The 72089-nt window shown below is 39.3% G+C and overlaps 2 protein-coding genes, 1 long non-coding RNA gene and 2 pseudogenes across 3 annotated transcripts in view; 2 read left to right on the top strand and 3 right to left on the bottom strand.

The window, feature by feature from the left end:
• Window positions 1-1454, top strand: part of LOC140510646 (uncharacterized) — a 3844-nt gene extending 2390 nt beyond the window's left edge. The window contains exon 2 of the long non-coding RNA XR_011969317.1: window positions 1-1454. This exon is cut by the window's left edge and continues 635 nt beyond it. This is a non-coding gene — a long non-coding RNA (uncharacterized lncRNA).
• The window catches only part of LOC140510643 (uncharacterized), a 3281-nt gene extending 1827 nt beyond the window's left edge, over window positions 1-1454 (top strand). Inside the window, exon 2 of the mRNA XM_072619395.1 lies at window positions 360-1454. The gene's annotated coding sequence lies outside the window, so the exon portion shown is untranslated. The remainder of the gene's footprint in view (window positions 1-359) is intronic.
• A 12747-nt stretch (window positions 1455-14201) lies between these two features.
• On the bottom strand, window positions 14202-16834 carry PTH (parathyroid hormone). The gene is made up of 3 exons (XM_072622015.1): window positions 16750-16834; window positions 15000-15090; window positions 14202-14821 (listed from the first exon to the last, which is right to left on the bottom strand). Exons 2-3 carry the CDS (start codon window positions 15083-15085, stop codon window positions 14545-14547), a joined length of 363 nt encoding a protein of 120 aa, XP_072478116.1. The 5' UTR covers window positions 15086-15090; window positions 16750-16834; the 3' UTR covers window positions 14202-14544.
• Window positions 16835-37612: 20778 nt separating this feature from the next.
• Window positions 37613-57215, bottom strand: LOC140512026 (transmembrane protein 192 pseudogene; annotated as a pseudogene).
• An 8362-nt stretch (window positions 57216-65577) lies between these two features.
• LOC140512025 (ubiquitin-conjugating enzyme E2 variant 2 pseudogene) lies at window positions 65578-65915 on the bottom strand (annotated as a pseudogene).
• Between the last annotated feature and the right edge of the window lie 6174 nt (window positions 65916-72089).

Genomic DNA, 72089 nt, shown 5'->3' with positions numbered 1-72089 from the left:
AGAAAGTAAACCCAGGAGCTCCTTTGGCAACATCTGAGGATACCTGGTGCCTCTGAGATAAAGCAATCCCTTTACTGGCTACTGAGAGAAGAACCATTGACTTAATGGACCTTAAAAAGGAAGTACTACCCCCCATTTGCCTTGACTCTCTGGCCTGATAAGTAAGTGAATTCTTCCTGGAATAGTGGAGGGGAGAGTTGGTATCCTTCCCCACCATGGAAAGCTGTGAGGTTTTGGCAGTGTATTTATGTATCTAAGTAAAGCCAGAGCCTGTATTTTGGGCTGCCTCTTGTTTGTTTTGTTTTTTCCCCTAAATACAGGTCACTGAGCAGGGATCTTGACAATGTTTCCCACTTTAGAGACAACCTTGTGAGTTCCAGCACTAGAAATCCTGGAGCCCTTAGAGCCAACTGGAAGCAGGTGAAGTGTTCTGTAACTACCCCAGTGCCTCTCTGAGAAGATCACCAGTGATAGGAGGGAAAGTGCAAGCCCTAGCCTTGCTTGTGAGAAGATATGGACATGGAGAACATGGTTCAAAGTTAAAGCCAAGGTGAAATGGAAAATGCTTATTTAGCAATCTCACAGACTGCTTCAGATTTTTAATGTTTGCTTCAGCTTTCCAGAAGAGTGTAATACTAGTTATGGTGTATGCTTGTTTAAGATTTTTGTCCAGGCATCCTTGTGAGTCTCTTAGGGTATTTCTTTTGTATGGAGGAAATATATAACTGTCCTCTACCTGATCTACATTGTATATTGAATACCTTATTTCTCCCCTCCAGTTTGGGGGAGACTCTAGATAAGAGCCAAAACCTAAGCTTTATGTTATTTTCACTGGTACTCCAGGGTAAGAGTAAAGCAAAACCGAAGATGAAAAAAAGAACCCGATCCCTTTATGAGCCTGGCTATCCAAGACTACAGTCCACATTCATGGGTCCAGAGCTGAGAAGGACCGGGTTAATGAGAGAACAGGGTGGGGGTGATGGGGTACAAGCTCAAGCCAAGACCTTTTCCCCTTGGATCAGGAGGACTTTTGTCACTTTTGTCTGAAGGGCCCTGGAAAGTCTGGCCTTGGGGGGAAGTGGGGCACTCCTTGGATTCCACTTCCTTTTCTCCCAGGCCAAATACTCCCAATCTTCTATTTAGCATTCTTTTGATATTCCTCCCTATTACCAGTCACTCCCATCAGGATCCTCCCTGGGTTTGATCTATCAAGACCATCCCTGGGACCTGAGACTACATGGCCACACCTGGATGGATGCTTCCCTCAGTCTTTCCTGAATTTAGGTTCCATCTTGCCTCCGTGAAGGTGCTCAGATTCAGTCCAGCTCATACTCTGTCTAGCTGAGATTCTGTCTGGCCCTCTTGTGAATACAAGCGTTACAAAAGGTTAGGCTCCTTAAGAGTCAACCCAGTATGGCGAATCTTTAATAAACTTTGCTTTTCTTTGGCTTTAAGAAGGCTTGTGTCAAATTCATTCAAGCAGGACCTGGCATGTCAATATTTTGGGGTCCCCAGCACACCCCTCAAACCTCATCAAGGGGATGGGGAAAGGGATCCTACAAGGTAGAATTAAAAAGAACAAATACGTTCAGGACATGTGAGATTGGGGAGTAGCTATTGTTCAATTTTATCTGACTTTTCAAGAAACAATTTGGGGTTTTCTTGCAGAAACTAGAATGGTTTGAAATATTTCCTTCTCTGGCTTATTTTACAGATGAGAAAACTGAGGCAAACCAATTTAAGTGACTTGCCCAGAGTCACACAATTAGTGTCTGAGGCCAGATTTGAACTCAGGAATTATGTCTTCCTGACTCGACTGGGCACCCCATCCACTATACCACCTAACTGCCTTGGAGGGGATGGTTAATACAAGGGTGTAAAAAAATTCAACAAACATTTATTAAGTGCCTACTATGTGAAAGGCACTATACTGAGTAAGCAGTTGGAATAAAAAGAAAAGGAAAAACACCCTTTGAATTCAAGGATCGCCCATTCTAATGGGAGAGACAACATGCAGAGAACTTTGTAAATACATGATGTATGCAAAAGTAAAAGGGAGGTAATATCAGAAGGCACTAGGAGTAGGGGAGACCATTAAAGGCTTCTTGCAGAAAGTAGGATTTGAGATGAGTTGAAGGAAGACAAGAGGCAGAGGTGAGGAGAGAGCATTGTGGACATGGGGAGACATCTAGGGAAAAGGCTGAGTCAGGAGATGGAGTTCTTTGAGAAACAGAAAAACCAGTGTCACTGAATCATCAAGTGGGGGGTAGGGGTGAGGAGAGAGAAGAGTAAGGTGTAAGAAGACTGAAAAGATCAGAAGGAAATAGATTATGGAAGGCTTTATAAGCTATTGAGAAGATTTATTTGATCCTGGAAGCAATAGGGAGCCACTAAAGATGAATAGGGGAATGACATGACCAGATTTGTGCTTTAGAAATATCACTTTGGCATCTGAACAGGGGGGAACTAGAACAGGGTTCTTGAAGTATAAAGACCAACCAACAGGCATAAGTTGATGAGGGCTTATACTAGGATGTTAATTGTGAGTGAAGAGAAAGGGGATATGTAAGGTAGATTGTAAAAGTAGAAATGACAGGTTTGGGCAGCAGATTGAATGTATGGGGTGAATGGAAATTAGGAGAAAGACAACTTAGGTGTCAAGAAAGACACCTAGGTTACAAGTCAAGGTCAGCGGGAGGAGAATAGTGCCCTTGGCAGTAGATGAAAAGTAGGGACAAGGGAAGGCTTTAGGAGGAAAAGTAATGAGTTCTTTTTGGACATGTTGCTTTTAAGATGTTGAGTGACCAACAAAACTCTGAAATTTCATCCACACCCAGAACCCTGGCAAAACTGGCAATGGATGAGCAGAATCAATGCTGGAGGGGTTGTGGGGAAATTAACACCCTAGCACATTGGGAATTGAGCTGTGAATCATCAATGCTCCCATCTATTTTGGAAAAGAATGTGCAGTCAGTGGAAATAAAGTGACTAAAAAGTCCATACCCTTTGATCCAGAGATTCCACTATAAAACTTATGCACTCCAAGAAGGTCATTGATAAGAAGAAAGTCCCCAGATACACCAAGGTATTGAGAGCAGCACTTTTTGTGGTAGTAAAGAATTGGAAACAAATTAGATGCCTGTTGGTTGTGGGACAGCTAAGCAAATGAATGTAATTTTATATTACTGTACTGTAAGAAATTATGGCTATGATGAACAAAGAAGCATGGAAAGACTTAGGTGCACTGATGCAGACTGAAGTGAGCAGAGCCAAGAAAACAGTATACACAATAACTATGACAATGTAAATAGAATGAACAGTCATAAATAATCAGGTAAATGTTGTAAAATGATAAAGGAACAAGGCTGGTTACAAAGAAGAGGGGAGCTTGCCTGGACACCATTTCTTTGGAGAGGTGAGAGGTCCACAAGTGTGGGATGTTGCATATATTCTTTCCACGTATTCTTGATTGATCTTGCTCATTTTTCAATCTTTTTTTTCCTCTTTGAAATAATTTGTTACATGAGATGGCTCTCTCTGGGAAAGGAGAAGGATACTGGGAAGAATTCTAGTGATGTAAAAAACAAAAGACCGATAAAAATTATTTTTAAAAATATTTGTGGGATATGCGGTTCTAGATGTCCGGTAGGCAGTTGATGTGCAAGTGGCGTTCAGGAAAGGGGTTTAGCTAGATAAATAGATCTGACAACCTTCTTCATAAAAGAATGGTGGTAGTTAAACCCCGTGAGGACTAATCAAATCACTGAATGAAATGCTATATAAGAGACAGGTGCCAAGAAGAGACTCTTAGGAGATACCCATAGCCAGAGGGCATTACTTGGATGCCACAAAGGAGAGTGAGAAGATAGGTTTATTGGGTAGGAGGAGAACCAGAAAAGAGCAGTAGCATAAAGTCAAGAGAGGACAAAGGCCAATTGACAGAAGCCACAGAAAGTTGAAAAAGATGAGAATTCAGAAAAGGCAATTAGGTTTAAGAATTAAGAGACCACCGGTAACTTTGGAGAGAGAGGATTAGGTTGAGTGTTGAGTTGGGAAGTCAGATTGCAGAGAGTTTAGAAAAGAGTAAGAGGGAAGGAAGTGGAGGCACATATTATAGACAACTTTGTCAAAGAACTTAGCCACAAAAAGGAGAAGATGCAGAGCAATAGCTAGTGGGGATGATCAGATCAAATGAGAGTTTTTTAAGGACAGGAGTCATGGTCATATTTATAGACAGCAGGGAAGCAGCCAGGAGACAGGAAGACACTGAAGATTAGTGGGATAATAAGGGATAATAGGGCAATCTTTTAGAGAAGACATAATACAATAAGCTCACTTGTGCATGTTGAGTTTTGCCTTGGCAAAGAAAAGGGCCACATCTCAGTGTGAAACCAGTGAAGAAGAGGATATGAGAAGGACATCCAAGTGGCATGAGATGGAGAAAGGAAGCTCTGCAAATGTCCTTCATTTTTTCAGTGAAGTACTTAGAAGGGAAGGTTCTCAACTGAAGAATGATGGGGAAAAGATTGCATGGGAGGCTTAAGGACAGTTGAAAAGGTTTAGAATAGCTACAGTAGTCATTGGAATGATAACCTGATAAAGGAAAAGGTAGGTTGGGATGAAGTTGTAAAAGTCTTTAAAAAGTCAAACATAAGACTTTGACTTCTCAGTTCTCAGACCAAACTCAGGGGAGGGAAGGAATCATGGAAATTAAAAACCACAAAAAAGTGACCAAGAAAATATTAAATTACTGACCTATATATTTGCCCATCTCTACAAAAGATTTTTTTTTTTTTAGAATCTTGGTGGTATCCTTGATGAATGTTTTAGAAGGGAACAGGATTTCACAAATAATAGCTACATATTAAAAGTTGAATAATTGATTAAAATTTGCAGCAAATACAGGATTCACTGTACTTATTTAGTTTTTAAAAGCACTTTATTTGTTAGAGCAAAGGACCATTTTTATGTCTGAAAGACGTAACAACAGAGAAAACTTTTGTCCACAGTTCTTTGGATATTAATGAGAAGAAAAGCAAAAAATGAAAGATATATGCTTACCAACAATGTTTTTAATTGTCATAGAAAATTAGACATAAGCACTAAAGCAAGGTGGTAGAGGCCGTCTAGCTTATGGTTAGCGTGACAGGCCTGAAATCAGGAAAATTCCTCTTTCCTAGTTCAAATCTGGCCTCAGACATTTACTAGCTATGTGAACCTGGGCAAGTAACTTAACCCTGTGTGCCTCTGTTCCTCACCTGTAAAATGAGCTGGAGAAGGAAATGGCAAACCACTCTAGTATCTTTGCCAAGAAGATCCCAAATGGGGTCAAAGTTGCATATGGCTGAACAACAAAATTAACCTCCTCATTTAACAGATAAGGAAATAGGCCCAGAGCAGTCCATTAACTTGCCCATGGTCACACAGGTAAGTGGCACTACACGGAGTCCAGATAGAAAAATTCCCTACAGATGTTAAGGGCCTCTAATGCCCCTGTTTGTGAGTCACTGTACTGATTACATAAAGCCTGGGAACCTGGCAGAGTCTCTTAAATGAGATCTATAAATTACTCAAAAGAGTTTAATCTAACCATATTCACAGGGAAAACCATGTGGATGAAAAATATCTACTGCCCAGACTATGAGATGCAGTTGGATTCATAACTCATACAGTTGGTCCCCTAGAATATATATCTTGGACAGATACTGAAGATGGAAATTCTTGGAACTGAGCAGGAAGAAGTCAGTCACCTTTGGAAAACTTCATAGTGTTTTTAATGAACCCTAGCCTCTCCCTGAAACAGAGCCATCTTTTTCGTCAATAACATTCCAGTGATACTGTATGGCTGTGGGTCATGTAATAAAACCATTGTCTGCAAAGAATTGAAGCTAATGGTCACCCAAAGGTCAATGGAGAGTTGCAGGATGACTGTGAGTAGGCTACAATGTACCACCAAAAAGAGAAAAAAAAAGATACATCAGCAGTATTAAGGATATGATCAGAAAAGGAGGAAGGTTTCATCATGTCACATAAATGAGGAATAGTGGACAACTCTCACTAGACATTTGTTTGCAGTCTGAAGCAGTATAATGCAGGATAGCATAATAGATAGAGTTGGATTTGGAGTAAGGAAGTCTTCATTCAAATCCCAGCTCTGACACAAACAGGCAATGTGATTCTGAGGAGGTCATTTAATCTCTTGGTGCCCCTGTTGACTCTCAGACTTGAAAATACATAGAAGAATTTTCACCAATTGAGGAAATTTTCTCCCCAATCAGGGGAGTTCTCTTCACCAATAGAATCACAGGTTTAATTGCATTCTGTCCCATCAAGAGATTTAGCAAAAGGTCCCTGACACATTGAGAAGACGTGGAATCTAATCCTATAAAGAGGTTGTAATCTGCACTGTTGGAGGGGATGCCATTGTTGATGAGATGACAAATCCAGTGAATCTTGAGGCTAAAAGATAGATTCCTCTAAAGAAAGTATTTTGAGGGACATTCGTCTAAGAAAACAGACCAATTGATTCCAGGTAGAGCCCAGAAAATCAAAGTTTAAAACGACCTACCAAAAAGACTTTAGGGAGATGCCCATAAGAAAGGCAACAATTTTGAAATCTTGTTACAGAGTGTACAGCAGGTGTTTAATAAATGTTTGTTGAATTTGAATAGGGATCACAGGGGACTCTGAGTGCTGAGTTCAGAGCCCAATTCCATGTGAAGGATGTGACATACTTTACCATAAAGATGTGAAAGTCAATTTTATGTAATGGGAAAAGAATCACTCCTTACCTAGGAGACAGTTGTGCTGTACTAATCATATCGTTTTAAGGATTAGGTGGGGTGGGGAGCTTTTCCTTCCATTGAAATTCGGGCTGACCAAAGCATTCTGAATTGCCCAATTAAAAGTTTTATTCGGTAAGAGAATTTGGCAGTAACAACTTACTCAGTGACCTCCTAGGTCCTGATAATTATTGATAAATAGGACTGTATTGGACTCTTCCTTCCCTTCCCTGAACTCTGCTCATTCTTTCCAGTTTACCTTGTTCATACTTCTAACATGAACATGATTTACCCGCAGTAAAAATCAGTAACAAGAGGGGATTTTAAGAACCGATTTGTGTCTACTTTGACTGTTACTGGATTATCAAGTTAAAGATAATCTCAAAAAGAGTGGATGTCTAACCCAGACAGTTATTCTAGTTAAGAAACGTTGCAGTTAAAATGTTCACTGTTTAGAATTTTCTCATTGCAGGCCTCGTTTTTAAACTCCTCCAAACTAAAAGAGACATGATCACACCTTGGACTTTGTCTTCACTTGAAATTTCTCAACCTCCAAAGTCTTAAGCAGAGCCTCCCTCCTTGTCTATTCCCCTGCTCCCCTACTGGAATTTCCTGAATTTCTGCCTTTCCCATACCTCTATGCTCTTGATCTCTAGCTACTTCCTTAACTTTTTTTCTGTTTCCTAGTCTACCAGCCTGGATTCTATGTATGACCTTGCAGATACTCTAAAATTCCACCCCTTCATTTCCCACCTTGCAAATGCTAAGCCCTGGTCACATCCCCTGCCCAATGATCATTGGTATAAAAAGTCATGAAGACATGATTCATTACAATTTCACCCTATTTGATTTTAACGAGATCATCTGCATAGCTCTTTATCTGTTGTTTCTGTTGTTACATCTGACTTCATCCCTTGGAGTTTTGGATTTTCATGGCAAAGATACTAGAGTGGTTTGCCATTTCCTGTTCAAGTGAATTAAGGCAAACAGAGGCACTTAATCTCTGTAACTTAGATATGTCCAGAGTCACACAGCTAGTAAGTATCTGATTTGAACTCAAGTGCTCCAGACTCCAGGCCCATGCTCTATCCACTGAGTCACCTATCTCTCATCTCTTGTTGATTCCTTATTCCAGCTCACCATCCTTGTAATTTTCCAGACCAAAATGACACTTCCTTAGTTCTGTGTGTGTTGTTTGCCCAATTGGAATGGAAGGCTCTTGAGAATAGGGACTGTCTTGGCTTTTATGTTTACATCCCCAGCATGTAGCTATCAGTCAATGAATAAACATGTACTATATGCCAGGTACTGTTCTAAGCATTCGAGCACAGTGCTTAGCAAACAGTAAGCACTTAATAAATGCTTTTTCATTCTAACATTCAATTTTCTCACTCTCAATAGAAATTTCCCACTTAGGAAGTAGACTGATCTGCATAAACCTCCTCAGATATGTTCATAGATACCTCCAAATAGACTTATCATCACTCCCTGTCAAAAGTTGTGTCTTTAAGCATCTATCCTTCTTCCTTCTGAGGAAGAAGTATTCTTCTATGACATACTCCTTCCCTCATTCAATCTTTCTCCCACATGTTCAATCTTTCCATCTCATTCAACCTATAATCTCAGGTCTTCCCTATCTTAAAACTTGCTATACAGTCATTTCAGTTGTGTCCAACTCTTTATGACCCCATGTGGGGTTTCTTGTCAAAGACACTGGAGTAGTTTACCATTTCCTTCTGCAGATCATTTTACAGATGAGAAAACCGAGGCAAAAAAGGTTAAGGGACTTGTCCAGGATCACAAAGCTAGTTAAGTGTCTGAGACTAGATTTGAACTCAGGAAGATGCGTCTTTCTGACTCCAGGCCTGGCACTCTATCCACTGCAACACCTAGCTTCCTTTATTCTAAAACTAAAATAAAAACTCAACCTCAAGGGGTTAGTTTCATGCCATTAAGAAGTAGGAGCTAAATAAATTTATTGAATGAAAAAGAATTAATGAAATTGTTCATTTCCATTCAGCTGGTGGCCTTGTATTTTTAAGTTTCTTCTTAATGTAACTACCAGATGTCAGTCTCATTTAAATCCAATTCATTTGCAAGTTATGACATCACCTTCCCAACTTCATGGTCCTTTCCAAGAACTAAGGATAAGCAACAATTAACAATCTATGAGTAGTACTAGTTGTCCCACAGGGAACTCAACTGGCCAATTCCAGTTAGGCAACTCACTCCCTTTCCTCCTTCCTTCCTTTCCTCCTTCCCTCCTTCCTTCCTGTCTTCTCTCCCCCTTCTCCCTTCTTCTCTCCGTACAAATTGCCCCACTGGAAATCCAACTGGCCAGTTCTAGTTGGGCAACTTGGCTTGCTTCCTTCCCTCCTTCCTCTCCCTCCCTCCTCACCCTCTGTCTACATAGGGAATCACACCCTTCCCTGAGGGTGCTCTGCCCAAAGGAAGATAAGTTTTGATTGCTGAAACCTCACAAGATGTCTTGGGGTTTACAGGCTAGATTTCTGTTTTAAGGACTGAGCCTTAAACACAAATCACTCTGACTCTCATTGATTGGTCAGTAATAGGTCCCAGCTCAAACCTCGTTTGGTCACTGTTTGGGCTTTAATGGCTCAGAGTGACTGCAAATGGTAATTGTTTCCATTTGGTCAGAAACTCTGAGGGTCTTCCCCTCCCAGACTGATTTTTTTCTTTTGACTGGGTTAAAGAAGCCATTCTTTGCCTAGCCTGCATCACTGAGTGAGCATTGCCTCAGACAAACTGAGACCCGGGAAAGACCTTACTTTAAAAAGACCAAGGTCTCCTACTGTATCCAGGGCCATCTCCAGTCATCCTGCTCTTCCTGATGTCATGGTCCTCTTTGAGAAGGAAGGACAAACCACAACAACCAAATATCAGTGACCCAGTGGCACCGGGTCGATGTTACCTTAGACTATGACCTCCTTGAGAGCAAGGACTGTCTTTTGCTATTGTCTCTCTAGAGCTTAGCACATTGCCTAGGCACTTGGAGGCTAACAAAGTCTGATCCCACAGCCTGGCACACAGACAACATTAGGGGACAGAGAGACAAGTAGGAAGAGTCAGTGAAAGTCACTGGACCCCAGAATTGCACAAGTTGAATCATGTGGTTTTCTTGTTCTTTCTTTTTTCAAGTACTGTACTACCACTGAATAAATAAAACATACTGAAATAGAAATCCAAAGGCACAATCTTCCTCTGCTGCTTTCAGGCATACCACAATAGGAAAAAAGGTTTTCATTGGGGTTTGGGAGAAGCTGCTGTCTTCCAGTCCCACAGGTAAGTTAGCCCTGTCTTCCTGTCTATGGTAATACACTCTCTTTCAACAGAAAAAAAAATATATTTTATATACATATATATGTATACATGTATACACATATATGTATACATATATATGAAGAGAGAGAGAGAGAAGAGAAATACCAATAAAACTGCTACATCAAATGATCTTTTAAAAATTTTTGTCTTTGATCTCTGTTGCATTTAACAATACTGACCACACTTTCCTCCTGAAGAAAAAAATCTGTCTTCTGAGTTTTCATTCCTCCCTCTTGGTTTCCTGCCTACCTGTCTGATCATTCCTCAGTCTCTTTTGTTGGTGTATCATCCATATCACAATTCTTAACTGAGGGTCCCCCAAGGCTGTGTCCTGGCCTCCTTAAGTTTACCATTCCTATGACTGTGACTCTCAGAAATATATATATATATATATATCCAGCCTCAGTCTCTCTCCTGAGTTGTAGTTTATCTTATTGGACAATTCAAATTAGATGTCCTGGGGACATCTCAAATGCACCATATCTAAAATAGAGTTTTCCTTCCAAATTTCTCTTTTTCTGTTGAAAACACCAACATTGTTTTAGACTCTCAAATTTATAACTTCAGTTATCCATGACCACATATCCAATGGATTGCCAAATCTTGCCATTTCAACCCCTACAATAATTCTTCGATACAACCCTTTCTCTATTCATCCATCTTCATCACTTCTCACCTAGACTATGAAAATGGTCCTTACTGTCTCAAGTCTCAAGTCTCTGCTCTAGTCCATCATCAACACAGGTTACAAATTAATCTTCTTTTAAATGTAGTTTGAGTGCTCTGTAAACTCCAGTGACTCCTTCTTGCCTTTTGGATTGAATATAAATTCTTTTTTTGGCTTTTAAAAGTCTTCATAACCTGGTCTCTGGACCCTTTGATGCAGGATCAAATGAGATAATATTTGTAAAATTACTTAGCACTTAATCTGGCACTTAATAAATACTTGCTCCCTTCCCTGCCACCAGCACCTTTCCTTACACATTATTACCACTTGTACTCACTCCGCAATCCAGCCAAACTGTCCCTCTTTCAGTTACTCACACATTATACTCAGTTTCATATTTCCATTTCTTATTTCACTAGCTGTCCCCATACCCTATCTCTCCTCACCTTTGCCTCATAGAACCCCTCCCTTCGTTCAAAACCACCTCCAGAACCAACTTCTACATGAAGCCTTTCTTTGATCACCCCCACACACACACAATTGCTAATTGCTCCCTTCTCTTAAATACCTTAGTTTTTTTTTAACTATCTAGTATTTATTCCCTTGAGATTGGTTCAGTATAAATTTACTGTAGTCTCTTCTGTTTGAATGTAAGCTTCTTAATAGCAGGAACTGATTCTTTGTATTTGTACCTCCACTTATCTAGCACAATGCTGGACACTTAATGAATGTTTGTTGATTAATTTCTTGATTGATACACTATTACAGAGACTGCACATTTCTGATCCTGTCTGTGGTTATATAATAGACAAGCCTGGCCCCAAGTAGCTGTTTATGCCTCACCTTGCTTGAATGCTTGCTCCATGGAAGTGCTACCTATAACAACCTAACGCAGGACTCTGCATGTAGCAGGTGCTTAATAAATGTTTTTTTTGTTGGTAGAACTTGCAGGCACAAGTGGAGGCAAAACTCTTGAGTACTGCCCCAACCAGATTAAAATGTAATTGGGAAATATTTAACAAAATAAGTAAAAATACAATACAACATAGTTGTTACTTTGAAATTTTGTTTTTTTTTAAGCCAATATAGGGCAACTAGGTGGTGTTGTGGATAGAGTGCTGGGCCTAGAGACAGATACACTCAGATTTGGTCTCAAACACTTACTATCTGCCTGACCCTAGGCAAGTAGTCACTGAATCCTGTTTGCCTCAATTTGCTCATCTGTAAAATCAGCTGAAAAAGGAAATGGCAAACCATTCCTGTATCCTTGCCAAGAAAACCCCAAATGGGGTCACAAAGCGTCAGATAAGACTCAACAACCACCACCACCACAAGATGTCAATATGAGTTAACCGATTCATTTCTGTTTGAGTCTGATACCACTAGTTTACCTGAAGCCTTCTCTAATTCTTTCCTTCCTGTCTCACTCCTAGGCAAGAGACCTAGGCCCCTCCTTAACTGAGAGCTTCACTAGGACTAGTCCATATGCTATTCACTTTTTAAAACTCTCCCACAGCACCTAGAAGAGCAGCAGGTACTCCATAAAATGGTTGATGAATGAATGAATAAATGAGTGAATGAAGCTCTTCCACTTCAGTTCCCTTTCAAGGACATACCTGTGACATAAAAGTAAGTCTGGATTCCTAAAGGCTCTGTTCTGACAGAGAAGCTTAATATTTGGACCTACTCAAGTGCCCTTTTCAGCTCTAATGTTACTCTTAAGGAGGGCAGACTAATGGTCAACTCTGACTGCCAAGAACAAGCAAATTTAACTCATTAATCCACCAATCAGTCAATGAGCATTTATGAAGTGTTTCTAATGTGCCCATTAGGCGTTAGGGATACAGAGACTGAAATGAAACAATTCCTGCTCTCAGAGAGTTTACGAACTACTTGGGGAGATAACATGTGCATGTGTAAGTATGTTGAAAGAATCCAAAATTAAGCCAAATACGATGTCTAAAGGGCCCACGAGGTGGCCCAGTGGATAGAGTGCTGTGCCTGAAGTCTTGAAGACCTGAGTTGAAATCTAGCCTCAGTCACTTACTAGCTGTGTGAATCTAAGCAAATCATTTAACCCTGTGTGCCTCAGTTTCCTCATCTGTAAAATGATTTGGAGAAGGACATGGCAAACCATTCCAGTATGTTTGCCAAGAAAATCCCAAATGGGCTCACAAAGAGTTGAACATGACTAAAAAAAGCCTGAACAACAATAATATTTAAATCCAGATGGGGCACAGAGGGGGGCAATTTTTCATTCCTAGTGACTCTTCCAAGTCTTAGGGATTGAGATCTTTTTGTTGGGAGAGAATACTTATGCCCACCATCATATATCCTTGAAATATTGAAGGAAACTGTGTGATTTAGTTAGCATTTTGCCTCAGCAATGAAACAAGCCCTCCATCTAGTGACCAAAATAATGCATAAGTTATGGAACTAAAAAAGCTCATGGGTATGATCAGTATTTTGCAGTTCCATTTTACATAGCCTGGTTTCCAAGAATATATTGAATTGATATCCAAAACTGGGTCAGCAGAAACATACACACACACACACACACAATTCTAAGAGAAGACTTACTTAGCTTCAAGTGGAAGAAACCAGTGAAACTGAAAGTCAGTCTAAAGTCTTCCCCAGCACACTCCACCTAGACTGACTGTTGTCCCCTTCACTTCTTTTTCAACAGAACCTCTTAAGAACTCAACAAACATCTATTAAGTACCTCCTGTGTAATTAGCCTGTTACACATTGGCAAAGCCCTGGACTCATGTGGATCTTATTCCAGTCAGTCATAACCAGCCCAGTTTAAGTAAGACCCAAAATGCCATTGGCTCCTTGTCCAAAAGCTTACTTTTTAAAATCACAAAATCTCAGAAAAGGAAGGGATCTCAGAGGTCAGTAAGCTGAGTTGAGTAGGAATCATCTCTTGCAGTATCCCAGTAAGTTGCCATGAAGCCTCTACTTGAATACCACCAGTGATGGTGAGGTCACTCTCTTTGGAACAGCCCATTTCACCATTAGATAAATATAATAATAGTAACAATAGTTAACATGTATGCAGCACTTACTAGCTGCCAGTTACTATGGTAAGCACTTTACAACCATTATCTCATTTGATCCCCACAACAACTCTGGGAGATATATGCTATTTTTATCTCCTTTTTACAGATGAGGAAACTGAGATAAACATAAGTGATTTGCCCAGGGTCACACAGCTAGTAAGTGTCTAAGGCTGGATTTGAACTCATCTTCCTGACTCCAGGTCCAGTGCCTTAAACACTGTACCACTCTACACCGGTAGTGTACAAGGAGGTGGTTGGTCTAAGTGAAGTCTAGGGGCCTTTTTAGCTCTGTCATTTTATTACATCAGTCATAACTCAACATACTTATAAATCATTACAAATACTAAGTTTCATGTTTGACATTATCATTGGCAGGATTTTATTTGGCATTGTAAAGCAGAAGAGAGATTTGAAAGTACAATTTTATTCTTTTATAAGTTGAACACAGACATACATTCAAAAGAATTAGTGATAGAAATAACATCATGGGAAGTTCTCTTTAAATCAATATAGTTAGGATCAAAACAGACTATAAAATGAACTAACCGCAAGGACTGTCATTTGTGCGCAGCTGGTTAGGGGCTAGGACAACCCATGGACCTTTATCATTTCAACGGAGCCAGAACAGTCAGCAGCATGGACAGTTGAGACACAGGGGCTCAGGCCACAGTGACCCAACCGCTTGCTGAACCTATTCTCGGGAGGGATTGACTTTGGACAGTATGTCCACATCAGCCTTGCTAGTCTTCCCAAGTGTCTTCTCTCCTGGAGCTACTTGGTTTGCAGCCCGACTGGGATCTGCCTTCTTTTGGAGCCGGATCTCATTAGAGGGTTTAGGGAGCCCTCCAGGGATATCATTAGGATCAATTATCTCTGCAAGCTTCCTCTTCAGCCAGGCCAACCTGGTTCTGTCGTTAAGGTACTCAGCCCAGTTGTGCATCAGTTGTACTTCAGTCACCACTCTCTTCCTGGGGAGGAAGAGCATAGAGTGTGAACAAAAGGGTGGAAAGGAGGAGAAAAGTGGAAGGAGAAAGAAGAGAGAACGTCAATCATTTGATTCACTCACTCCTTCCCATTTTCCAGAATGAAATGAAAGACAACTGTTGTCCCGTTGACCAACCAATCTAACCAGGCTACAATACTTACTTAATCGTTTTCCCTTCAGCATTTGTAAGGAAGCCAATTACATACAAGACCATGATGGCTCTTGCCACATCTCTTGCAAAAACCATCTTCACTAAAAGGGAAAGAAAAAAAGGGAACATTTAAAACTTAAGCAAGTCCAAATTGTTTTTTTTTATCTATCCAGTGTATACATATATTCTATATCAAAATTCTTGCCTTCTCTAGGAGGGGAGAGGGGAGAAAGGGAGAAAATTGGAAACTCAAAATTAAAAAATAAACCCAAATGTTAAAAATTGTTTTTACATGTAATTTTAAAATATTAAAATTTTCAAAAAAATCTATTCAGGTTACTTATGTACACACAGAAACACATATACACATATCATGTGGCTTAAGAATGAAGTTACCTAACAAGTTGAATTTTCTTAAGTATACTGATTAGGTTTCTTATATATGTGGGAAAGGCAGGGATGCCAGTGCAAAGAGCAAGGTGTGAGGAAAGCTTGCCTATGATAACTTTATCTTCACTATTTAACATTAGACCAAGTGGATGCTTTACATTTTATAAGAATTCTGAAACTGCTCATGCCTGATAAAGATTGATGATGATGATGATGATGATAGGTCTTTAAGGCTCGCAAAGTACTTCACAAGGATTATCTCATTTTGTCTTCACTATAGCCCTACATGGTAGGTGCTACTCTTATCCCCATTTTGCAGATGAGGAAACTGTGGCTGAAAAAGGTTGTGACTTACCTGCAGTCACAAAACTAATGAGTGACTGAGGTGGGATTTGAACTTAGGTTCAAGCAGGAAAAGCAGAGTTGCTAGTTTATAGAGCAAGATTTGAGGTGAGCCCACCTGTGGTAACTTTATATACAGAAGAAAGACAGGACAAAATAATTTTACAAGGCTGCTCATAATTGGAGTTCCAACATAGCAGACAAGTGGGAAGAACTTAAATGCCCCAGGCTAGAAGATTAAATCAGCAAACATGGTATATGTTGGTACCATGAGAAACAACAGAACTGAGAAAAGGGATAGATACATGGAAGGTGAAGAGGATATGTGAAATAAGGCAAAAGAAAATGGACAAAATGAAGCTCTCCTGTCACGAGTAACAGATACCAAAAATGTCACATGTGGTCACTGGTAAAGATGGGAGAAGGACATAGAGAGAAACAGATGCTTAGAGAATCAGTTTTGTGTCAAGAATACCTTGGACAGTTTGGGAAAGCCTATGGACTCTCAGAAAAAAAATACTTTAAAAATATAAAATAAAATACGTAGGATTATAAAGAAAACTAATTATATTGAAATATGACTATCAAAATATATTTTCAAAAAAAGTTTGCCAACTTCAGGTTAATCACTCCTGGTGGAAACAAATTCCTTTTACCTTCAAATCCAGCATTCTTTATGCAGGACTGCAGGAGGAAAAGTAATTCAAATCTGTCTTCATCAACTTTCTTTAATTATTGAAATCATTCTTCATGGGCATATTTCATTTTCTAATTTCAGTCAAGGAACCACCACATATTTCATGTCAAATGTTCATAGATTTTAGACTATTGCCATAAAAAATTCTAGCATCTCATAAGATAAAATTGAATTGTTTTCAAAGGCTTTTATTTGCTTTGCCCTATTTTCTATTTGGCTAGCTTACATCCTAACGTATTATACCACTGGAAAGAAATTGTACCATCCAAGAAATTTCTTAATATTCAATGAATTTAGCTGATTGGACCCACAGAAAAGAAATTCTACTCACCCAGGAATGTCTGAGGAATAGTTCTTCGTTCAGAGAACTTGGCTTAGCAGCTGATGCTGTGTTAACACTGAGCAAATTGGAAGGCTGCTGAATTAAACTGCAGGATCCTTAAATGTGACTTTTATATATAGGTCTTCCATACACCAATAAAAGTCCTTTTATTGTTTCCAGCAATGTCACTCCCATTTCTCTGGGTCACAAACTATAGGGGCTGAACACACCCACCCGCTCATCTGCCTATGTCCACCCTTCTCTACTTGGGCATTAAGAAAAAAGTGAGGTGGAGGTAGAGGTTGGGAAAAGGTCAGAAGGGAGAGAAAAGAATCCTAGAGAAAATTCCACTGCATAACTCAAATGAAGGCTGGACTGGGTTGGCAATTCTGAAGTTAGATCAGTAAAAGAAACCTACCCAGCTGGCAAGGATTCATCATCACAACTTATTGTATAGGATAGCCTCTTTATAAGAAAATTAAATCTGAAAGTGCAAAATACTCAGCAAGCGTTGGAGTGGTTTTCATGTGATCAGATCTTAGGTGAAGAAGAAAAGGTGGAGGGAAAGGAGGAGGAGGGTAAATAGTACGGTATGTTAGTCCAAATCTGGAGAAGTGAGAGGGTTTGAGGACCCAGGAAGACCTGGGTTCAAGGGTTCCCTCTTACATATTCAGGCTGTTTGACCGTGGACAAATTGCTTAAATTCTGTGCTCTAGACAACTCTCTAAGATGATGTGGTGCAGCCCAATTGCTGATCTGCACTGGGAGAGGCTGTCCCCTCATAAAAGAAAACAGTAGGTCCAGAATCCCTCTTTTTAAAAAAATAAAAGAGGAATAATCCACTTTTGATCATAGCATCATAACCAAGCAATAAACATTTATTATGTCCACTACATATTAGACACTGGGGACACATAAACAAAAATGAAATAGCTAGTGCTCATAAGGGCATTTCATTCAATAGGGAAAATATATATATAAGTATATTTAGAGTATTTATAAGTGCAATATATAATTATATTTAGAATATATATATGCATTTATAAGTACATTTAGAATATATATGTGTGCATATATAAGTATATTTAGAATATATAAGTACCTATATAATATAGAATACATATATAGTGTGTATATATAAGTGCATATGTAAATATATTTAGAATACATATAAGTACATATACAAGTATATTTGGAATGTATATACACATATGTAAGTATACTAAGATTAATTTCAGAGTAGTTTGGGAAGGAGTACACTAGCCATTGGCGGGCAGGGAGAGATTAAGAAAGGTTTCCTGTAGAGCAGGACTGCACAACCTGTGGCCCTAGAAAGGATTTCAGGCAGCTCACAAAAAGTGTAGAGGAGATAAATACGGGCCTGCACAGGATTCTGCCTGTGGGCCACTTAGGGCCCACCAAAGGATTTGGGGTAGCCCAGGAATAATGTAGGGATTGTAAAAGACGCCTGTACAACATGCCACCCACAGGCCATGGGCCCACCAGTGATCCCTGGGCAGTAAGTTGTGCAGGCCTACTACTGTAGAGTGTGGTGCATCTGGAAGGAAGAGGGATTTTATGAGCTGGAGGTAAAAGAACATTTCAAGCATGGGACACAGCCAGTGGAAAGGCAAGGAAATTGGAGACAGAGGACATGTGAGGAACAGCAAGGCCAGTCTGGCTATTTCACAGAGTGACTGAAGGTGAGGAATGTCTAATGACTTTCAGCTCTAAATCTATGGTCTTTTGATAAGGAATTCCTAGAGTAAGATAGTGTTTTGATGAGTCATTTGTAATATCCAGTGGACAGGTGTTGAAGATCTAGGAGTGCTCTGCATATAGCCAACAATTAATTATTAGGAATTGATGAGGTTATAGAGAGAGAAGAGATTAGGACAAGCATGGAGGAACTCACAGAAAGGGGACATGCAAGGGATGAGACAGCACAGGGGACTGAGGAGTGCATGGGCAGGAAGTAGAACCTGGAGACAGTTGGTATCATGCAAACCTGGAGGAGAAAGTATCCACAGAAGAGAGCAGGGTCAATGGTATCAATGCAATAGAGAGATCAAAGAAGAATGAGGACTGAGAAAAGACCATTGGATTTGGCAATAAAGAGCTTGTTGGTAACTCTGGATTTACAGTTGAGTGATAGAAGTCAGAAGCCAAATTTTCAAGGGTCCACTAATGAGGGGAAGGAAAAGTGAGGGCAATGAGTATAGAGACAGGGGTGGGGAACCTGCAACGTCAAGGCCACATGGGTCCTTCTAGGTCCTCAAGTGAGGCCCTTTGACTGAATCCAAACTTCACAGAACAAATACCCTTAAAAAAAGATTTTTTTCTGTAAAAGTTGGACTTAGTCAAAAGGCTGCACCCAAAGTCTAAACTTTAGAGGGATTAATATTTGAATTGTTAAATAGTCAAGAAAACTGGTAGAGAAGGAAGGAAGTTTTGATCCATTACCATTTGATGCTTCCATTCAGGGCTCCAGCACTATCACCCTCTAAGTTTAAGACATAGTTAGAAAGAAGCTAGTTTCTATAACAGCACAGAAAAGTATTTTATATTGAACATTGTACCTTATCACCCACTTGGATGATTCAAGAGGGAAGAAATTGCTCCTACAGCGTGGCTCTTTCTTGGAGCTTGGGTGATTATTTCTTAAATTCTAGAGAAGATCCAAGAATTTGATTCTCTTTTACAAATACAGAGACCAAAGTGACAATTGTGTTTTGCAATCCTATTCCTTCACACCCTCTAGTAGCAAGTGCTTCATAAATCGTCATTGACTTGAATTTGATTTTAATTATCCAACTTTGGCTGCAACAGATATATGAGTGTTAGGCACATGTCATCTTCTCAAAGAAAACAGCTGTACTAAGCTCTTCTTCCCTGCCCTTTGCTGTCAGTACTGTCAGTCTCTCATGGCCCCTAGAACCCCTAGCCCTCATCTTTCTAAATGCCTTCTCTGTGTCTGACTCCTATTGCTGTAAAACCTGATGGCAGAGATAAGCTGTTATACTGTAATTTATCTGTTGCTAACTTCCAAGGTCCTTAGCTCTAGCTAAATACTCTATACACTATAGCATACACATTATAACCAAGTTCCCACTGAAGTGCAGGTCTGCCCAGGTCACCCTCATACTCAATAAATTTCAATGTCTCCCTGTCACCACTAGAATCAAATAAAAAAAATCCTCAGTCATTCAAAATGCTTCATAATTTACCATCTCCCACCTTCCAATTTTTTAATGCCTTACACACATGCACACACACACACACACACACACACACACACACATACACACACACACACACACACACACACACACACACCCCTCCATACTCTGACATCCCGGGACACTGGCCTCCTTGTTATTCTTTAAGCAAGAAACTCCATCTCCCAACTCAGGACATTTTCACTGGTTGTCTCTTATACCTAGAATTCTCTACCCCTGTCCCCACATCTTTGCCTCTTGGCCTCCCTGGCTTCTCCAATTCCTAGCTAAAAGCTCACTCTCCACAGGAAACTTTTCTCAGCCCCGCATTAATTCTAGTGCTTTATCTCTTGTGATTGGCTCTAATTTACCTTATATGTGGTATGTTTGTACATAGTTGCTTGCATGTTGTCTCTCCCATTAGACTGTAAGGTTCTTGGGAACAGAGATTGTTTTTGTCTTTCTTTGTATCCCTAGAGTTTAGCATAGTGCCCACATTAGGTACTTAGTAAGTATTTATTGACTGACTATAAAATATTAAAAGCTATTTTAACCCAAATCATAGTAATACCCTCAGAACAACCTTGAGGGTAAGTACTGCAAATAGTATTCACTGTTTAACAGATGAGGAAAGTGAGGTGCAAAAAAAATGAAGTTACTTGTTTGAGATTGCACTCAACCTAGGTCCCCTAACTATAAGCCAGTGTGATGTGGAAAATAGGAAGATAGCCTTGAATTTGTCATTCTTATTGGCAGCTTCCTGCCTTCTAGGATAGAGTGAGAGAAAGTTTGTTGGCTAGTCCTTGTAGACAGCCATCTTACTGTAAGGCACAATGTCAAATATGGAGAGACAAGGATTTGTAACTTTCCAAAGTACAGGTAGAAAACCCTGTGCTTCTCCTCTCGGAAAGTACTTTCTTCTTCCAATGTTTTCAAAGTAGGAGTTTAGTTCACCAACTTATGCAAATGATTTCCAGCACCTTGTTCTTCTAGGAAGGCTGTCCATATTTTGTTAAGCTCACCCATGAACATGGGATAGTTGTGATTTCATTCGTATAGTGGCTTATACCTGGGGCTAGGTGCTGTAGTGGTTAGAGCACTGCTCCTGGAGTCTGGAAGAGCTGAGTTCAAATGTGGATGCAGGCGCCTCACTAGCTCCGTGACCTTGGACAGTTACTTAACCTCTTTTTGCTTCTGTTTCCTCAACCATGAAATGAGGAGAATAACAGCATCTACCTGCCAAGGCTGTTATCAGGATCAAAAATTAGATAGTAATGGTAAAGTGCTTAGCACAATGTTTGGTACATAGTAGGCACTTAATAAATGCTTGTTCTCTTCCCCAGTGAGGAAGGTTAGTATCTACTCAGAGACTATATGTCTGCAAACATAACCTCCAGCCCCTTCTTGGCACCCATACAGAAGAGTCTTGGCCTGTGACAGTGGCTCAGGCAAGTCTCTGAAACTCTGAACCTCAGTTTCCTCATCTGTAAAGTGAGGGCGTTGGGTAGACAACCCATTCTGTGACCAAAGCTTGATCCCTTGTTTTCCAAGACAATTTGGTTTTGTCGTTAGGTCTTTGATGGGTCCCAGGTAGGTATTTGTTCCTTTTCCACTGGCTTCACAGATACCTCAAAGCAACATGCTGAGGAGGTTAAAGAAGGAGTCCTATTGACTTCATCTTCCAACAATGAGGAAGATCCCAAGCTTGGTGTAGCTGAACAGAATTACCCAGAGGAATGGTCCAGTGTTTGCTCAGAGAGTAATGAAGATGAGATACTGCATATTCTTTCAAGAGACATGTCCCAGATGGCTAAGTGGGATACCCACCAAATAGGGACCCAACACAAGAGCATGCAATACATCACAGAGTCATACAGATGACAGGTGGGCGTGATCCCTGCAAAGAGATGAAACTCATCACTGGAATCTGTCTTGGGCTCCATCTTGTTCCTAAAACTCTGCATTTTCTTCACACGCAGAGCAAGACTCTTCAGTCTCTTTTTTATTTGAAGTAAATGATTAGTGGTTTTGGAACCAAAATGCCTTCTACCTCTTAAACTTTAAATGAGTAAGAAGCCCAGTTGACTGGTACTGAGCTAGGCATGGCATTCAAGCGTCTAGTGGGACCACTTTGGATGGTTTACCTAATGCTTTAAAATTTACAAAATGCTTTCCCCACTGTAATCCATTTGAGACTGGAAGCACAAATGTCATGATCTCAATTCAATTTAACAAGAATTTATTGAGGTCCAACCATATCCAAGGCATGACGCTAGAGATTCAAAGATGAAAAATGAGAAGTAGTTTGTGCCTCTAATTCTACTACTACCATCATTTTACAGATAAGGAAACTGAGGGTCCTAGATGTCAAATTGCTTAAAAGGTCCATAGTTTTAGAAGTGGAAGTTACCTAAGAAGCTTTCCAGTTCAACTCTCTTATTTTATTGATGAAGATACTGGGGTTTAGGGAGATTAATTGATTTCTCCAACATGTTATAGAGCTTGTAAGCTATAGAGGTGATATTTGAACTCAGGTTCTCTGACTCCAAAGACACTACTCTGTCCCCAATGTCAGAACCAGGATTTGGGCCCAACTTCAGGTGCAATACTTTCTTTTGTACTGCACCACAGGATGAGCCTTCTGGACCTGGAACTTCACTGTCCCAATCTGCCTCTCACACTGGAAATACTCTCTGCCCCAAGGGCTCCTTTCTCTGATTGACTGGTTCTTTCTAGAACCTTCTTTGCTTTGACTAGTAGTTTGTCATTTCCTTCTTCAGCTCATTTTACAGATAAGGAAACTGAGGCAAATATAGGGTGAAGTGACTCCTGAGGGTCACACAACTAGTAAGTGTCTGAAGACAGATTTGAACTCAGGAAGAGGAGTCTTCCTGACTCCAGACTTGGAACTCTGCACTTTACCACCTAGCTACCCTAACTCTATCCTCCTCACCCCAAACAAAAACAAAAACAAAAACAAATCCTGCTTTGTGAACTTTGGGCAACACATTTAACCCCTATGGAGCTAAACCTAAATTGCAAGGTCTGAGGATTTCACTAAAAGATCTCCTCAAAATCCCAGTCCTCCTTTAAGCTTTGGCTCTGTTATATACTAGTGGACTTGAATTTCAGTTTTCCCATCTGTTAAATGGGGATGATTCATTGGTTGAGAAGCCTTGAATTACATTTTTCCCTTTTCTTTACTCTGATCCCTCCCCTTGCCCCTCCTTTGTCCATCTTATATCTTCTGCTTTTACTTTTTTCTTTCTTTGCAGCATTTTAAAAAATTAAATTTTATTTTCAGATTCTTACTTTCTCCCTTCTCTTTCTCCCTTACCAATTGAGAAAAAAAAAGGAAAGAAAAAGAAAACCCCTATTACAAATAGGTATAATCAGGAGGCAGCTAGGTGGGGAAGTGGATAGAGTGCTATGCCTGAAGCCAGGGAGATCTGAGTTCCAATCCAACCTCAGACACTTACTAGCTGTGTGACCCTGGACAAGTCACTTGATCCTGTTGACCCCAGTTTCCTCATATGTAAAGTGAACTGGAGAAGGAAATAGCAAACCACTCCAGGATTTTTGCCAAGAAAACCCCCAATGGGGGTCAGGAAGAATCACAGGACTAGAAAAGTATTGAATATGAGGTAAAGTTCAAGAACTATGTAGAATGAGATAGGTTTGGAACAGCCTTAGAGGTAGACTTGAGAGAACCTCTTAGAGATAGAGGAAGTGCCTCTTGGATAGTATGAATTTGTATTACAGTTGTTTACAACTAATGTATAAGGTTGTTTTCAAAAATGGTGTTGAACTGATCAGCCTTGTAGAGAGGCAAAGGAAGCCAGAAGACTAATGGAATGGGACAAGAGGAGGCACTAGGGGTCTGGAGGGGTAGAATGAGTTCAATAGGAGCTTAGGATTGCGTAAGGTGGTTTAACACTGCACACTTGGTCCACGTTGTTCACGTGTCTCTGAGTAGGAGTAAGGGACTTTGCTGCTCTCTCCACTGAAGAGAGTTATGAGAAGGAAACTTGGGAGATGACATGAAAGAAAGTTGACCTGTGAATAGGTGCATCATGGAACAGAATGCAATGGGCAAATAGAAAGTTAACCAGAATGGAGTGAATCAGGGGAGGGGTAGAACTGAGCTAGAAAGGGATGAGAGTTCTATGGGGGAAAGCAGGGGAGATGGAGAACCTAAGTCTACAAATGCAGAAGCTAAGGGAAACTGATGACAGAAAGCAGAAGATTGAAAACATTTCTGGACAGGACTGGGTCTAGTTATTCAGCATGGATACTGCCTCGATTCTGCTGGTCACAAGATGTCCCAAGGTCAGACTGTCACACTTTTGTGCAATCTGTGCAGATTGGAAGATAATTTTTGAGTAGCTAAGGAAGGAGTAAAAGATGACTTGATTATGATGAAACAGCAGATCTCTTAGTCTGTGCAGAAAGATCCTTGCTCACAGTCTTTCAATGGTAAATGTTTTACCAAGTAGATTAGTTGGTAATTTGACTTTAGAGTTGGAATCAGCAAAAGGTATCCATTTTCCATTAGTTACTGAATAATATAGGAGAAAAATGATACAATATCACATTGCATGTGTGTTTTGTAAACACTTCTGAAGAGAAAACAAATTGACCTTACACACAAATACAACTGACCACAAACTGAATGATTTGCCCATGCACTCTTTCAGCCCTTATAATGGAGTCACAAGTTATTTTCCCAGTATGAAAAGAGTGCTGGACTTAGATTCTAGAGACCTAAGCTCATATCTGCTCTCTTATGCTTATGAAAACCCTGGGTTTGTCATTTCTCTTCTCTGAGACTCACCTTACTCATCAGAAAACTAGGGATGATACAGGATTGTTGTCTAGAAAGTGCTTTTTGGAGAATCTTCAGGCTACCAAATGGTAGCTTTAAAAAAATCATTCAGGTCATTGGGAGAAAATCAATCACATCGATTTTTTAAATGCAATATCCTGCAGAAAAGAGCATAGATAACTGGCTTTAAGGTCAGTAAGATGTGTTCAATGCATGACTCCTGACACATACTGGCTCTAAGATCCCAGGGCAAGTCACTTAGTTTCTCCATAATCTAAGCAGCTTTCTAAGATTATAAATAGCAGAAAAGGCATCAACCTGCCTTTCTTCAAGTGAATTTCTTGAACTCAAGGGAATTTCTTCAAGTGGTAATTGCCTATGTCAGTGAAATCAGGTCCAGTCCCTAGTTCATATATTGTTTGGCCATTACTTCCCATAACTGGACAATGAATTGTCTTCTTTGCTTTTCTTTTTAAAAAATCACTTATTTTATTCTGAACTTAAGAAATAAAATAAGGAGGAGGGGTGGAGCCAAGATGGTGGAGTAGAAAGATGCACATACACTAGCTCTTACCCCACAGCCCATAAAATACCTGTAAAGAAGTCCTCTCAACAAATTCTAGAGCAGCAGAAGCCACAGAACAACAGACTGGAAAACAATAGAGTTCCAGCTGAGGGTGATGTGGAAGACTGACAGGAAAGGTCCATCGCAACTGAACGTGGAGAAGAGCCTTGGCCATGTGGCGCCAGGAGGAGCAGAACCAAGTAGGCATCAGGGTCAGAATCTCCAGCAGCAGCACAGATCTCTCAACCCACAGGTGTTAAAAGTCAGTGAAAGGGTTTTCTCGGCTGGCCGAGAAGGGAGCAGGGTGTCCCCATAACTCAGGCCTCCTCAGGTGGCAGCAGTGGAGGAAGCAGTGGAAGGGGGCTCCCAAGGCAGGCAGCAGCCCGCATCCATTGTTGAAGGTCTCATTGTAAAGCCCCTGAGGGAACTGAGCCCTGTGTAGCAGCCCTGCTCCCATCTGAGCAGCTAAACTTAATCTCATACTGCATAGTAGCCTTGCCCCCACCTAAAGCCCCTGAGGGATTGGAGAAGCTCATCTGAATCTCAGCCCCCAGTGCTGGCTTGGCAGAACTGGAGGCAGGGTGGTTGTGGAGAGGAAACTCAGAAGTCAAATAACTGGCTAGGAAAATGCCCCCAAAAGGGGGAAATAATAAGATCATAGAAGGTTACTTTCTTGGTGAACAGGTGTCTCCTCCCATCCTTTCAGATGAGGAAGAACAAGGCATACTGTCAAAGGAAGTTAAGGCCCCTGCCTCCAGGGCCTCCAAAGGGAACTTAAACTGCCTCAGGCAATAGAAGAGCTTGAAAAACAAGTTAGCAGTTTACTAAAGGAGAACCAAAAAAATGCTGAGGAAAATAACAGCTTTAAAAAGAGGCTAACAGTTGGAAAAAGAGATCCAAAAAGCAAATGAAGAGAAGGAGGCTTTAAAAAGCAGAATTAGCCAAATGGAGGAGAAGGTTCAAAAGTTCACTGAACAAAATAATTCGTTGAAAGAGAGAATTGAGTTCAGGGAATTGAATGACTATGAGATAAACCAAGCAGTTAGAAAACAAAACCAAAAGTTTGAAAAAATAGAAGATAATGTGAAACATCTCATTGGAAAAAACAACTGACCTGGAAAATAGATGCAGGAGAAACAATTTAAAAATTATAGGACTACCTGAAAGCCATAATTAAAAAAGAGCCTAGACATCATCTTCCATGAAATTATCCAGGAAAACTGCCCTCATATTCTAGAACCAGAGGGCAAAATAAATATTGAAAGAATCCACCAATCACCTCTTGAAAGAGTCCTGAACAGAAAAACACCTAGGAATATTGTGGCCAAATTTCAGAGTTCCCAGATCAAGGAGAAAATACTGGAGGCAGCTAGAAAGAAACAATTTGAGTAATGTGGAAATACAATCAGGATAACACAGGATCTGGCAGCTTCAACATTAAGGAATTGAAGGGCTTGGAGTGGGATATTCCAGAGGTCAAAGGAACTGGGATTGAAACCAAGAATCACCTACCCAGCAAAACTGAGTATAATACTTCAAGGGAATAAATGGTCATTCAATGATACAGAGGACTTTCAATCATTCATACTGAGGAAAAGACCAGATCTGTATAGAAAATTTGACTTTACAATACAAGAATCAAGAGAAGCATGAAAAGGTACACAGGAAACAAAAATCATCTAAAGCTGAACTGTTTACATTACTACATGGAAAGAAAATATTTATAACACTTGATCTCAGTATTTGGGTAGATGGAGAGATTGTACATACACACATGCACACACACATACACATATATAGACAGACAGTACAGGGTGTGTTGAATCAGAAGAGATGATATTCATACACAGAAAAAATAAATAAAATAAAATAAAAATTAAGGGGTGAGGGAGGAAAATACCAGGAGGAGAAAGGGAGAAATGGAGTGGGGCAGGCTATAACTCATAAAAGAGATAAGAAAAATTTTGTTCAATGGAGGAGAAAAGGGAGAAGGGGAGAGGGGAAAAGTGATGCTATTCTCTCCACATATGGCTGAAGGAGGGAATAACATGCTCACTAAATTTGATATGAAAATCTATCTTACACCACAGGAAAGTAGGGGAGGAGGGGACAAGTAGAGTGAGGGGAATGATAAAAGGGAGGGCAAATGGGAGAAGGGAGCTACTAGAAATAAACACTTTTGAGAATGGACAAGGTCAATTGAGGGGGGAAAAATAAGGGGGCATAGAGTAGGACAGAGGCCAATATAGTCAGTATTATACAACACGATTATTGTGGAAGTCTCTTGCAAAATGACACATATTTAGTCTGTATTAAATTCCTTGCCTTCTCAGTGTGGTTGGGGAGGGAAGGGGGGGGAGAGAAGTTGGAATTTAAAGTATTAGCAATGAATATTGAGAATTTTTATTGTATATAATTGAGAAGTAAGAAATATAGGGAATGGGGTATAGAAATTTATCTTGACCTACAAGAAAAGAGAGAAGATGGGGATAAGGGAAGGGTGGAGTGTGATAGAAGGGAGGATACATTGAGGGAAGGAGTAATCAGAATGCAAGGTACTAGGAAGCAGGGGGGAGGAGAGTGTTGGGGAGAAAAATTGGACACGTTACAAAGTGAGATAAAAGCAATTAGTATTAAAACAATTGGCTGAATTAATTACTGAGAATAAATCAATGACATCTTTAGTTTGGGGAAAAGAATTTTAGTCTAAATTTCCTAGAGGAAGGTAACCTTGGGTACAATTTGGTATTGATGGAAAAGTGAAGATTTTAATGGTAAATTTGACTTTATGATTGCTATTTAATCAGGAACTAGAACATGTATAGAAAGGTATGTAAGCCACTTAAGACTTGCCTCAAAAGATGTTCCTTAGCCAAAGTGAAATTATGATCATATTTGAAACCTGGTTACTGGAATTTGTTATTTTTAGATGCTATGGGACTATTAAGTGACTGTTCTTTTGAGTCTAGTTCCAGATATGGATAGCAAGAAAGGTGGTCTGAACCTCCAATCCATGATGCCCGTAAGCCTGTGAGATGCTGGTATGAACTGCAAAAGGTGATCTCATGGGAAGGGTGGGAGAGCAGCTGTTCAGCCCAGGCTGAGATAGGATTCTCCTGATTCAGTTTCCTCACTGACATCTGGCAGACTTTAAGCCTGACTGAATGCAGGTTGACAATCTACTCCTGCCTAGAATTGACATGAAATTGGGGAGATATTGTTTCCCTGCAACATCCCTTCTCTTGGTGACAATTTCCTATAGTCAAAAGATTTGTAAGCTTAATACCAGATCTATTAAATTATAGATTATTGGTAGGGGAATATCTGAGGCTAAGTCTAAAATTAAGCTATTAGGCTTAGGACTTTAAACCAACAACAAGTTAGGGTCCTTTAATTCTTAGTAATACTGTGGAGACAATTAGGTCAAGAGCTTGTGAAGTTAGCAAACATAAATATTATTTGTGTCTCAGTTGGTTAATGTTTTAAAAAAAGATTCTTTTGTGGTCCATATTGTAAATGCTTTAAAAAGAAGTATCACCTGATCAAAAGTTTGAATTGTTTTATCTGTTAAAAAGTGTGTTAAAAATGAAAAATAAAATAAAAAAAAAAGAAATAAAATAAGGAGGGTGGAGCTAAGATGGTAGAGCAGAAGCAGGGACTTGCTAGAACTCTCCCCCAAACCCAGCCAAATACATGTAAAAAATGACACCAAACAAATTCTGGAGTTGCAGAACCTGCAGAATGATGGAGAGAAGCAAATCTTCAGCCCAAGACAGCCTGGAAGGTTGATGGGAAACATCTGTCACACTGGGTTGGGAGCAGAACACTGTCCAGAATGGGACACACTGGCACAGATGGGACTTGAGCAGGCCTCAGGGGGACTGAACCTCTGGCACCTGTGTTGGTTTCCCGACTTCACAACCCCAAAATGCCGAGGACAAATTAGAAGGTCAGTGGAAAAAACCTGTGGGACCTGTGTGAGAGAATAGAGTGGCCTGGCCCCAGCTCCACGGTGGCAGAAGGGGTGGAGGAGCCTGAGACAGCCACAGCAGCAGCAGGGGCAGTGGCAGCAGCTATTTCTTGAGCTCTAGGCCCACAGATTGTGGGAAGATCGAGCGGCTGACAGTACACCCCTCCCAACTCCCCTGGAAGAAGAGAACTACTTTGACAAAGAGCTCAAAAGTCAAGTAGATGACTGGGGAAATGAGAAAAATGAGCAAAAATCATAAAAAGAATCAGACTATGGAATCTTACTTTGGTGACAAGGAAGACCAAAATATACAAACAGCAGAGGACAACAAAATCAAAGCTCCTATATCCAAAGCCTCCAAGAAAAATATGAATTGGTCTCAGGTCTTGGAAGAGCCCAAAAAGGATGTTGAAAATGAAGTAAGAGAAGTAGAGAAAAAATTGGGAAGAGAAATGAGAATGATGCAAGAAAATCATGAAACATGAGTCAACTGCTTGTTAAAGCGGACCCAAAAAATGATGAAGAAAATAACACCTTAAAATATTGACTAACCCAAATGACAAAAAGTCAATGAGGAGTTAAAAAGCAGAATTGGCCAGATGGAAAAGGAGATCTAAAAGTTCACAGAAGAAAATAATTCCTTAAACATTAGAATGGAGCAGAAGGAAGCCAATGACTATGAGAAATCAAGAAATTATAAAATAAAACTAAAGGAATGAAAAGAAAAGAAGACAATATGAAATATCTCATTGGAAAAACTGACCTGGAAAATAGATGCAGGAGAGACAATTTAAAAATTATGGGACTACCTGAAAACCATGATCAAAAAAAGAACCTAGACATCATCTTTCAAGAAATTATCAAACTGCCATGATATTCTAGAACCAGAGGGTAAAAAAGAAATTGAAAGAATCCACCGATCGCCTCCTGAAAGAAATGCCAAAAGGAAAATTCCTAGGCATATTGTAGTCAAATTTCAGAGCTCCCAGGTCAAGGAGAAAATATTGCAAGCAGCCAGAAAGAAACAATTTGAGTATTGTGGAAACACAATCAGGATAAGACAAGATCTTGCAGCTTCTACCTTAAGAGATTGGAGAGTTTGGAATATGATATTCCAGAGGTCAACGGAGCTAGGATTAAAATCAAGAATCATCTACCCAGTAAAACTGAGTATAATACTTTAGGGAAAAAAATGATCATTTAGAAGATTCTAAATTCTATCAAATAGAAGATTTCTAAGCATTCTTGATGAAAAGACCAGAGCTGAATAAAAAATATGACTTTCCAACACAAGAATCAAGAGAAGCATGAAAAGCATGAAAAAGGATAAACAGGAAAGAGAAATCATAAGGGACTTACTAAAATTGAATTGTTTACATTCCTACATGGAAAAATAACATTTATAACTCTTGAAACTTTTCTCAGTATTAGGGTAGTTGGAGGTATTATATATGTATAGACAGAGGGCAAAGGGTTTGTTGAATATGAAGGGATGAGATCTAAAACAATAAACTTAAAGGGTGAGAGAGATACATTGGGAGAAGGAGAAAGGGAGAAATAGAGTGGGGTAAATTATCTCTCACATAAAAGAGGCAAGAAAAAGTTTTTTCAATAGAGAGGAAGAGGGGAGAGATGAGAGGGAAAGAGTGGACCTTACTTTCAGTGGATTTGGCTTAAGGAACATGCATTTTGGTGTGAAAATCTATCTTACACTACAGGAAAGTAGGGGGGAAGGGGATAATTGAGGGTGGAGGGCATGATAGAAGGGAGGGCAAATGGGAGGAGGAGTAATTAGAAATAAACTCTTTTGAGGAGGGACAGGGTCAAAAGAGAGAATAGAATAAATGGGGGGCAGGATAGGATGGAGGGAAATATAGTTGATATTGACTATTAATATATGACTATTATGGAAGTGTTTTCCATGACTACATGTATAACATGTACACATGTACCTATATAGAATTGCTTTTCTTCTCAGTGGGAATGGGTGGGGAGGGAGGAAGGGAGAGAAGTTGGAATTCACCGTTTTCAAAACAACTGTTAAATATTGTTTTTACACGCAATTGTGAAATAAGACATACAGACAACAGGATATAGAAATCTATCCTGCTGTACAAGAAAATAGAGGGGATGGGGATAAGAAAAGGGAGGGGTATGATAGAAAGGAGGGCAGATTGGGGGAGGGGCCAATCAGAATGCACACTGTCTTGGAGTGGGCAGAGGGGAGAGATGGGGAGAAATTTTGGAATTCAAGATCTTGTGGAAGTGAATGTTGAAAACCAAAAATAAATCCATCAATTAAAAATCTATCTATCCCCACTCCACCAAAAGAAAGAAAACCAGCATTTCCATTACATAAAATAGCCCAAAAAGCATTATTGTATATGAAACTGCAAATCTATTATATACAATTTGCTATTCCTTTTAAATATATGAAGTTATCATGTAACTTTCTGGGTTTTTTCTTTTTTTTTTCTTTCCTCTTCCACCCCCTGCCCTAGAGATGACTTCTATTAGACACAAATATGTATGTAAATGTATATATGTATACATATATGCATGTGTACATATGCACACACATATACACATATATACACAAATGTACATATATATGTAAAACATTCTATATATACTTCTATTTATTCTCTTTCTGAATACAGAGAGTTCTTCCTTCATATGTACTTTGTAGTTAATTTTGGTATATATAATATTTAAAATGACTTCTCAGCACTGTAAGAATCTAAGACAGCTCCAAAGATTCACAATGGAAAATGCTCTCCACATCCAGAGAAAGAACTCTGGAGTCTGAATGCAGATGGAAGCAGATGATTTGCTCTCCTTTTCTTTTGTTGTTCTCGTCTGTTTCTTCTTTCTTATGGTTCCTCCCATTAGTTCTAATTCTTCTTTACATTATGACAACATGTGAAAATATGTTTAATATGAATGTATAAGAATAACCTATATTAGCTTGCATGCCATCTTGGGGAGGGAGGAGGAGAAAATTTAAAACTCAAAATCTTATGGAAGTGAATGTTGAAAAATAAAAAATAAATAAATTATAAAAAATATTTAAAATGACTACATACAATAGTCAAAATGACTGAAAAATTAGTCACTCATAGTTGTTCTTCAAGCAATATTGTTGTCACAGCATACACCATTCTCTTGGTCCTACTATTTTACTCTGTGTTATTTGTACAAGTCTATTCATGTTTTTCTAAAATCATTGAACTCATCATTTTTTATGGCACAATAGTATTCCATCACAATTATATACCATAATTTGTTCAGTCATTCTGCAATTGAACATTTTCAGCTCCTTGTTAAATTTCACACAAATATTCCTTGTCATCCTGTTCTCTGTAGGGACTGGTTAGCTCAATCAGGTTTAAGTGATTTTTGAGAATAAGGTTAATTCATGCATTATTTATTATGGGATCAAAGATTTAGAGCTGAGAGGGATTGTAGAGGTCTAACTTTTTGATTGTAAAGATGTGGAAACTGAGACCTAGAAAGACCCTGCCCAGGATCACAGAGCTAATGCATCAGAGGTGGAATTTGAACCAGTCTTTGGGCTTCCAAGTGCAAACCTCCCCCAGCCAAGTGATGAACTTAGAGTTAGAATACCTGGGTTCAAGTCCTGACCTAACCATTTACTAGACATGTGACCCTGGGTAAATCACTATCTCTTTCTGGACCTTAGTTTCCTCATTTGTAAATTAGAGACAGTAACATCATCCTTAAGTAGGGTTATTGCAAAGATCAAATAAGATAATGCACATGAAATGTATATAAAGTGCTTAATAAATACAAGTTATTATTTAATAAGAATCTAATCTCATGTACTAATCTGAAAGAAAGGAAACAAGGAACCAGCAAAGTACATATTTTTTCACCAGTGCAGATACACATAAGGAACAACTAACAACCATCTTCCAATGAGAATTTGCCTGGGGAAGGGGGTGGAACCTGGGGCCTCAAGGTCCCATGTGGCCTCATTTTACAGATGAATAGAGTGAAGCCCACAAAGTTGAAGCAGGGTCACCCAGTTTGTAAGTAGTGGAACTGAGACTTGAACCGATGCTCTGTGACTCTACTGTAGTGTTGTTGTTATTTACCCTTCATTCTTGAAGAGGATCAATGACATTGTCCATGACTATAATACTCTGCCATTAAAAGAATTATCATCCTGATTTTATAGAGGAGGAAGCCAATTAAGTGTTAGAGCTAGGATTCAAACCCAGGTCTCCTTATGACAAGTCAAGACCTCTTTCCACTTGTATTATATTTCACTGTCTCTTGGTAATGTACACATGTATTGTGCCAACCTTTTGTTCTAAGTCTGAAAGTTGTTTATTTAATTGAGAAATCCTGTCATCATGAAGGACAATTATCCATGAAGGACAAGGAGATTTCTATGGCTAATGGTCAATATTTTTAAAGACATGTTTGATATACTAATTGTCACTAATAAGAGTAACTAAAAAAAACCCTTTTTCATTTAAAAATTGAGCTGCTATTTTTTCTCATTTTTTCAACTATTTATTACATCTTCATTGTGAAATGTACTATGCGCTGGGGTGATGCATAGATAAATATAATGGCATAGTCCAGAGTTATAACTGGGTCAGGGTAATTGAAGCTTTGCCTCAGCGTGAAACAGTTAGAGTACACAGATAGTACCATATAGGGGATACCTTCTTGGTTCTCCTCCTGGGGATATAAAACACTGAAGTGAGAGCCTCATCCCAGAGTGTCTTCCTTTCTCAGGGTTCTCCCCCTCTCACCTTCATTCTTCCATGCTTTCCCATTCTCTGTGGCTCGCCTCTTTCCCATTTGAGGCTGATCCTTCCCTAGTCTATAAACCTGCATCAGAATTCTTCCCCAATATGGCTCCAGGCACAATCGCAAACTAAACTGCTTATGTGTGCTCTAGCACATGCTTATACACATGCATACAGGCAGACACATACAGCTAACAATAGCTGCTATTCAAGAGGGCAGGTGTGGTTAAAAAAGATACGTCGCATTGTTTTCCCCACCATGTCTATTTTACACGTAATAATGATCTGTGGGAGGAGGAGCAGGGGTAGCAGGTATGGTTAAGAGGTGGGGAAGGGACCCTCTTGCAAAGGATCCTGACTCTGGTCTTACACAGAATCCTGATTCATCCTCGGTTCTGATGACCTCAAAGCAAGTTGTCAAGTTTGTCATTTTATCTGGCTCATTGTGGTCCCACTGTCTTTCTAAAAAGAATTAACAGGGCCTTCTATAGATGAGTTACTCAATATATAAAATTTTTGTTGTTGTTCATTTGTGCCTTTGGTGCATCCTGGGTCATTTTCAGTTATCCTGAGGAATATCAGGTCACTAGATTCAGATGGCTCTGGAGGAGGAGTGAGGCTGGTGACCTTGCACAGCCCTTCCTCACTCAAAATAAAGTCAAGTGCAAGTCATGTCGTCATTTCTCTGATGGCATGGTCTTCTTCGGCAATGAAGGATGAACATAACAACAGTAACCCTAACTCTTTGTGACCCTGGAATGATTTACTATTTCCTTCTCTAACTCATTTTACAGAAGAAGAAACTGAGGTAAACAGGGTTAAGTGACTTGTCCAAGGTCACACAGCTACTACATATTTGAGGTTGGACTTGAACTCAGGTCTTTCTGACTATAAGTCCAGAGATATATCCATTGCACCACCTATATATCAAACAGAAATCATGTAGAGGATTACTATTTTTTTCATCACTAAAGTAATGTTGAAAATAGAAAAGATTCATAAATATGCATGAACAAATTCTTAAATTATAAAACAAGATTAACCACCATATTTATTCTACTCTCGTAGGAGGCAAAGACAACCTTGTAGAATTTGCTGATTACCTGGGTATTTTTTTTTCCTCACAAGGCTCCTTTTTGAGCTCTTTTCCTCCAAAGAAGCTTCGTTCTTTATTTACTAATCTAGCCTCTACAGCAAATATTTCCCTTTCTTTCTGTGTAACTTTAAAATGTTTCAAATGACAAAGATTACCAATGTTTAGCACTATATTTTGAAAGTTCTTTGATCTTCTCGTCTCCTTGGGAGGCAGTACAGGGCTGTGAGATGTGTGCAGAATGTGGAGCTGATGAACTTCAAATCCCAGCTCTACTCCTACTTAGCTGGGTGACATTGATCAAGTTAGTTAGCCTTCCAATTCCTCATTTTCTTCATCTGTAAAATGGGTTGGACACCAAGGTACCTTCCAGCTGGAAATCTATGATCCCATGATGCTATTAAATCTTCTCATCCTGCTTTCCAAATTTCCAGACCAGTCGCCCATATTTCTGGCTTCCATTGATTAGATTTGCCTTCCTCTTGGGAATCTCATTGATTCTGTTTATTACTAGTTATTTTATAGTTGTATTATTACTATAGTTATATTATTACTAGTTATATTATTACTACTTTATTACTACCACAAATCCTTGCCTCCTTATGACCCAGTTATACAATCAATCATGTCAGAGGGTTTAACCATGTGCCTTCTTTACCTCCTTTCTTCTTTTCAAAACTAAGCAAAGCCAAGAACCTGGGATTTTCTAGTTTATTGGATTTAGGTAGGCAGCTAAGCTAGACCTCAGGATTAAAGACAGAAAGAACCTCAGAAAACATCTGGTTCAACCCCTTCAATTTGCAGACATGAAAAAACTAAAACCCAGGGACTTGCCCAAAGAGAGTAAACTTCAGAAGCAGCATGTGAATGACAGAGATAGCGAATGTTCTTTGCACTATATTGAGCTGCTACGTATTTATAATTCAATGAAAAAATATTACTTAACCACCGAGTGTGCATAAAACATAATACTCAGACCTGGCAATATGAAGGGAAGAAAGCAGGTTATTTACCTCAAGACCCCATGTTCTATTTGGGGAAATACAATGGGTATAACAGGTAAATGCAAGGTGATTTGAGGAGTGAAAGTGGTTAATTACAGCCTATCTAACTTTTCCAGGATATTGAGGACAGTTTCTAGAGGTAGCACCCGCATTGGGATTTAAAGGAAACTAAGAATTCTAATATGTGGAAGTAAGGAAGGAGTCTTGGCATGTAGGTCAGCCACTGCAAAGGCAGGGAAACAAGGGAAAGGATGCCAATCTCAGGAAAGAGCAAATAAGCCAGTTTGGAAGGTCCTAGAGTTTGGAAAGGCAAAATATGCAAAAAGCATTATGGTAAGGCAGTCAAGAAATCATGACTGATGATGACTGATGATGAAATCAAGCCTTATACTTCTCAACAGAAACCTGATTAACTCAGTCATGCAGAATGGAGCATATGGTTTCAGATGTGACCAAAGTGTGGATTTGATTTTTTTTTTGTATACAGAATGTTCTAAATGTCTTTGTGTAATGTGAAGCTGTTCAAGCTTTAATAGTTATTTAAATCCATCCTCTCTACAGTTGCCAAAGTGATTTTCCTTAAGCATGGATTTGACCACATAACCAGGGTGTCCCAAAACTCTTAGTCTGATTTTAAGCTCTTAAGGCTAATTAAATTTTAAGTTAAGCCAGTTAGAGCATCACATTATTAAAGCTTCAATAGCTTAAAAGTGCACTAAGACTTGTGGGACATCTATTACTTATTTGTGGTTATAAGAAAGAATTCTAGACATAGTAGTGCTATTTCAGGTATCAAAAAGTATGCAAAGTTTTTGGCTGTAGCTTGGCCATAGTTTCAAATTGCTCTCCAGAATGGTTAGATTAGTTCGTAATTCTACCAATAGTGAATTAGTGTTCCAATTTTTCCACATCCCCTCCATTATTTGTTTTTTGCTTTTAGTGTCATGTAATCTGATAAGTATGAGGTGGTGTCTTTTTTCTTTCACATTTCTCTAATGATTTTGATCATTTTTTCATGAGACTGTTTAGAGCTTTAATTTCTTTGTCTGAAAACTCCAGTTCACATCCTTTGACAATTTATCAACTGGGGAATGGCCCTTATTTTTGTTTTTGGCTTTTTTTTTATAAATTTGACTCATTTTGCTATATATTTGAGAAATGAGGCCTTTCATCAAAGAAACTTACATTAAAATATTTTCCAATTTCCTTCTAATTTTGGCTGCACTAGGTTTGTTTGTGGAATTTTTTTTTAATATCATGCAATCGAAATCATCTATTTTACTTGCCATAATACTCTCTGTCTCTCGTTTAGTCACAAACTCTTCCCTTATCCATAGATCTGACAGATACATTTTACCATGCTCTCCTAATTTACTTGTGATATCACTCTAAATGTTTAAATCCATTTTGACCTTATCTTGGTTTGGCATTGTTAAATTTTCTTGCTTTCACTGTGTAAATGACTAGCTATATCAGGGAACAAATCAGCTCAAAAGTCAAGACTGCCAATGTATATAGTTGAGATAAAGGGGATAGTCATCAGGGAGGAGTACTGTATACCAAGAAAAGAAGCAGTGATGCATTTTCAGTAGAGTATATCATTAAAGATAGCCTATTAAGCTGTCCTGTGGATCTGTAGATCATGACATAGCCTCATTTTCTCACTTGACTATCGTGGGGAGGTAGTGTAGAAAAAGAATAGGGAGGACCCATAAAATCACTTTTTCTAGGATGACCACAGTCTGAATTTTAAATGGGTTGATGTCATTTTCAAAGCATTTGTCCTTATTTGGAATAAGATAAAAACAAAGCAAACCTGTTAAAAATGCTAAACCAACAAATACAAGGGGGTATTAACCAAAGGAGGTCTGCTATGAAGAAAGGCTTGGAATCTAGGTCTGAAATGAAAGTGCAATGGATGCTGTGACAGAAACAGAGTGACTAGAAGGAGGTCATCTTCTATACTTTGTGTGAGAGCCAATGAATCATTCTCCGTCTGTGTCCTACTATCTTCATCTGAAATCTGAATCCCCTGCTACTGGGGTGAAATGTCTCTGCCTTCACGTCTCTGCAGCAACTCACTGTTAATTCTTCATGGAGAGACCTGATGATTCTCAGTCCTCAGCCTTTCTGACCTCTCTGCGGCCTTTGACTTTCTCGATTACTCTCGCTCCCTAAATCATCACTCTTTTCTAAGTTTTTGTTACATTATTCTCTCCTAGTTCTCATTCTACTTGTCTGACTGCTCATTTTCTATTTCTTTGTTGGTTCATCATATAACACTACATCATGGCTCTGTCCTGGGTTCTTCTTTCTCTCTGTTTGTGTCTCTCCTCATTAGCTTAATTATCATCTTTGTACAGATGACTCATATCTGTCCTCAGTCTCTCTCTTGAGCTTCAATTCCCATATCTTCAGCTGCTCATTAGACACTTCCAAATGGGTGCCATAAAGAAATCTCAAACTCAACATGTCCAAAACAAAACTCATTGTCTTTCCCTACGAAACTTCAACATTTCTATTCAGTGCACCACCATTTTTCTAGCATATAATCTTAATATTATTTTCAATTCCTCATTCCTTTTGAGAGACAATTAGTTGATACCTAGATTGCTGGGCCTAGATTCAGGAAGACCTGAGTTCAAAATCAAGTCTCAGATATAACCTGATGTCAGATATATACAATACATACATATATACATATACATATATGTATACACATATATATATATATATATATACATACATGTGTATATGGAGAGAAAGAGACAGAGAGACAGAGACAGAGAGGGAGATGTCTGTAACCCTGGAAAAGTGAATTAACCTCTGTCTGTCTCTTCTTCAACTATATAATGGGGATAATAGTTGTGCCTCCTTCCGAAGGTTGTCATCAGGATCAAATGAGATAATACTTGTAAAGAACTTAGCACCATCCCTGGCACATAGCAGGAACTTAACAATGCTTGTTCCTGACCTCCCTTCTGCTTTACATATTAAATCAGCCACCAAACTTTGCCATTTCTGTCTCACAGCAACTCTTAACATTCTTGTCCTTCTCATTAGTCATAAAACCAAAACCTTAATTCAAGTACTCTGAATCCTTTCTCTCCTGAACTATTGTAATGGCCTTCTAATATGCCTCCCTACTTCAGGTCCTTTGCATGGTTCCCAAAGTGATTTTTATTAAGTATAGATTTGACCACATGATTCTTTATATGGAAAAAAATCACCGTAGCCTTATTGTCTATAGAATCAAAATAAATCTCTCTGCATGGGTTCTTAAAAACCTTAACAATATAGAATCAAGCTGTCTTTCCATTTTCATTATACATTATTCCCTGAACTCTCTGGTCCAGCCCAACTGGCCTTCTTTCTGTTCCTCAACCATGGCATTTTATCTCCCATTTTTGCACTGGTTGACCCCATGCATCCCTTCCTCAACTTTTCCTTCACAGCCAAACCCAAAAATAATTTTCTACATTCAGACTTTTCTGTTCCTCCTAATTGCTTTCCAATCCTAACCAACTTGTATCTATTTCGTATTTTGTTTTCAGTATATGCTAATACAGCAGGGGTTGGGTTAAAAAAAATATCTCATGGAGCTGAACTGAGCTCCTCTGGCTACTTACTCCTGGTGACATCCATTTCACTCAGTCCTGAAGGACTTATTATTTAGGATGAATAAAAAATGCTTAGTATTTATATGGTCATATAACATTTGAAGCAAGGCAGGAGAAGAGAATGACCATGGGATAGTATAACTGAGCAGGATAGGTATTCAAAAGTACAGAGAAAAGTAGTACAGAAAGCAAGATTTCTGAATCACTGGGATTAGAGGAATAGAAGGCAGGAATCTGTTAGCCATAGGACAAGGGAAAAACCATTTTGTTGGGGATTCTACTTTCCAAGGACCTGCGAGTACTCCAAGGTGGTGTGTTCCTTTTCTAGACATGGGAAAGCTAGAGGTGATAGACATAGGAAGTTGGAGTCAGAGTCTAGGCCATCAGGGTCCAGACTGAGCTCATGTGTGGTACCAGCTCAATAGCTATATCTGAGGATGATGGGGCATAAGGCACATCCAGAAGAGAGGCCTCAGAAGGAACACATCCTCACTTCTGTGCCAGTCCTAGTATCTAAGGCCCTGTTCTTTAGGCATTCAATTTGGTGTCTGAGGCCCCAGCTGCAGCAGTATTGGGCATCTACCTGAAAGTCTGTTCTTTCCAGCTTCATTTGTGACCCCTACAGTCAAGGTCAGTGTGATCCTAAGGAGAAAATAGTCTCAAAGCTCCAGGCCTATCAGGTAAGATCCTGGTTGGTTGGTACTAAGCTTTACTTTGCCTTACCAGTAGGATCAGAGCATGAACTTTAATAGGGGTGTTCTGAATTCAATCTCACACCACCACCCTGTTCTTCAAAGTTATTTGACTCATGCCAGTAACTGGGGATGAAAATGAAAGAACAAAATGTATATCTTATGGGGCCATTGAGATGCAAACCAAAAGGAACTGCATTTTTGTTTGTAAGATGATCCTGATTGGTCATGGGCTAGTGCAATGAAGGAAAAGATCCATTGATATGCATTGATCCTGAAAGCAGCACTCCTTCAGCCCACATGAGAGGAATCTGGCATAGGCAATATGGGCTCCATCAGCATTTTGCCTTTCTCATCCCAATTTGCCTGAGGGATGTGGGATCAGGTCTCCACAGGGCAACAGACATTTGTTCTCAGATTGAAGTTAATGTGGGATGCAAATCCTCTCTTCTTTTCAGAAGACACAACGAGCTTAATGTATAACTACATACGCTAATATTCTAATACAGTCCTAGAATGCCAGAACTAGGAAAGACCTCAGAGTGAATCTTGTCCATTTGACTAGTGACTGAGGCCTAGCCAAATGAAATTACTTGCCCAAGAATACAAAGCTAGTTTGTCACAAGAGCTCCAACAAAGTCTTCTAACTGCGCATCTAATTCTCTTTCTCAAATGCCATGCTACAGGGCCAAACCCTGCAAGTTATCACTTGACCATCCTAAATGTGAGAGCCAAACTGCAGTTAATGGCTGAAAGTGGCCTGGGAGACTACCCTTCATTAGATATTTCACTGAATGCATTTATTTAATATTCTTTCTAAGCATGGATTTGTGTTAAGGGTTATTATCAAGGTTACAGGCAAAGTCACTGCCTTCAAACTTACAGTCCAAAGTGGTTAGGCAATACACATACACATAAATAAACTAAAAAAACAACGTAAGTAATGCCACAAGGTAGCATATGATTGCCAAATGAGGGGAAGAAAGCATCATTAAAGGCCTCTATGAAGACTCTCCACTTTACTGAACGCTCATTCTAGGGTTCTTTTGGAAGATTATTACACATCCCTATTGGTTTACTTATCATCTTTATGCAGATGACTCTGAAATCTATATGTCTAGCCCTAACGTCTCTCCTGAACACCAGTTATACATCACCAATGACCCATTAGATATCTCAACCTGGATGTTTTGTCACTGCTTCAAATGTTTCTCATTCCAAATGGAAATCATCTTTCCCCTGAGCCTGTTACCTTTTCAAACATTTCTTTTGAGAGAAGCACAAAACTTCTCAGCCACCCAGATTTGTAACCTTAAATCATCCTGGAATCTCCCCTTTCTTTCACTCCCTAGGGCAATCAGTTGACAAGTCTTGTCCCTTCTGTCTCTAAAACACTCAATATATCCATTCCTTTTTCTCACTTTATATAGTCACCTTCCTTTTTCAGGCATTTATCATTTCTCTTATAGATTCCTGATTGGTCTCCCTGTTTCTAGACTCTCTCTCTCTCTCTCTCTCTCTCTCTCTCTCTCTCTCTCTCTCTCTCTCTCTCTCTCTTTCTCTCTCTCTCTTTGTTGGACCACATTGTCTCTCAGATATTGCCCTTTGGAGCTAAGTGGAATAATCCAGGTTGCTTCCTGTGCATGACTGAAAACTTCAAATATTTGAAGACAGTTTTGCTAGCTTCCAGAATCTTCCCTTGTCCAAGCTAAAAGCCCACACTCCTTTAATATGGCATGGTCTCAAAGCCTTTTACCATCATGGTCACCTTGCTCTGTACACTCTCCAGTTAAGCAACATGCTTCTGAAAATGTGGCACCCAAAACTTAACACCATAACTCATTTCTCATCTGACCAGAGCAGAAGACAGCGGGCTTCTATCACTCCTCTTATTTTTGAACAGTATTACTTTTAAAATTCAGCCTAAAGCCATGCTAGCTATTGTTCTTGTTTTTTTATTGCCATGTTGTATTGTTGACCCCAGTACACAAAAACTCCTCCAATTTTTTTCAGATGACCTACCTAGCCACATCTCCCCCATCTTGTGCATTTGAACCCAAGTATAAGGCTTTACATAAATTTGACCCAATGTAGCCTGTTGAGATTATTCTGGCTCCTGACTCCATCATTCAACATAAGATTTTTCCCTCCTATCTTTATGTCTTCTGAAAATATGCCAACCATGCATTTATCCAGGCTATTGATAAACAATATTTAACAGCACAAGGCCAATAACAAATCCCTGAGGCACTCTACTAAAGACATCTAGTCAAGTTGATGGCAAGCTATCAGTGACTACTCTTTGGTCTGGTAACTTGACTTTGTCTGAATCTACTGCATGATTGTCTAGTCCACATCTGGGCTGGACAGCTTAGGCACAAGGATACTACAATAGCCTTTGTTACACACTCTATGTTACAGTCAAATGAAACTAAGGACTAGCTCCAGGTGTGGAGCAGCCCTCTGTGTTTTCGATCTACTACATAAAGGATAAGCAATACCTCCAGGGTCTCTTTCAGGAAAAGGAGGAAGGAAGTGAGCATCAGAAATCTAAACAGACCTATCTGAAAGCCAAAGGTCAAATGACCCTATTCTTTAGCCCACCATACTATGTCTGGCCCACCTGGAAGCTCTGTCCCCAGATACAGTGCATTTAGACAGGAAGATGGGGCCAAAATTGTACTGAATGAATGTAGGCAAGGTTCTATATGTGGTTTAGTACAGTCCACAGTCATATCCTAAACATGTTCCCAAGGCTCAACAACATACATAACTGTTGTCTGAGTTAACACCAACTCTTGGGAACGGAAACAGCAAATGTTCTTCTCCTGGACATAATAGAACTTAAACCATCAGAATCTAGAAGTTCAACACCCTTATGCCACAAATGACTCAGATAATCAATCCCGTCAGACTACAAATGAGGGAAACCAAAGCCAAGAGAGGGGACTTACCCAGGGTAAGTAACCTTACTGACAGGTTGATCAGTCAATAAAATATTTTTTAAACACTTAGTTTGTGTCAGAAACTGGGCTAATTACCCAGGTCAGTGGGGCAGAGCCAGGATCAGGGTCCTGGGGTCCTGACTCCCAAGTTCTTTTACATCAATTTGCCTTAAATCAATTGGGGTACATGGGGTGTTCAAGGGGGACTGGCATCTCTGGTATGAGGGCTTTCCGAGTCCTTTCCAGGGCTGCTCATCCACCTTTGGTGTCCACCTTTTACCCTATTCTCACATTTGGCTCTAACAAGTTGTAGTTCATGCAGTGGCCACAGGCATAAAACTGTCTCAGCAGATGGGCTAAACCAGGTTGAGGGTAACTGACAGGCCTCAAAGCTGTGGGTGAGTTAGGGGGATATCTACCCCAAGGATGTGAAGAGTTCTCCTGGCAGACTTGGTGCATGAGACCAATTTCTTCCAAAGGCCATGAAAGCATTTCAAGCAGGCCCTGTGGAGAGCTTAGAGCTTGTCAGACATTGACTATGCCAAGGTCATCCACTGCATCCTGGGCCATTACCAATTGTCCTGACTTTGGTCTTGGCATTGAACTTTGATGACTGTGGAAGAGAAAGGACGCTGAGGACTTTGTGTAACTATACCTCACTTAAATCCAGTTCACTCACAAGTTAAGACATCACCCCATGATGTCACTGGTGATGTTGGATTAACAATAAGCCTTAAAATGATTACTTTGAATGGAAAATTGTTATATGTTCTCACTTTTTTTTAAATTTTTTAATGTTTAACAATCACTGCCATACAATTGAGATTTTATCCCCCCCCACCTACCTCCATTACCCCCCTCCCTCCCCACAACTGCATACAATTCTGTATAGATTCTACATATACTTTCCTATTGAGTATATTTTCACTATAGTCATGCTATGTAGTCAGACTAGAGTAAATGAAAGAAATCATATAACAAATCAAAACATGATACACAAACACATACACATACACAAACATGATCTTCTACATTTTGTGAATGGCTTCCATATTTCTTTCTCTGAGTGTGGAAGGCATTTTGCCTTGAGAGCCACCATTGGAATTTTTTTTTTTTATAAGAAGTTCTTGTGTTATTACAAAATTCTAAGTCTACCAGAAAAAACTCTTGCACACTGTGGTCGTTGCTGTGCTCTAGAAAGTAATTGTCTGATAGTTTAATTGGTATGGCACTAAATAAGTATATTAATTTAGGTAGAATTGTCATTTTTATTATATTAGCACGGCCTACCCATGAGCAACTAATGTTTTCCACTTACTTAAATCTGATTTTATTTGTGCAAAAAGTGTCTTGTAATTGTGTTCATATAATCCCTGGGTTTGTTTTGGCAGGTAGACTCCTAAGTATTTTATACTGTCTACCCTAGCTTTAAATGGGATTTCTCTTTCTATCTCTTGCTGTTGGACTTTGTTGCTAATATATAGGAACGCAGAAGATTTGTGTGGGTTTATTTTGTAACCTGCAACTTTGCCAAAGTTGTTTATTAATTCAAGTAATTTTTTACTTGAATCTCTGGGATTCTCTAGGTAAATCATCATATCATCTGCAAAGAGTGATAACTTATTTTCTTCTTTGGCTATTCTTATTCCTTGAATATCTTTATCTTGTCTAATTGCTACAGCTAACATTTCTAGTACCATATTGAATAATAGTGGTCATAATGGACAACCTTGTTTCACCCCTGATCTTATTGGGAATGCATTTAGCTTATCCCCATTGCATATAATGCTTGCTGAAGGTTTTAGATAGATACTGCTTATTATTTTATGGAAAGTTCCCTTTATTCCTATATTCTCCAGTGTTTTTAGTAGGAATGGGTGTTGTATTTTGTCAAAAGCTTTTTCTGCATCTATTGAGATAATCATGTGGTTTTTGTTAGCTTTGTTGTTGATGTGATCGATAATGCTAATAGTTTTCCTAATATTGAACCAGCCCTGTAGTCCTGGTATGAATCCTACCTGATCATAATGTATTAATCTCATGATAAGATGCTGTATTCGTTTTGCTAAAATCTTATTTAAAATTTTTGCATCTATATTCATTAAGGAAATTGGTCTATAATTTTCTTTCTCTGTTTTGTCTCTTCCTGGTTTGGGTATCAAAACCATATTTGTATCATAGAAAGAATTTGGGACGACTCCTTCTTCCCCAATTTTCAAAAATAGTGTATGTAGTATTGGAATTAACTGTTCTTTAAATGTTTGATAGAATTCACTTGTGAATCCATCTGGCCCTGGAGATTTTTTCCTAGGGAGTTCATTGATGGCTTGTTCAATTTCTTTTTCTGAGATGGGGTTGTTTAAGTATTCAACTTCCTCTTCTGTTAATCTGGGCAATTTGTATTTTTTAAAATATTCAGCCATCTCGTTTAGATTATCGAATTTGTGGGCATAAAGTTGGGCAAAGTAGTTTCTAATTATTGTTTTAATTTCCTCCTCATTGGAGGTGAGTTCACCCCTTTCATTTTTAATATTAGTAATTTGATTTTCTTCTTTCTTTTTTTAATCAGATTGACCAAAGGTTTATCAATTTTATTAGTTTTTTCATAAAACCAACTATTGGTTTTATTTATTAATTCAATAGTTTTCTTAATTTCAATTTTATTAATCTCTCCTTTGGTTTTCAGTATTTCTAATTTGGTATTTACTTGGGGATTTTCAATTTGTTCTTTTTCTAGCTTTTTCAACTGCAAGCCTAAGTCATTGATCTCCTCTTTCTCTATTTTATTTATGTAAGCATTCAAAGATATAAAACTTCCCCTAATAACTGCTTTTGCAGTATCCCATAAGTTTTGGTATGTTGTCTCACTATTGTCATTCTCTCGAATGAAATTGTTGATTGTTTCTATGATTTCTTCTTTAACCCAACCCTTCTTTAGAATTAGATTATTTAGTTTCCAATTGATTTTTGGTTTCTCTTTCCATGGCCTTTTATTACATGTAATTTTTAATGCATTATGATCTGAAAAGGATGCATTGATTATCTCTACCTTTCTGCACTGGATTGTGAGATTTTTATGTCCTAGTACATGGTCAATTTTTGTAAATGTTCCATGTACCGCTGAGAAAAAGGTATATTCCTTTCTATTCCCATTTAATTTTCTCCAAAGATCTATCATATCTACCTTATCCAGAGTTTTATTTACCTCCATAACGTCTTTTCTTGTTTATTTTGAGGTTGTATTTATCGAGTTCAGAGAGGGGGAGGTTGAGGTCCCCCACTAGTATAGTTTTGTTATCAGTTTCTTCCTTCAACTCCCCCAACCTCTTCTCTAAGAATCTGGATGCTATACCACTTGGAGCATACATGTTTAGTAAAGATATTGCTTCATTGTCTATGGTGCCTTTTAGCAGGATATAGTTTCCATCCTTATCCCTTTTGATTAGATCTATTTCTGCTTTCGCTTTGTCTGAGATTAGGATTGCTACTCCTGCCTTTCTTACATGAGCTGAAGCACAATATATTCTGCTCCATCCTTTGACCTTTATCCTATGTGTATCCCCCCGTTTCAAATGTGTTTCTTGTAAACAGCATATTGTTGGATTATGGCTTTTAATCCATTCTGCTATCTGTCTCCGTTTTATGGGAGAGTTCATTCCATTCACATTCACAGTTATGATTACAATCTGTGTATTTCCCTCCAACCTCTTTCCCACCATTTGTGCTTTTAGCTCTCCTGTCTCCCTTCCCCTCCTCAATAGTATTTACTTTTCTCCCCCTCCTCCTGCAGCCTTCCCCTCCTTCTTTTAGCCCCCCTCCCTTTTACTCCCCTTTACTCTTATTGCTTCTTTCCTCTCTTTTAGCCACCCTCCCCTTTCTTCCCCCTTCCCCTCCTACTACCTATAGAGCTAGTTAGGATTATCTACTTAAGATTATTGTTCCCTCCTTTGAACAAATCAGATGAGAGTACCTCTCAAATAATGCTCATCTCCCTCCCCTCCTTCCCTCTACTATAGTTTTGTACTTCTTCCTGTGATATAATTTGCCATTTTCTGCTTCCCCCTTTTCACACCTCCTATTACAATCCCTTCTCATACTTAAATCATATTTTTGACATGACATCATTTACTTTATGCCCGTTCCCTCTACATATATCCCTTTTATCATAATAGCTGCACAGTTCTCAAGATTACCAGGTTTCATCTTCCCTTATAGGGAGGTAAACAGTTTGCCCTAATTGAGTAGCAAGTTTTTGTTTTTGTTTTTTCCCCTCTGTTTACCTTTTTATGATTCTCTGGAGACCTGCATTTGAAGATCAAATTGTCTATTGAGTTCTGGTGTTTTGGTCAGGAAGCTCTGGAAATCCCTTATTTTGTTGGATGACTTTCTCCTTGCCTGAAATGTTATGGTGAACTTTGCTGGGTAGTTGATCCTTGGTTGAAGTCCCAACTCCTTTGCCTTACGGAATATTGGGTTCCAATTCTTTCGATCTTTTAATGTAGAAGCTGCAAGGTCCTGTGTGATCCTGACTGTGTGTCCTTGATATTTAAATTGTTTCTTTCTGGCTGCTTGTAGTATTTTCTCCTTCATTTGATAGCTCTGGAATTTGGCAACGATATTTCTTGGGGTTTTGAGTTTGGGATCCCTTTTGGGAGGAGAACGGTGGATTCTTTCAATGACTATTTTGCTGTCTGAGTCTAGTACTTCTGGGCAGTTTTCCTTGATGATTTCCTGGAATATATTGTCCAGACTCTTTTCTTCATCATGGGTTTCTGGCAGGCCAATAATTATTAAATTTTCTCTCCTGAATCTATTTTCCAGGTCAGTTGTTTTTCCAATTAAATATTTTACATTTTCTTCTATCTTTTCATTCTTTAGATTTTGTTTGACTGATTCTTGTTGCCTCATTGAGTCATTAGTTTCTACTTGCCCAATTCTAAACTTCATCGTAGTGTTTTCTTCAGGTAGCTTTTCCATCTCCTTTTCCATCTGACCAATTTTTCCCTTTAAGGAGCTATTTTCTCCATTTAATTTTTGTACTTCTTTTTCCATTCGACCAATTTTCCCAGTTAGGTTTTGGGTTTCCTTTTCCATCTGATCAATTTTCCCAATTAGGTTTTGGGTTTCCTTTTCCATTTGATTAACTCTTCCTTTTAGGGAATTATTCTCTCCAGTTAATTTTTGAACTTCCTTTTCCATTTGTTCAGTTTTCCTTTTCAGAGTGATGTTCTCATCAGTGAATTCTTTTTTTATAATTTTAAGATCATTGGCCAGTTTTTCTTTTATATCCTTCTTCAGATGTTCCAGGTAATCTAGTTGTGCTTGCGAGAAATTCATAGTCCCATCTGAGGTTTCAGATGGAAGTACAGTCTCAGCTCTGACCTCTTTGGTGTTTGTGTTTTGGTCCTTATCCCCATAGAAAGATTCTATGTTTTTTTCACTTTTCGTCTGCTTTTTCCAATTCATGATGTTGACTGAGTGTTGTAGCTTCTGGTTCTTTCAGTCAGAAGGTACAGATCTTTAAATTGAGCTGATGTGTCTAGGCTAAAAGCAGGCTTTTGTTTTTTGTTTCCCAGATCAACCCTGGGGTTAGCTTGTTAGGTGTGTGGGAGGGGTGGTCTGGTCTCAGGAGATCTCCTCAGCTGACCTGAGGCAAAGGCAAGGTCAGGGGATGGTGATCCCAGCTTCCCTATTGTCTTCCCTTTTCCCCTGGAGGGCTGGGGCACGCCTAGAAGCTAATGCGTGTTCCCGCCCCTCCTGGGGCTCGTCTCCCAGTGCTGAGGCTTGCTTGGGTCTCAGTGCGAATTTTCTCTGCCCTGGGTCGTCTGTCCTTCCAGATCGCCTCCGCCACAATAGGAAGAATCCCCCTTTGCTATTTTTCTAGCCTCTGGTGTTATGAGACTATTTGCCCCCTTCTGCTGTTCCCGCTGATCCAGGATTTATCTGGGGAAGAATTTTATGGTTCTTTCACGGTCATCAGGGGGGAGGAGGGAGCATTTACTGATCACTCCGCCATCCTAGCTCCTGGAAGTTCCAATAGGTGACTTACCGAAGTTTAGTCTTCAGGCTGAAGGTTTCAAGGGCTGCTGTGCTGATATCTGGCGCTCAGTGGCTCTCACCGGCTCGGTTTGGCTTGTCTCCTGCTCCGCTGGTTTCGCCCGCCACTCTTGGGTTTCTCAGGTCCCTTCCACCCTGCTGCTCTGACCGCGCTGCGCTGTGCACTGGGGGCTTACCCCCATGGAACAGATCCTTCCTGTGGACCTTCCAGTCCAACCTGGGCTCCGAATCTGTCAAAGTCTGTCACCCACTGGATTCTACACCTCCAAAGTCTGGTCAGATTCTCCTTTCAGAGATATCCAGAGGAGTTTGTCCAGGAGCTTAGGTGAGTCGTTGCTTTCACTCCGCCATCTTGGCTCCGCCCCATATGTTCTCACTTTTGACACTTAGTTTTCTTTGGTTAGTGACTCAAACATTTCTCCACTGACTTTGTTCTTTTTTTTATTTTTAATATATACAGATACAAATCTTTTTAAAAATAATAAGTGATGTTTTTAACAGCTCATTGAGAGTTGGCACCTTTTCTTAGCTACTGATGACATTTTTGCACCATCTCTCACCCTCATCCCCCTCTGGCTTGCCTAAAATGGAGATAGTTCAGTAAAATACCAGTAAGCCCTTTGCTGGTAATCAAAAGCTTCATTTCTGGGACTGTACCTTGTTTTCCATTTTCTTTTTGACCATATTCTTCTCCACAGCAAATTGGAGCAAATCCATTACTTTAAAACTTAAAAATCTTAAAACATAAAAAACTTAAAATCCTTAATTTTGTAGAATACTTTACCTCTAGCAGCACACAGATCAGCTCCCCGGCCATAACACTCTCAATGTTGCCATCACGTGGAGAGAAGAAGAACTACTCCGAGTTGGAAAAGAAATGGGACTTAGAATCATATAGCACTTCAGAGCTGGATATTCTGGAACATCAGAGGTGTTCCCCACATGTATCACCAAGGGCCCTGACATATACAGGAGGGCCTGCTGTACAGGCTCTTAGATCTGCTTTTCTAAAAGGAAAGAAACTTTTGAGGGATCAACAATCACTTTACCCAAGCACTTAGTCATAATTTACTTAGTGCTGGGGAAAAAGTCAGCACCCTGAACTTCAGAGAAAATACAAACAGAGAAACAAAGATCAACCAACAGACAGGGCTTCCAACTGTCTGACCATAAGTAATACATACCCCACAGATCAACAGACAGATCCAGTTGTCTGACCATACATACCTAGTTACCAGAGAGAGAAGCACCAACATCTGAGTTTTCAAAACTAGGGGGCTCCTTATTGGCTGCCCAGAGTTTCATCTGGTCAAACACTTCCAGTGAGTAAGCCCCAAAGTAAATTCTCACGTCAGAGTAATTATTCACTTTTCAGAGACAGAGGGCATCACAACCCTTGAGAACCAGGGCCCCCTTAGAAATTAAGAAAAGATGTGAGCCTCCCCTAATCAAGCTTCCCTTAATGGACAGGCCCATCAATGGGTGGGGAAGATCTTGAGCATTATACCATGTTATACAGATATACACACTATGGCCCAGAGAGGGAAGTACACTTGTGGAACATACGTGCTATTGGAGGAGATAAATTTTACACACACACACACACACACACACACACACACACACACATCAATCCATAGTATTTTCCACTATAAATGCATGGTCCATACAGCATAAGTCCCTGTTGCTTTCACTGCTGGTCAGGCCTTTGGTCTAACTTATTTCACACTGTAATTAGGGATCTGGATAAGCAGATAAGAAATGGTGGGGGAAGAAGATTACTATAGCTACTTCTATGGGTAGGTTTCTATATAATATGTGACCTAGAATTTAGTTGCTCTCCCTGTTTCATAGGGTTGCTATTATAAGCCTAGCCCCAAAACCCATTGGTGTGGGCTTCTCTCCTTGTCTGCTTGAAAGGGAGGATAAAATTGGTGAAAGTGGAAAAGAAGAGTAATCCGATCTCCTCACTCTATTTGGGTTCATCTTCTGGCTTATGGAGAGATAAAATGAGCCATCTCTTCAGTTCCTCTGAAGGGAAAATGACTCTGGGAAGAAGCTAACATGTGCTTTGACAATATTCCAGATTGATATACTAGAAACTTGCTATACTAGAAAATTTCCCTTTGGGACTCTTTCTCTTGCTTGACCTGAGACATCTCATTCCCCAAAAGAGAGGTCCTTCAGACTGTAATATTGTTGACTCATGGTTCAATTGTGTTTGATTCTTCATGACCCCATTTGGGATTTTTATGGCAAAGATACTGGAATAGTTTGCCATTTCCTTCCCCAGCTCATTTTATGAGGAACTGAGGTAAACAAGAGTAAGTGACCTATCCAGGGTCACACAGCTAATATGTGTCTGAGGCTGGATTTCAACTCAAGTCTTTCTGACTCTAGGCCAGGTGCTCTATCCACTGAGCCAACCAGCTGCCCTTCTGCAGCCAGGGGTGGCTACATTTCTGGAGAAGGTAGACTTAGAAGCCACAGAAACTTTCAGATTCACTTAAACACAATTCCTTTCTTTCTTACCCTGGGGAATATCTGAGCTCATCAGAAGCTCTCAGTTTCTCCAAAGGTTTTAATGAGAGTTAATGAGGAAAGGCCACCAAAGGCTTCCAGTCATAACTTAGCAGAATCTCTGTTAGCATACAAGGAATAACTTTGACTCAGTTTTGGTTTAGGAGCAGAGAATCATAGAGCTTCATGGAAGAAACCTTGGAAATCTGGAGATCAGCTAGTCTAACCCCCATTTTCTCCCTACCCCACCCCATTCCTTTTTTGTTTTTTTTTAACAAAGAGTAAAACTATGGTCCAGAGAGGTTAAGAGACCTCTCCAAAGACATGCAGATAGTAAGTAGCAGCTTGTCTGAAATTTAAACTCAGATCCTCTGGCTTCAAATCCAGCATTTTTTCCTGCCATACTATATGCTACAAAGCAGCAAGAGATTGTATCATATGAATGCAGCAGAATTTATATACGGATTTAAAGTTTGCAGATCATAATACATGGATTATGTAATGAGACTCTCCTAACTCTGTAAGGTAAGTATGACACCTACCTCCATTTTACAGATGAGAAAATGAAGGCTAGGAAAGGTTAAATGACTTGCTTTCTGTTTCCTAGCTCTTTAAGTAACAGGGTGAGGATTTGAAGCTAGGTAGGTCTCTCCTGACTCCATGGTCTATACTTGTCCCATAATGATGCAATAACTCATCTATCCGCTTTTACTAGCCTGACAGGGGATTCTATAATGACATGCTGAAAAGAAAGATATTTACTTTCGATCAAGGGTAACAAAGTTGGCTTTCCTATGTTTCTAGTGCATTGAAAACACACCGGGAATCTTGTAGAAGGTCCCTTGTCAATAGTAAGTAGAACACCGGGAAGGATCAGAGAAGCCTGACTAGTGACCAAGTCTCTGGGCCTCAGTGCACTTCTGGTTTTGTTTCCAGATTTATAAAATAGAAAGGACAACCATTTTTCCTGTACCTTCTTTATAGGACATGAAAAGGGTTTGATTCCTGTAGAAAATGAACATAATGCAAAACCTTGGGCATCTGTTACAGTTGCAAGGAGTGACCCCTAGAGGTTGCTTCTCTCCTTCTGCACATGCTACCAAGTAGGTAGGTGGTTTTTCCTGTGTTTGATCTGTATTTCTTTCCAGGTGTAAGTGACTGAGAAAAGGGTAGGAAGAGGGAGTTTGCTTTTCTTCCTCCTCCTTCCCCAAGAGGTAGTTTCTGAGGAAAAGTTGTGTTAAAGTATTACCAAGAAATATAAATGCCTCAATCTGAGTCAGCAGGGAGCAACACCTTTGAATAAAGTGGCTGGGCATGCCCCTTGATGACCCTTAAAAGTCACAGTCCAATTCCGGTGAGTTGATAACTAACCTGAAGACCTTGCTATCACATTAACACCTCATTCCCTATAATCACATCCGATGGCTTCCTCATCTGAGCTGCAAGCTCTCCTCTCTCCTCTTAAACAAGGAAGAGATCAAAGCACACTATGCAACCCTAACAAAGGAGAAAGCAAAGAAATGGTGTTGGCTTTGGAGTCAGAGGTCCTTGATTAGAAACGTACCTCTTTTTGCTTGCTTGACTTTCAACAAGTTACAGCTTCTCTGAATCTCTGTTTTCCTCATCTGCAAAAGGAAGTATTTGGACTCAAAGATCTCTAGCTCTACAGTAACGATTTAAAATCATTTTTTTTTACTTTTTAAAGTACTTTTTTACTTAAAATCTACTTTTAAAAGTACCGTTATGAACAAGAAATAGATCAGCCAAGCTGCTCTTTGCAAAACTCCTCCACAGACCTAGAAAATACACCAGACTGGATCCTGATAGGGGAACACAGGAAAAAAGGCACAGTGAATCAGTTCAGCCCAGGTTGGCATAGAAAGAAAGACAGGGAGATGAAAACAAGATCAAGTCAAGAGTACACCAACGACCAGGGCAGGAAGAGGTCCCAGATCCATACTGGGGTACTGCAATGGGGAAGAGTGACAAGTGGCAGCTTTGTCACTTGCTACTTGTTCTGGATGACAGATCCAACATTGACTGCCTCTGTGGGTGGTATTCACATTCCTGGAATGGAGGCCCTGGGCAGAGAACTGAGAAATGAGGAAGTTGAGAAGCAAGCAGCAGCCGCAAGGCTCAGACCCTAGGACCAAGATGGGGTATCAATTCCAGTTTCTAGCCCAACCTGCAGAGGAATAATCAGGGTAAGAATCCCAGAACAAAAGAGCCTCTTCTTCTGTCACTCTGAATCAGCACAGCTTTCCAGCTTGCGGACAAGGGCTGAGTCCAGCAGCCACCTATTATTGCTCAAACCCAAACTCAGATCAGGAACTTGTAGAGCTCAAACCACAGGATTAACCATTGGAATTTCCCTGGATCACTTTCACTTTGGGAACACTGGAAATTTTCAGGTCCCTAAGCCTGTCCTTGAGATCCCAACACTCAATACCTCAAGAAAGTAGCAAGACTACCAAACTTCTCTTAGGAAGTGTTACAGAGCCCAGAGCTAACATCAAGTCCAAAGTCAGGAGATAAGCTGGAAGAAAGATAAAGTAACAACAGAATCCCACCATAAAGAGTTGTTATGATGGCAAAGAATCTCAAGAGCAAATATACAAGAGAATGATGTAGGGAATGGAATTTAGCAAGGAGGTAAACTGAAGCAATTATCTGAGCAAAAATATCATTTATTAACAGGGGCAAGTGGCTGATAATAAAGGATAGGTCAAATGGCCCTGTGTCTGGCCAAAAGACCCTGATTTTAGGATGAAATATAGTTTTATAAGCATAGAACAAAGAACAGAACAGAAATCATCTAATTGGGCAGCACACAGAGATGAAAGATCATTATTGGCTGCACCAAAGGAAGCAGGCTTAGCCTCCACAATTCATTCTATCTCTAAAGAATGCTTTTGTAAATTTACAGGTCATAGCTTCATCATTAGGTCACTGACAAGGGCAGACTAATTGGCAGCTAGGCAATTCAATAAGGCCACCTTAATTGTTAAAGATGAAACAAGGCCAGGTTGTCCTTGCTTCTCAGGGATATCCCAGAAACCTTCCAGGAAATGCTAAGATAATGTTTTGTGAGAGCACTGAGGACAGAGGCTTTCTTTAACTAGCAGCAATTGTATCCTTGGTATTTTTCTTCAGAGAGGGGGAAACAACTTTACCCAGAGACAGAAAAGAAGCCTAGGCTTGTTGCAGAGAATACAGTTACAGAAATCAAATATAAAATATAAAAGACAATGTCAATTCCCTCAATAATTTCAAAGCATCTATAAGCAAAGCATAAGAGAAAAATATAGCATGGGCACAAACCAAACTAGAATTCTTGGAACCAATGAAGGAAGAGTTATTTATAAAGAAGTTAAAATATTTTTTGTAAATGAAATGAGTATACTTGAGGAGAAAATGGGAAAAAAATGAGAGCTATGAAAGAAAAATTGGAAAAGTAATTAACACTTCAGTGCAAGAGGTATAAAACCTAGTCCAAGCACCGAACTCCTTGAACACTAGAACCAACTAAATAAAAGCCAATGAAACCATAAGACAACAAGAAATATTAAAAAACAAAGTCAAATGGCTGAAACAAATAGAAGAAAATGGTAGGCATCTCATAGCAAAAAACAACTGAACTGGGAAAAAATTGAGGCAAAAAAAATTCAGAATGATTATACTCTCTGAATGCCATAACCAAGAAAGAGCCTACACATGATATTTCAAGGAATCTCAATAGAAAACTGCTTGAATCTCTTCAAACCAGAGAAAAGTAGAAATAGAAAGAATTCATTCTGATGTATTGGAAACAGACTGGGAATCCTGTAGGATGGCTCCTGTCTGTGGTGAATTGGGCACTGGGACAGGCATCAGGGACTGGCTAGTGACTGGACATCTGTTCATTTCTGTGTTTGTTTCCCAATTTATAAAATGGAAAGAACACCTGAAATACATCACCAAGAGGGAAGGGAGAAAGAGAAACCTTAAGCCCATGGTACTTTAATTAAGCATTTCTACATTCATGTCTTTTGATTAAGATCTGCTTATGTCTTTATTCTCTGATGCCTTTTTTATTACTTGATAATATATTTTTATTCTTTTTTTTATCCCATAGGTCATGCCTCCTCATTTTAAAAACAATAACCTCTAAAAGTGGCATAATTGATTTTATTCTTCTTTCCTTTGATAACTCTACCTACTTTTCTTGTACTTCTATTATTTGAGAGTATTTTCAGGTTGGGTATTCTATCTGACTTATAGTGAGTGAATGCCTCAAATGTCTCTTTTTTTTTGACTGGTCATCTTTTTTCTCCCACTGATAATTAGATTCAACTCATTGTGAATCAAAGGAGCATGGGCTCCTTTGATTTTTGGAATACATAATTCCATTATCCTTGGTGATTTCTCATGACTGCCCAATAATCTTTATAGAATCCCAGAATTTGAGAAATGGAAAAGACCTCAGCAGCCATCTAATCCAACTTCAATACTAAAAGAATCCTCACTACAGTATGCATGCCCCACAAAGGGTTAGCTAACCTTTTCTTGAACATGTTCAAGGAGGAAACACCCATTACACATCTAGAAAGTTTTTCCAGAGATCCATCTTGAAGTTGCTTTCTTTTCAGTTTCCACCTATTGTTCTCATTTCTGACCTTTGAGGTTAAACAGAACAAATCTACTCTTTCCTCCACATGACAGCCCTTCAGTGTTTGAAGACAGTTACCACCTCTTCTACTCCACCTTCTTATCAAACTTGAGGTTTCTTTTTCTCCAGGCTAAACATGCTCAGTTACTTCAACTGATCCTTATATCACATGACTCAAAGTCTTACGCCATGCTGGTTTTCCTCCTCTGGCTGCTCTCCATCTTATCAATGTCTTTCCTAATTGTTGACTCCCTGAGTTGAATACAACACTCCAGATGAGATCTGATGAGGGCTGAGTACAATTGGACTACTGTCCAATCACTTCTAGTCCAGGGGAATGGGAGATGATGTCTCTGTCCTCAGATCCTCCTTCAGTTGTCACCACTGTTCTGGAATTGAAACCAAGAACTCCATGCTCTATATAAGTGCCCACAACGAGCAGAATTTCTGCTCCACTGCTTCTGTACTCACCAGGGAAGTGCTGGTTCCTTCTTGCTCAGAGCTATGTCTTGGCAGCACAGCTGGGGCTGGCATCCCTTATCAGCAGAGGTTCCCTCACTCTTCCCCCACTCAGACTCCCTACACTATCCTGGAGTTGAAAATTCCTGTGACTGGGGTTGAGGCTACCTCCCAACTCAGGTAGCCCCAGGACTCTCTGCCTGCTATTTTAGCAGCACTAGCCTGGAGGGCTTCACTCTTCACAGGGACCAAACCTCAGCCCCAGGATTATTCTTCTTTTCTCCTATTATGCTGGCAGGACTATTGTTCTGCCCCAAGTTTAGTTTATTTTCAATCACTCTGTTTTCACCAAGACACTATTTTACCTTGTTTGTGGGGAAATCTGGAGAGCTTGGACTTTTTTAACCTACTCTGCCATCTTTCCAGAATCTTCTCCAGTTTTCTCACATTTTTTTTAAAAATTTATTTATTTATTTAACTTTTAACATTCATTTTCACAGAATTTTGGGCTCCAAATTTTCTCCCCCCTTGTCCCCTCCCCCCACCCCAAAACACCGAGCATTCCAATTGCTCCCATCACCAATCTGCTCTCTCCTCCATCATTCCTCTCTGCCCTTGTCTCCATCCTCTCCTCTGTCCTGTAGGGCCAAATAACTTTCTATACCCCTTTACCTGTATTTCTTATTTCCTAGCGGCAAGAACAGTACTCGACAGTTGTTCCTAAAACTTTGAGTTCCAACTTCTTTTCCTCCCTCCCTCCCCACCCCCTTCCTTTGGAAGGCAAGCAATTAAATACAGGCCAAATCTGTGTAGTTTTGCAAATGACTTCCATAATAGTCGTGTTGTATAAGACTAACTATATTTCCCTCCATCCTATCCTGCCTCCAATTACTTCTATTCTCTCTTTTGATCCTATCCCTCCCCATGAGTGTCGACCTCAAATTGCACCCTCCTCCCAATTCCCTCCCTTCCATCATCCCCCCCACCCTGTTTATCCCCTTATCCCCCACTTTCCTGTATTGTAAGATAGGTTTTCATACCAAAATGAGTGTGCATTTTATTCCTTCCTTTAGTGGAATGTGATGATAGTAAATTTCATGTTTTTCTCTCACATCCCCTCTTTTTCCCCAAACTAAAAAAGTCTTTTGCTTGCCTCTTTTATGAGAGATAATTTGCCCCATTCCATTTCTCCCTTCTCCTCCCATATATTTCTCTCTCACTGCTTGATTTCATTTTTTTAAAGATATGATCCCATCCTATTCAATTCACTCTGCGCACTCTGTCTCTATGTGTGTGTGCGTGTGCATGTGTGTGTGTGTAATCCCACCCAGTACCCAGATACTGAATAGTTTCAAGAGTTACTAATATTGTCTTTCCATGTAGGAATGTAAACAGTTCAACTTTTATAAGTCCCTTATGACTTCTCTTTGCTGTTTACCTTTTCATGCTTCTCTTCATTCTTGTGTTTGAAAGTCAAATTTTCTTTTTAACTCTGGTCTTTTCATCAAGAATGCTTGAAAGTCCTCTATTTCATTGAAAGACCAATTTTTCCCCTGAAGTATTATACTCAGTTTTGCTGGGTAGATGATTCTTGGTTTTAGTCCTAGTTCCTTTGACTTCTGGAATATCCTATTCCATGCCCATTGATCTCTTAATGTAGAAGCTGCTAGATCTTGTGTTATCCTGATTGTATTTCCACAATACTTGAATTGTTTCTTTCTAGCTGCTTGCAATATTTTCTCCTTGACCTGGGAACTCTGGAATTTGGCCACAATATCCCTAAGAGTTTCTCTTTTTGGATCTTTTTCAGGTGGTGATCAGTGGATTCTTTCAATATTTGTTTTGCCCTGTGGTTCTAGAATACTAGGGCAGTTTTCCTTGATAATTTCATGAAAGATGATGTCTAAGGCTCTTTTTTTGATCATGGCTTTCAGGTAGGCCCATAATTTTTAAATTGTCTCTCCTGGATCTATTTTCCAGGTCAGTTGTTTTTCCAATGAGATATTTCACATTATCTTCCATTGTTTCATTCTTTTGGTTTTGTTTTGTGATTTCTTGGTTTCTCATAAAATCATTAGCCTCCATCTGTTCCATTCTAATTTTGAAAGAACAATTTTCTTCAGTGAGCTTTTGAATCTCCTTTTCCATTTGGCTAATTCTGCTTTTGAAAGCATTCTTCTCCTCATTGGCTTCTTGAACCTCCTTTGCCAATTGAGTTAGCCTATTTTTCAGGGTGTTATTTTCTTCAGCATTTTTTTGGGTCTCCTTTAGCAGGGTGCTGACCTGCTGTTCATACTTTGCTTGCATGTCTTTCATTGCTCTTCCCAGTTTTTCCTCCACCTCTCTAACATAATTTTCAAAATTTTCTGAGCTCTTTTTGAGCTTTTCCATGGTCTGAGCCCATTGAGTGGGCTGGGATACAGAAGCCCTGACTTCTGTGTCTTTCCCTGATGGTGAGCACCACTCTTCCTCATCAGAAAGGAGGGGAGGAGAAACCTGCTCACCAAGAAAGTAACCCTCTATAGTCTTGGTTCTTTTCCCTTTTCTGGGCATTTTCCCAGCCAGTGACTTGACCTCTGAATATTCTCCTCACACCCACCTTGCCTCCAGATCCTCCCAGCCAGCACTTGGAGTCTGAGACTCAAATGCTGCTTCCCAGCCTCAGGGCTTTGGGCGGGGGCAGGGCTGCTATTCAGTGTGAGATCAAGTTCAGCTGCCTGGGTGGGGGCAGGGCCACCTCATGGGCTCAGTTCCCTCAGGGGGTTTATGCAGAGACCTTCAACAATGGATCCAAGCTCCTGCCTGCTTGGGGAGCCCAGGTCTGCTCCCACCTCCGCTGGTGCCTCCCGAGGGGGCCTGAGTCATGGGGGCTCCCCACTCCCTCTCGACCCGCCGAAGAGACCATCTCACCGACCCTTGTCACCTGTGGGTGGAGGGACCCGCGCGGTTGCTGGAGATTCTGTCCCTGAAGCCTGCTCGGATCTGCTCCCCACTCGGATCTGCTTCTCTCGGCACCGGGTGGCCATGGCAGGGCTGTGCTTGGCTCCCAGTTCGTGGCGCGAAGAATCTTTTGCGAGAGGTTTTCAGGCTCTCTGGAACAGAAATCTCGTCTGCTCTGCTGTTCTGTGGCTTCTCCTGCTCCCAAATTTATTGGCAGCTCTTTTTCTACAGATATTTCATGGGCTGTGGGTTTGGAGCTAGCATATTTGTGTGTTTCTACTCCGCCATCTTGGCTCCGCCCTCAGTTTTCTCACATTTTAAAGGATGAAACTGTTACTAAGGCATTCAAGAAGTTATGAGTTGCTCTGCTTTTGGCAGAGAGAACTCTAGCAGATGTCTAGATAATTGAAGTTGGCTATCACTTAATCAGGTGATTGGGTAACTTTCTACGTCATACGTTTTAGTGTCAAATTGCAGTACTTCCCACACTCATTATCTCTTTCTTCTTTCTGTCCAGGTGACATATCATATGCTCTAATGACAAACATCTTTTCTGTTTCTCTTTCCTTTCACTTCCACCCAAATATTCTTCATCAAGCTTCCCTTCCTCTATTTCCTGAATTTTCTCACATGATTATTTTACCTACTTCAATACTATACCATCCTCTCTCTTTATCCAGTTTCTTTTGAATAAAATATGTCCATCTAGAGTCATAATTCAATTGTGTGTTTTAGCATACTAAATTTCTGTCATACATATGAGGACAGATGCTAAGGTATCTTGTTCCACATGTTTCTTGACTGGTCTTTGGGTACATGTGTATAGATTTTCAGGTAATGAGTTTTATTCATTTCTTAGACCATTGTCTCCTATGAATTTTGGATGGTTCTGCTTCTTTTCCTCCTCCTTTGTGGCTCTTCCTAGTATATAACTTGGTATATACCAGGTAGTATAGTATGTATGTGTGTATATGTGTGTGTGTATAGAGAGATTATCTATCTATCTATCTATCTATCTATCTATCTATCTATCTATCTATCTATCTATCTATTTATCTATGTCTATCCTGTCCATGGATCAGACCACTTTGGGAGCACTAGAAAAATTCTATATAACATAGCATGGAAAGTATGTCATATATATTGCATATGCTATACATACTTATATACTATAAACATAGTATATAACTTGGAGGATATACATAAGCTACTCTCCTTCCCTCTTCATTTTTAGTTTAAACCTTATTGATTGGAATTTCAAGACATCTGACAAATGTATTCTTACCAATTTTTGGCCAGAAATCTCTCAAACCTGTATCATAAACCATGAACCAGCAATTCAGATCTCATTATCACATACCACTATTTGTTATTTCTCAAATTATTTTTTCCTTTTCTCTATCCTTTGCCTTCAAAGTTTGAAAGTGAGGTAAATGCAACCTGTACTGCTGGGGGCTTTGCTTTCTTGCCCAAGACTGTATAATCATTGGTAACACTTCTTAAGGTCTTTCTGGAATGTCGATTGTATTCATATGTATCACCAGAAGCAGATGGTTGTCTTCTCTTGTGAAAATTTTGGGAAGTTCTCTGTTATATCTTGGAAATCTGCCCCAGGAAGTCAAGTCTGCCCCATTGTTGATATCAAGTCAACAAACAGCTGCCTCAGTGCCCCTCATCAGAAAATTTCTAACACCCACTACTCTGCTCTTTTTCTGCTCTGATCACTTCTGGGGTTCTACTATATCATTCTTGGGAGGACAAGTAGCTGTTCCTTCCTTGGAGTATCCAATTCTCTTTTCTTTAGGAAAAACCTCTAATCTGTTTTTGAATTTGGATTACTAGGTGCCTCTTTTCATTCCTTTCTCCTCTAACACTCTTAAATTCTTTATCATCCAGGCAAAGGTCAAATCTCTCCTGTTCTACCTCAGTATCTGTCCCTCCCCCACCACACTGAAGCTTTACTTATTTCTTTTAGCCTTCATCCTCCCTGTAAGAGAGATAAACACCACACATGAGGGCTGCAAGCACAGATTCACTCCTGATTTGATCAGACAGGAAAGACATTAAGAAGGGGTTAGTAAAAAAGATTATTAATCTTTCTTTATTCTAGTCTAGTTTTCTCAGAAGAGATTGCTGATAATGAGAGGACAGACTCCTACAGCATTTCCTGATCATCCTACTGGCAGGGGCTGGCAAGAAGGGGGGCCACTATCCCTATATCTCTATGGGGTCAATCGAGACAGGCACAACTTGTGCTTCCCATAAATCCTCTCAAGCCTCATTGGAGTCCAGTTGAGGCAAACACAGATTCCCCATAAGCCTTAATGGGGGCTGATCAAGACACACACAGCATTCCAGCTTGTGCTGTCAACCCTAAGGTTCCCCTCAATCCTGAAAGGGGGGCCAGTTGAGGCATACACAATTGTGCATTTAACTGTAAGGGTTCCCCATTCACTATCTAGTGACCACCTGTTTTATAGGCCCGCAGACAAAGAAGGCATAGCCTCACAAGTTTACATCACCTCATCCCTGTGTCTCACTGAGCAGTCACAGTGGATGATTATAGCAGTCATCATCATATACTGCTGGGCAAGCATAGTGGAGATGTTTTGAACCATAACTGTGGGACCTCATATCTAATACCTGAGGACAGAAGATTGTTATGGTTATGGATCCTGGGAAACTGAACTCTAAGAAATAATAACAAGAATTCACTTTACACACACTCAAATCCACCTTATGTATACTCCTAACAATTTGGTGACTGTTGCCTTTCTTGAATCATGGATCCCTTTGGCAGACTAGTGAGGATCATGAATTTTTTTTTACTTTTCAAAGAATACCTAATTTTAGTCAGAGGTTAGTAAAAATAAAAATATAATCTCTCCCTCTAAGGTCACTAACCCCCTGAAATCTGAAGAATCCATGGGTCCCAGATTAATAATCTCTGTTTGTATCTCTTCACTTTTTTCTCCAGAAAGTCAACCCACCCTGAGACACAGATAACTCACTCAAATGTAGTAGAAATATAAACATCACACTCTAAATATCCTTCATAATTTCCACATAATTCTTAGAATTTTCAGCCTTGTTTCTTTAAAATTAGTTGTATATATATATGTATCTGTATGTGTGTGTACATATATGTGTGTGTGTATATATATATATATATATATATATATACACACGTATGTATGTGTGTGTGTGTGTATCCCTTCTCCTATTTCTTTCTTCCCATGTCTAAACTGAAAGAGACAAATCCTATTGTTAACTTTTTTGTTTCTTTTCCTCCATGTGTCAGAGAACCACAACATCCAACAAAGGTACACGCAAGAGAACAGGGAAGGACTCTAAAAAGTGTCATTGAAGATGACCTTACAACAAGGAATCATTATTGCTCAACACTTTGATGTTCCTCATTTCCAAGACTTGAAGCAATTCTTAGCCCATCCTGATAGATAAAATCTCCTCAGAGAAACAGTGTAACAGAGAAACACAAGGAAGTCCACTCAAGGACACCTTAATCTCAAAGGTTCCTGGTTCAGCCACACATGAATCTTAGTAAGTTCATCATCTGTCACTCCTTCTCAAACAATTCTATAACAGCAACAAGACAAAGAAGTCTACTGAAAAACACCAGCCTGGAGGTTTGGCCTTTGCTTGCGTATACATTCCACCTGAGGGGGAAAGAAAGGTCAGTGGTCTTATTAGAGCTATTGGAAGCAAGTGTTGTCTTTCCTGCCTTCTTGTTTCCTTGATTGTGGAAACCCCCTAATGCTCATCTTCCAAACAGGATACAGCTCCCTCAGTAAGCAAGTTCCCAGTCTAAGGAATATTTATCCTTTCTTCTTATTGTATGCACAACTCCCCTTGATTCTCCTCTCTTTCTAATAAAGAGAGTGCAGAGTTTTTTATTTTTTGAGTAAAAGTGGATGGGAGGTGAGGAGGAAAGGTGAGAAGAAATATAGCAAACAGTTCTGAGAGCATATTTAAATATTTGGAGGGCTGTCATGCAGCAGAAGAGGTATTCAACTTGTTTTATTTGACTCTAGAGGGTGAAATTTGGAATAGTAGATAAAAGTTACAGAAAGACAAATTGAGACCCAAAGTAGGGGAAAAATTCCAACAAGTACCACTCTCTCAAAGTTGTTTACGGAAGCAGAGTGTTCCTCATTAGTAGAAGTTGTCACACAGAAGCTGAACAACCCGTTTTAGGAATGTTGTAGAGAAAATTCTTGGTCAGATTTGTGTGTGTTTGTCCTTTGTTGCCGAAGAAGACCATGCCATTAGAGAAATGATGACGTGACTTATACTTGACTTTGTTTTGAGTGAGGGAGGGCTGTGCAGGTCACCAGCCTCACTTCTCCTCCAGAGCCATCTGAATCCAGTGACCAGATATGCATCAGGATGACTGGAGATGACTCCGGATGAGGCAATTGGGGTTAAGTGATTTGCCCAAGGTCACACAGCTAGTGAATATCAAGTGTCTAAGGTGAGATTTGAACTTAAGTCCTCCTGACTCCTGCACTGGTGCTCTATCCACTGCACCACCTAGCTGCCCCCTTTGTCAGATATGGTTAAGCTAGATGGTCCCTGATGTCTCTTTCCAACTCTGAAATTCTAGGATTCAACCGATGTCCTACAAACATGCTCTGTCATAAATTCCACCTATCACATTCTAACAGGAATTCACTCTGTGACCTTGAGCAAGTTCCTTCCCCTTTCTAGAGCTTCAATATTCTCCTTCATAAAATGGTCTTTTATTTTTTTTTGAGGATGCTTTCCACTTTCCTACATTTTAAGAATAACTTTAATCTCAGAATTACATATCCATATAACTCTTGTTTTTTCACTTAAGATTTAAATCCATGGTTTATCATGACAAAAATTGTAAACAAGTAAATATTTACTAATTTTTACCATGTCTGTTACATGTAATACACAGGAGCTGCTTTAAACAGAAATCTATCTTCCTCTCTCTATCCCTCCCCCATTTTTATAAATACAGATATCAAAACAATCCTGAACATACTCTGTTACTACTAGTAGTCAGTACCCACACCTTTTCAAAAATTAAACAAAATTAGCAATAGTATTTATTGTACCTGCTGCTTTAAACAATTTAAATTGTAGCTTTTTCATTAAGCAAGATGGATCAAGAATGTCATTTATAATTTTCCTTCTCAAGAAATTAGATTTCTGAAACATACATTACTCCACATCAATCTGACACTTCTTGTCATGCTTTCAATTTATAAAACCTGAATTGCATTTGGAATACTCCAGGTTTATGCTTAAATGATAGTGCCTTGATAAGAGGGAAAAAACTGTGCTGCAGTTTTCTTCCCATTGTTTCTGAAAACATAATGTGTGTACATATATTAAATATATTCTTACAAATGTCCAGGTCATGTATACCACCTGGAGTTCTTTCAATGTGTGAGTTTTGCAATGTGAGATTTAATCAAGACATTAAGGTGAATAGAAGATTGTTGGTTTAGATAAGTCTGAGTTGTTTAAATCGATTGCTGTATGTTTGTTCTTCTGGAGGTTGTGGAAGCTTCATGTTTTTTCTGGACATCATTAGATGCCTTAGCTCTTGATGTACAACTTTAATGCTATAACAATTTTGCCATTTTGCACCTGTATGCACCATGCATCCACCATTCCATTGGAATGATCAATCCCGTTCATATTAAGTTTTGTTACAAATCTAATTTTTGGAGGTCCTTCAGGGTATTTAGATCCACACTCTACTCTCAGACCATATAGTCTGTTTTCATAGTTTGTCCTTAATGGCCCAATAATCATCTCTGTCCACCTTGTAAGTATCATATCTTCATCATCAAGTCACCAGCTAACTGTACCATCATCTACTCCTTTTTGGTCTTCTTCAAGCTCTTCTAACAAGCAAAAATTACATGGAAATTTAATTACTGTGGAGACTTCTGCAATCCCATAAAATGGTCTTTCAGAACCTAAATGGTCTCTAAGAAGATCTGTGCTGGAACCAACTCAAACTAGGGTGAGCAAGCATACTCTGGAAGTCAACAAGTACAAAAAATGAGGGCTTGATTCATTGTTATGTTGATTGTTCATACTTAAGAAAGCAATAAATACATTTTAATAATGCAGATCAAACTTTAAAGTGTGTCCTGCATACTTTTCTCCCCTGAGGGCCAGTTGTTAAACAGTTAGCAATACACCCCTATCTCTAAGGTTCCTTGAAATTCTAAGGTTCTATAATTCTGCCCTTTGACAATTTCTCTCCCCTATTCTCATTTCCTTTCACTTAGTTCTTTCACTCACTGAGCTGGGCTCTAATAGTTCTCTTTTGCCCACAATTAGCCTTCAGTCTAAATCACGTTTTTCCTGCCTGGAAGCTCTGCTATCATTTTCATTGGCAGCCCATCATTGAAATGGTCCCCACTGACACACAATGAAAATGTCTTAATTTTTTTAAGAGTTTTATAGAACGGTATGTTGGTAAATGTTTAACACCTGGATCTCTGAACAAAAAAGAAACCTAACTATATTATGACATTTTTCAGTTTAATCAGCATTATCAATATTTTGAGCATTACCTTCTTAAGGTTATACAATCAACAAAATAATGAACTGAGCCCTGGTTGGTAACATTTGACAATTTCCAGGGTTATAAATGACCACACTAAACAATTCACAATAAGCTTTCACAAGTTTGGTTAAGTTGGCTCCAGGACACCTCTGACCTTATGTCTATTTTTACTGCATTATTTATCTGGTATCAATATCTTCCTGGTGACTTATAGTCATAAGTCTTGAGACACTATTTTCTTTTTTCTTTCTTTTTTATTTCCTTTAAAAAGCTTTATTATCAACTTAATAACTGTCAACAAAAAATCAAACAAATATACATCTCAGAGGGCAAAATCATACATAAGACTTTTAGCCTTTAAAAAAAAAAAAACAGAACCAATTGAATTTACAAATACCCAACCAGTACGGTTCCTTGCCAAACCTCTCCAAAGCGCCATCACCTTTGGCCTTGTTTTCCTTCCTTCTGTCTTTCTTATCTTATGTAATTATCGTGAGAAAGAAGGCATGGCCTAATGGCTAGAGTACTGTACCTAAAATCAGAATTCAAATCCTCTTTCTGACACTTACTAGTTCCCCAATCTCTCTGAGCCTCAGAAAATTCCCAGACTCACCTGAGTGACATGTAAATTAGAATCTGCATCAGCAGAGGAATTTCCCACAAGGGCAAGGACACAAAAAGAGGCAAAAGTAGCCCCTGCTTTCAAGAAGTTTACATTCTATGTATGTGTAGAACCCATATATGATTGCATGCCATCTTGGGGAGGGAGGTGGGAAGGAGAGGGAGAAAATTTAAAACTTATGGAAGTAATTGTTGAAAACTGGAAACAAATTAATTAATAAAAAAGTTTACATTCTAATAATGAAAATGACATGTAAAGAACCAGGGACATATAAGATACAGTGTAAATGGAAGGTAGAAGGCAGAAGATCAGAGATCCCTGGAATTTATCTCAAAATACTGCTAGTACTAGAAGGAGAACAAAGACCACTATTACATACAATTAGTTGTAACAGTTATTGTCAATGAGTTCTGCTGATTTCACATCATATTATCGCATATAGGTTTCTCCATAATTGTATTTCAATATTTATTATTATTTATGACACCATGATATTCCATTACATCAAAAATTTTTTCGATTGTGTTGGTTATTCTGTTGGTTTAGGGAAGTCCTAGTGAGAAAACTTTCTCTACAAAACAGATTCACAACTAACTGTTCTGTAGTTTGTATTCTTAGATAATGGGATAGGGGCACAGTGAAGCCATACAGTATAGTATGTTTCAAAGGTAGGACTTAAATCCAGGTCTTTGTGATTCCCAAGTCCACTTTTCTAGCCATACCTTGCTAGAGTAATGCTGTGTCATGAGTATGTCATCATTTATTGAGACGCTATTTTCTGAAGAGATGAAGTTGAAGACCACACAAAGAGCAATGGAAAAAGCACAGGGCAGGTGTGAGAAGGCTACACCTTTATAAGAAGGTGTCAAAGAACAAAAGGAGGTGTAAAGGATGTCATCATATCAATGTATGACCCCAAAAAGCAACATGGTCATGGTTATATGGCAGAGTGAGAGATAATGACAAAGAGCTTGTATGCTCCATTGGTGAATTAATCTAGTATGTTGGGTGCCTCAGCCAATGAGAAACCCATGGAAGGACATGGATGGGGATGGTTTAGGATTGATGACAATCTAAATTATTGGAGAAAATAGATGATATATAATAACTATAATATATATTTTATGTGTATATAAATATTTAATAACAGATGAATTTTTGGAGTACTAGAGGTTAAATAAAATGCCAAATGCAATATCAGTTTTTAAATAAAATAAAATTCTTGCAAAATTGAAATTTTGTTATTAGGTAGAAATGGTTTGCACCCTTTTCCCTGGTGGAATGTAAACTTTGTGAGAGCAATGACTTTTTATTTTTCTTTTGGTATTTCTAGAATCCACTATAGTATCTAGAACAAAGTAGTCATTTAATAAATGTTACTTGAAATGAATTGAAATTCAGCTCAGATTAAGTGTGTTGAAGTTGTTTCATTTTCTGGTCCTTCTGATCCCCTTTCCCCTTATAGATAGTATAGTAAGGAAGCTTATAAGTAGTTTGTACAAAGAAACAAAAGCAAGAAGACTGTAAAGAGAAATCTATGAGTCATGGATAGACTACACCCAAAGATCAAAGCAACATAACAGTTACTTGCAAATTATTATATTGTTGTTCAGTCATTTCAGACATGTTCAATTTTTCATCACCCTATTTAGGGTTTTCTTGGCAAAGATTCTGGAGTGATTTGCCATTTCCTTTTCCAGCTAATTTGACAGAAGAGAGAACTGAGGCAAACAGGGTTAAATGACTTGCCCAGGGTTACATAGCTAGTAAGTGTCTGTGGCCAGATTTGAACTCAGGAAGAGGAGTCTTCTTGATTCTGAGCTGATGATTTATCCACTGTGCCACCTCACTGCCTTAGTATGTCCTTGAAGATGGTATCAGATATTAACTAAAAATCACATCTTGAGATAATGTGCTAGCTAAATCAGGGGAAGCCAGCTAAGCCTTACTGTAAGGACACTCTGGTCCTGCTAGCTGTCATGTTCTGTAAGACTCAGATAAGCTCTAGATATCTGCAATGACTCCAACAGAATCCCAAATGCTGCCAATAACTTTAAGATGTGGCTGTCAATGAACGAACCCCAAGGTAACCTACGTAAGAGTTAGTCCATCTCCCACCAAAACCTACAAAAACGAGACACCAAACTCCTGCTCCCCAAGCTCCCAACTCTAATCCATGGTTATGTGACTCTCTGTGCCTCTCCCCCTAATCATTCTCTTTCCTGTGCTGCCTATCTACTGCCTCATGCCTGGCCCCATGTTGTCTGCCACTGTACCCCACAACCCCTTGTATGCTTTTTCCTCTGGTACTTTATATGCCATTTGCACCTATTCTTTCTGTGATAAAGTGTGATTGAAACATGACTCCCCACTGCATTCATGGTCTTTCTTGAAGAGTACTCAAAAAACTGGGGTGTGCCTATTCCCATTTGACAATTCCATGTATTACTTAGCCCCTCATCATCTGCAATCAGCTACCAAATCTTGTCCATTATTTCCCTCTAAGATCTCTCTTATAGAGTATTCCCCCTTCCTTTTATTTATGTAGCCACAATCTTAGTTCAGTCTCATCACATCTCACATGGACAATTACAATAGCCCTATTAGAATGTAATATCTTTAAGAGCAGGTTCTGTTTTTTGCTTTTTCTTTCACTCGCAGTACTATTTCTCAATACTTAGCAGTGCCTAGCTCATGCTAAGTATTGAATAGATGCTTGCTGATTGATTGATCACCCAAAGATAGTAATGAGGAATTTGAGACTCTAACATGTCCATTCATGTTTTTAGCCATTCTTTCACACACAGATGCCTTTATTGTGAATGCGTCCAACAACATGGTAGGGGTTATCCTCTCTCAGTAGAGTTTAAATTGATTCTTCCTGTTTCTCATGCCTACATCTCTTGAAAGTTAAACAAATGAACCAAACTAGGAGATCCTAGCCATACTGGAAGCATGGTGGCATTGGCAGAATGGAGCAAGGAGTCCAGTGATGATCAGGATTGCTTTTTAAAATTTTTAAAATTATTATTAATTTATTTGTTTTCAGTTTTCTACAATCACTTCCATAAGTCTTAGATTTTTCTACCCCTCTTTCTCTCCTCCCTCCCCAAGACAGCATGTAATCTTATATGGGTTCTACACATACATTCTTAATAAACACATTTTCACATTAGTCATATTACATAGAAGAATTAAAATGAATGGGAGAAACCACGAGAAAAATCAAACCAAACCAAAACATAACATAACACAAGAGAAAGTATTCTACATTCCAATTCCATAGTTCTTTCTCTGGATGTAGATGGCATTTTGCCTCAAGAGTTCTTTGGGAATATTTTAGGTCCTTGCATTGCTGTGGTGGGCTTAGTCTACCAGAAAAATTGTTCACACTCTGTGGTTGTTACTGTATCCAGTGTTCCCCTGGTTCTGCTCCTTTCACTCAGCATCAGCTCATATAAGTCCTTCCAGGCCTCTCTGAAGTCTTCCTGTTCATCATTTCTTATAGCACAACAGTATTCCATTACATTCATATACCATAACTTCTTCCAACATTCCCCATTGATGGGTATCCCCTGGATTTCCAGTTCTTGGCCACCACAAAGAGAGCTGCTACAAATATTTTTGTATATGTGTGGCCCTTTCCCATTTTTATGATTTTTTTTTTTTGGATACAGTCTTAGAAGTAATATCACTGGGTCAAAGGGAATGCATATTTTTGTAGCCCTTTGGACATAGTTACAAATTGCTCTCCAGAATAGTTGAATCAACTCCCAGTTCTCCCCACAATGAATTAGTGTTCCAACTCTCCCACATCTTCTCCAACATTTGTCATCTTCCTGTTTTATCATATTAGCCAATCTAATAGGTGTGATGTGGTAACTCAGAGTTATTTTGATTTGCATCTCTCTAACCAATAGTGATTTAGAGCATTTTTTTATATGACTATAGATAGCTTTAATTTCTTCCTCTGAAAACTCCCTGTTCATATCCTTTGACCATTTATCAATCGGAGAATGAATCTTATAAATTTGACTAAGTTCTCTCTATATTTTAGAAATGAGACCCTTATCACAGACAGTAGTTGCAAAAATTCTTTCCCAGTTTTCTGCCTCCCTCCAGATCTTGGTTGCATTAGGTTTGTTGGTGCAAAAACTTTTCAATTTAATGTAATCAAAATTATCCATTTTGCACTTCATAATCTTATCTATTTCATTTGGTCATAAATTTCTCTATTCTCCTTAAATCTGACAAATACACTATTCTTTTCTCCCTTAATAATAGTATCAATCTTTATACCCAGATCATGTATCCATTTGGACTTTAATGCTGTGTATGGTGTCAGACATTGGTCTATGCCCACTTTCTGCCACATTGTTATCCAGTTTTCCCAGCAGTTTTTATCAAACAGTGAGTACTTAACCCAGAAGCTGGGGTCCTTGGGTTTATCAAACAGTAGATTGCTATATTCATTGACTACTGTGTCTTGAGTACCTAACATATTCCACTGGTCTACTCCTCTGTTTCTTAGCCAGTGCCAAATGGTTCTGATGATTGTTGTTTTATAACACAATTTGAAATCTGGTAGGGCTAGGCCACCTCCCTAGCATTTCTTTTCATTAATTCCTTTGATATTCTGGACCTTTTGTTCTTCCAGATGAATTTTGATATTATTTTTCTAGCTCTAGAAAATAATTTTCTGGTAGTTTGATTGATGTGGCACTGAATAAGTAAATTAGTTTATGTAGAATTGTCATTTTAATTATATTAGCTCTGCCTATCCATGAGCAAGTGATGCTTTTCCACTTAC

This window comes from Notamacropus eugenii, chromosome 6 (genome assembly GCF_028372415.1).
Source record: "Notamacropus eugenii isolate mMacEug1 chromosome 6, mMacEug1.pri_v2, whole genome shotgun sequence".
In the NCBI taxonomy this organism is placed as follows: Eukaryota; Metazoa; Chordata; class Mammalia; order Diprotodontia; family Macropodidae; genus Notamacropus; species Notamacropus eugenii.
Note: the sequence above shows the minus strand (reverse complement) of the source record. Positions and strands in the feature narration are given on the sequence as shown.

What these genes read in the sequence shown, in the direction of transcription:
- PTH (XM_072622015.1), bottom strand. Translation starts at nt 15,085, where the DNA reads ATGGTTTTTGCAAGAGATGTGGCAAGAGCCATCATGGTCTTGTATGTA. An exon ending in GCTGAAGGGAAAACGATTAA is followed by an intron (nt 14,822 to 14,999) that starts GTAAGTATTGTA and finishes CTTCCTCCCCAG; the next exon opens with GAAGAGAGTGGTGACTGAAG.